The sequence below is a fragment of the Aegilops tauschii genome, chromosome 3, assembly GCF_002575655.3.
Source record: "Aegilops tauschii subsp. strangulata cultivar AL8/78 chromosome 3, Aet v6.0, whole genome shotgun sequence".
Classification (NCBI taxonomy): Eukaryota; Viridiplantae; Streptophyta; class Magnoliopsida; order Poales; family Poaceae; genus Aegilops; species Aegilops tauschii.
The window spans coordinates 624,035,802-624,107,890 of record NC_053037.3 but is presented as its reverse complement, the minus strand read 5'-3'; the positions used below and the strand labels follow the sequence as shown (position 1 = coordinate 624,107,890).

General features: G+C 45.9%; 3 protein-coding genes across 3 annotated transcripts; all 3 read left to right on the top strand.

Annotated features, from left to right (window-relative positions):
* The first annotated feature begins 14,368 nt into the window (after positions 1–14,368).
* LOC123497472 (uncharacterized) lies at positions 14,369–20,594 on the top strand. The gene is made up of 3 exons (XM_045234001.2): positions 14,369–14,644; positions 18,056–18,687; positions 18,771–20,594. The coding sequence occupies exons 2-3, from the start codon at positions 18,072–18,074 to the stop codon at positions 19,367–19,369; spliced, it is 1,215 nt and encodes a 404-aa protein (XP_045089936.1). The 5' UTR covers positions 14,369–14,644; positions 18,056–18,071; the 3' UTR covers positions 19,370–20,594.
* A 12,348-nt stretch (positions 20,595–32,942) lies between these two features.
* Positions 32,943–34,416, top strand: LOC109735289 (uncharacterized). Its single transcript, XM_020294488.4, has 4 exons — positions 32,943–32,951; positions 33,312–33,429; positions 33,517–33,831; positions 33,907–34,416. Exons 1-4 carry the CDS (start codon positions 32,943–32,945, stop codon positions 34,392–34,394), a joined length of 930 nt encoding a protein of 309 aa, XP_020150077.4. The 3' UTR covers positions 34,395–34,416.
* Positions 34,417–56,165: 21,749 nt separating this feature from the next.
* Positions 56,166–58,234, top strand: LOC109735290 (protein ACCELERATED CELL DEATH 6). The gene is made up of 5 exons (XM_045234420.1): positions 56,166–56,751; positions 56,953–57,114; positions 57,457–57,488; positions 57,590–57,987; positions 58,192–58,234. The coding sequence occupies exons 1-5, from the start codon at positions 56,166–56,168 to the stop codon at positions 58,232–58,234; spliced, it is 1,221 nt and encodes a 406-aa protein (XP_045090355.1).
* Positions 58,235–72,089: the final 13,855 nt, after the last annotated feature.

The window sequence follows — 72,089 nt, the reverse complement described above, 5'->3', positions numbered from 1 at the left end:
TGGAACTTGGTAAGGAAACATTTATATCGTGTGCTGAAATTTTCTGTCACTTGTTACTGTGGAAACGAATCCTTTGAGGGGCTTGTTCGGGGCATCTTCGCCCCGACCAGTAGAGCAAAGAGTTGCTCCTCAACCTACTGAACCTATTGAAATTTTTTACTTTGAGATTCCTTCGGGTATGATAGAGAAACTGCTAGCTAATCCCTTTGCAGGAGATGGAACATTGCATCCCGATTTACACCTTATCTATGTGGATGAAGTTTGTGGATTATTTAAGCTTGCAGGTATTCCCGATGATGTTGTTAAGAGGAAGGTCTTACCTTTATCTTTGAAGGGAGACGCATTGACATGGTATAGGCTATGTGATGATACGGGATCTTGGAACTATAAACGATTGAAGTTGGAATTTCACCAGAAGTTCTATCCTATGCATCTTGTTCATCGTGATCGTAATTACATATATAATTTTTGGCCTCGCGAAGGAGAAATCATCGCTCAAGCTTGGGGGAGGCTTAAGTCAATGTTATATTCATGCCCCAATCATGAGCTCTCAAGAGAAATGTTTATTCAAAATTTTTATGCTCGGCTTTCTCTCAATGATCGCACCATGCTCGATACTTCTTGTGCTGGTTCTTATATGCTGAAGACTATTGAATTTAAGTGGGACTTATTGGAAAGAATTAAACGCAACTCTGAAGATTGGGGTTCCGATGATGGTAAGGAGTGAGGTATGACACCTAAGTTTGATTGTGTTAAATCTTTTATGGATAGCGATGCTTTTCGTGGATTTAGCGCTAAATATGGACTTGACTCTAAGATGGTACCTTCTTTCTGTGAATCTTTTGCTACTCACGTTGATCTCCCTAAGGAGAAGTGGTTTAAATATAATCCTCCCACTGAAGTAAAAGTAGTTGCACCTATTACAGCTGAAGAAAAGACTATTACTTATAATGATCCTATTGTTCCTACTACTTATGTTGACAAACCACCTTTCCCTGTTAGGATAAAGGATCATGCTAAAGCTTCAACTGTAGTTCTTAAGAGTAATACTAGAACATATACACCTCCTGAGCAAATTAAAGTTGAACCTAGTATTGCTATGGTTAAAGATCTCTTGGATGATAATATAGATGGGCATGTTATGTACTTCTGTGGTGAAGCTGCTAATATTGCTAGACCAGATGCTAAGATACATAGACCTGTTGTAGGCATGCCTGTTATTTCTGTTAAAATAGGAGATCATTGTTATCATGGCTTATGTGATATGGTGCTAGTGCTAGTGCAATACCTTTTTCCTTATATGAAGAAATTATGCATGATATCGCACCCGCTGAGTTAGAATATATTGATGTTACAATTAAGCTTGCCAATAGAGATACTATTTCACCATTTGGGATTGTTAGAGATGTTGAAGTCTTGTGTGGGAAAGTTTAATACTCTGCTGATTTTCTTGTTCTTGGTTTCCCACAAGATAGCTTTTGTCCCATTATATTTGGTAGACCCTTCTTGAATACTGTTAATGCTAGGATTGATTGCAAAAAGGATGTTGTTACAATTGGCTTAGGGGATATGACACATGAGTTTAATTTTGCTAAATTTCGTAGACAACCTCATGATAAAGAATTGCATAGTAATGATGAAATTATTGGTCTTGCTTCTATTGCCGTGCCTCCTACTGATCCACTAGAACAGTATTTGCTAGACCATGAAAATGATGTGTTTATGAATAAAAGAAGGGAAATAGATGAAGTATTCCTTAAACAGGGTCCTATTCTGAAACACAACTTACCTGTTGAAATCCTAGGGGACCCCCCTCCACCCAAGGGTGATCCCGTTTTTGAGCTCAAACCTTTACCTAATAATCGTAAATATGCTTATCTTGATGAAAAGAAGATATATCCTGTTATTATTAGTGCTAACCTTTCAGAGCAGGAAGAGGAAAGATTATTGAAAACTCTGAAGAAGCACCGTGCTGCTATTGGATATACTCTGGATGATCTTAAGGGCATTAGTCCCACCCTATGCCAACACAAAATTAAATTGGAAGAAGGTGCCAAACCAGTTAGAGATCATCAACGACGGTTAAATCCTAAGATGAAAGAAGTGGTAAGAACGGAAATACTAAAGCTCCTTGAGGCAGGTATAATTTATCCCGTTGCTGATAGTGAGTGGGTAAGCCATGTCCATTGTATCCCTAAGAAGGGAGGTATTACTGTTGTTCCTAATGATAAAGATGAATTGATTCCGCAAAGAATTATTTCAGGTTATAGGATGGTAATTGATTTCCGTAAATTAAATAAAGCTACTAAGAAAGATCATTATCCTTTACCTTTTATTGATCAAATGCTAGAAAGACTATCCAAACATACACATTTCTGCGTTCTAGATGGTTATTCTGGTTTCTCTCAAATACCTGTGTCAGCGGAGGATCAATCCAAAACTACTTTTACTGGCCCTTTCGGTACTTTTGCTTAGAGACATATGCCTTTTGGTTTATGCAATGCACCTGCTACCTTTCAAAGATGCATGATGGCTATATTCTCTGACTTTTGTGAAAAGATTTGTGAGGTATTCATGGATGACTTCTCCGTTTATGGATCCTCTTTTGATGATTGCCTGAGCAACCTTGATCGAGTTTTGCAGAGATGTGAAGACACTACTCTCGTCTTGAATTGGGAAAAGTGTCACTTTATGGTTAATGAAGGCATTGTCTTGGGGCATAAAAGTTCTGAAAGAGGTATTGAAGTTGATAAAGCTAAAGTTGACGCTATTGAAAAGATGCCGTGTCCCACGGACATCAAAGGTATAAGAAGTTTCCTTGGTCATGCCGGTTTTTACAGGAGGTTCATTAAGGACTTTTCTAAAATCTCTAGGCCTCTGACTAATCTATTGCAAAAAGATATTCCTTTTGTTTTCGATGATGATTGTGTAGAAGCATTTGAAATACTTAATAAAGCTTTGATCACTGCACCTATTGTTCAGCCACCTGATTGGAATTTACCCTTTGAAATTATGTGTGATGCTAGCGATTATGCTGTAGGTGCTGTTCTAGGGCAAAGAGTTGATAAAAAGGTGAATGTTATCCAATATGCCAGTAAAACTCTAGACACTGCCCAAAGAAATTATGCTACCACTCAAAAAGAATTCTCAGCAGTTGTATTTGCATGTGATAAGTTCAGACCTTATATTGTTGATTCTAAAGTAACTATTCACACTGATCATGCTGCTATTAAATACCTTATGGAAAAGAAAGATGCTAAACCTAGACTTATTAGATGGGTTCTCTTGCTCCAAGAATTTGATTTGCATATTACTGATAGAAAGGGAGCTGAGAACCCCGTTGCAGACAACTTGTCTAGGTTAGAGAATGTTCTTGATGACCCACTACCTATTGATGATAGCTTTCCTGATGAACAATTAGCGGTCGTTAATGCTTCTCGTACTACTCCATGGTATGCTGATTATGCTTACTACATTGTTGCTAAATTTATATCACCTAGTTTCACATACCAGCAAAAGAAAAAGTTACCCACACCTTTATAAAGAAGGAGTAGATGGTGTTATTAGACGTTGTGTACCTGAGCATGAACAGGAACAGATCCTACGCAAGTGTCACTCCGAACCATATGGAGGACACCACGCTGGAGATACATAAGGTATTGCAATCCGGTTTTTATTGGCCTACTCTCTTCAAAGATGCTCGTAAGTTTGTCTTGTCTTGTGATGAATGTCAAAGAATTGGTAATATTAGTAGACGTCAAGAAATGCCTATGAATTATTCTCTTGTTATTGAACCATTTGATGTTTGGGGCTTTGATTATATGGGACCTTTTCCTGCCTCTAATGGATATACACATATTTTAGTTGCTGTTGATTATGTTACTAAGTGGGTAGAAGGTATTCCAACTAGTAGTGCTGATCATAACACCTCTATTAAGATGCTTAAAGAAGTTATTTTTCCGATGTTTGGAGTCCCTAGATACTTAATGACTGATGGTGGCTCACATTTTATTCATGGTGACTTTCGTAAAATGCTTGCTAAGTATGATGTTAATCATAGAATTGCATCTCCTCATCACCCGCAATCTAGTGGACAAGTAGAATTGAGCAATAGAGAGCTCAAATTAATTTTGCAAAAGAATGTTAATAGATCTAGAAAGAATTGGTCCAAGAAACTTGATGATGCATTGTGGGCCTATAGAACTGCATATAAAAATCCTATGGGTATGTCTCCGTATAAGATGGTTTATGGAAAAGCATGTCACTTACCTCTCGAACTTGAACATAAGGCATATTGGGCCTTTAAAGAGCTCAACTATGATTTCAAACTTGCCGGTGAGAAGAGGTTATTTGACATTAGCTCACTTGATGAATGGAGAACCCAAGCCTACGAGAATGCCAAGCTGTTTAAAGAAAAAGTTAAAAGATGGCATGACAAAAGAATACAAAAGCGTGAGTTTAACGTAGGGGATTATGTGTTGCTATTCAACTCTCGTTTAAGATTTTTTGCAGGAAAACTTCTCTCTAAATGGGAAGGTCCTTACATTATTGAGGAGGTCTATCGTTCCGGTGCCATAAAAATCAACAACTTCAAAGGCACAAATCCGAAGGTGGTGAACGGTCAAAGAATCAAACATTATATCTCAGGTAATCCTATAAATGTTGAAACTAATATTATTGAAACCGTAACCCTGGAGGAATACATAAGGGACACTTTCCAGAACATTTCAGACTCCGAAAAGGAATAGGTATGTGGTACGGTAAGTAAACCAACTCCAAAACAGTTCCCATAGCAATTTTTCTCCGTTTTGGAATATTTAAGAATTTAGTAAATCAAGAAGTAATCCGGGAAGGACATGAGGCCTCCACGAGGGTGGAGGGCGCGCCCACCCTTACTGGGCGCGCCCCCTGCCTCGTGGGCACCTCGTGTGCTCTCCGGACTCCGTTTTCTTGCACAATACTTCTTTTGGTCGGTAAAAATTCATTATATAATCTCCCGAAGGTTTTGACCACCGTATCATGCAAAAATCTTCTGTTTTCGTTTCGAGCTGTTTTTCTGACAGATCTAGATCACCATGACGTCTCCAAGCGCTCCCAAGGACAAGTTTTTCGAGAGGGTCATCAACCCCTATCTCGCAGAAGTGCTGCAACACCGTCAAACCATTGAGATGCGTGAGGGGGTGCTGCACATCCGCGATGTGGAGGTACCAAGGTGTACCGGAAGCGTGGAGACGAAGCTCGAAGCTATGGAATAACAAGTTTTCAAGTGCCAAAGGATGGTGGAGCGTGGACTTAACGCCAACCAGATGATGATCGCGGAGTTCACCACTAACCACAAGCTGGACGCCAAGAACATTGGGGAGACCATCTTCAAGCTGCATGAGAAAATCGAGCACCTCCAAGCCCAGATCTATGACCTACAAAACCAAAACTGTGAGTATGAATATAGATTCAAGAGGATGAGTTTGGCTGCAGATTTGAGGATCCCGGAGACTCGATCATCCTTCTATGATGGTGAGCCTATGCCTTGGAAGACGGACGACAAGCCTACATCATCGACAACTCCTTCTTCACCACCTCCGAGGACATAATCACATGGGTATGGGCACTCCCCTTGGCAACTGCCAAGCTTGGGGGAGGTACCCCGGTATCGTATCACCATCACACTCCTATCTTTACCATTTTACTTAGTTCGGTCCTTTTAGTAATATCTTGATCTAGTGAAATAAAGTTTTGGTATGAAGTAGTTTCAAGTTTTGCTTTGTGATCTCTCTATGTAACCGAGTCCGTGAGCTATATAATAAAGATTAGTGTTGAGTCAAGGGCTTTGCTATCTTGTTATGATCTTGAGAAAATAGAAAGAATAAAAAAGGAATAAAGAGTTCATACTGATCTTATGGATAGTAATGACTTCACATATAAAGAGTATGAGGCATAAAAGTTGTTGAGAGTTGACAAACATAGTTTTGGTCATCGTTGCAATTAATAGGAAGTTATAAAGAAAGAGAGGTTTTCACATATAAATATACTATCTTGGACATCTTTTATAATTGTGAGCACTCATTAAAGTATGACATGCTAAAGAGTTGATGTTGGACAAGGAAGACAACGTAATGGGTCATGTTTTCTCACATCTTAGTTAAAGTATATTTTCATGGATCATTCAAACATGTTGAGCTTGCCTTTCCCCCTCATGCTAGCCAAATTCCTTGCACCAAGTAGAGATACTACTTGTGCTTCCAAATATCCTTAAACCTAGTTTTGCCATGAGAGTCCACCATACCTACCTATGGATTGAGTAAGATCCTTCAAGTAAGTTGTCATGCTGCAAGCAATAAAAATTGCTCTCTAAATATGTATGACTTATTAGTGCGGAGAAAATAAGCTTTATACGATCATGTGATATGGAAGTAATAAAAGCGACGGACTGCATAATAAAGGTTCATATCACAAGTGGCAATATAAAGTGACGTTCTTTTGCATTAAGATTTTGTGCATCCAACCATAAAAGCACATGACAACCCCTGCTTCCCTCTGCGAAGGGCCTATCTTTTACTTCATGTCTTTTACATTATGCAAGAGTCAAGGTGATCCTCACCTTTCCCCTTTTTCATTTTATCCTTTGGCAAGCACCTCGTGTTGGAAAGATCCTGATATATATATCAAATTGGATGTAAGTTAGCATGATCTATTATTGTTGACATCACCCAAAGGTGAATACGTTGGGAGGCAAAATTATAAGCCCCTATCTTTCTCTGTGTCCGATTAAAACTCCATAACCATAAGTATTGCATGAATGTTAGCAATTGTAGAAGACTATATGATAGTTGAGTATGTGGACTTGCTGAAAAGCTCTATTCTTGACTTTTTCCGATGTTATGATAAATTGCAATTGCTTCAATGACTGAGATTATAGTTTGTTAGTTCTCAATGAAGTTTCCGAACCATACTTGACATTGTGAATAGATTGTTACTTGAGCATAAGAAATCATATGACAAAATCTATATATGTTGCTGTTATAAGATTGATCATGATGCTCTCATGTCCGTATTTTATTTTTATCGACACCTCTATCTCTAAACATGTGGACATATTTTTCGATATCGGCTTCCGCTTGAGGACAAGCGAGGTCTAAGCTTGGGGGAGTTGATACGTCCATTTTGCATCATGCTTTTATATCGATATTTATTGCATTATGGGCTGTTATTACACATTATGTCACAATACTTATGGCTATTATCTCTTATTTTACAAGGTTTATCATGAAGAGGGACAATGCCGACAGCTGGGATTCTGGCTGGAAAAGGAGCAAATATTGGAAACCTATTCTGCGCAGCTTCAAAAGTCCTGAAACTCCACGAAAGTCATTTTTGGAATTATTAAGAATTATTGAGCAAAGAAAGTACCAGAGGGGGCCCACACCCTGTCCACGAGGGTGGGGGGAGGGCGCCCACCCCTACTAGGCGCGCCCCTTGTCTCGTGGACCCCCTGGTGGCCCTCCGGTGCCCCTCTTCTGCTATATGAAGGCTTTTACCCTGGAAACAATCATAAGCAAGCTTTCGGGACGAAACTCCGCCGCCACGAGGCGGAACCTTGGCGGAACCAATCTAGGGCTCCGGCGAAGCTGTACTGCCGGGGAAACTTCCCTCCGGAAGGGGGAAATCATCACCATCGTCATCACCAACGATCCTCTCATCGGGAGGGGGTCAATCTCCATCAACATCTTCACCAGCACCATCTCCTCTCAAAACCCTAGTTCATCTCTTGTATCCAATCTTGTATCAAAACCACAAATTGGTACTTGTGGGTTGCTAGTAGTGTTGATTACTCCTTGTAGTTGATGCTAATTGGTTTATTTGGTGGAAGATCATATGTTCAGATCATTAATGCATATTAATACCCCTCTGATCATGAACATGAATATGCTTTGTGAGTAGTTACGTTTGTTCCTGAGGACATGGGTGAAGTCTTGCTATTAGTAGTCATGTGAATTTGGTATTTGTTCGATATTTTGATGAGATGTATGTTGTCTCTCCTCTAGTGGTGTTATGTGAACGTCGACTACATGACACTTCATCATTATTTGGGCATAGAGGAAGGCATTGGGAAGTAATAAGTAGATGATGGGTTGCTAGAGTGACAGAAGCTTAAACCCTAGTTTATGCGTTGCTTCGTAAGGGGCTGATTTGGATCCACTAGTTTCATGCTATGGTTAGGTTTACCTTAATACTTCTTTTGTAGTTGCGGATGCTTGCAATAGGGGTTAATCATAAGTGGGATGCTTGTCCAAGAAAGGGCAGTACCCAAGCACCGGTCCACCCACATATCAAATTATCAAAGTAACGAACGCGAATTATATGAGCGTGATGAAAACTAGCTTGACGATAATTCCCATGTGTCCTCAGGAGCGCTTTTCTCATTATAAGAATTTGTCCAGGCTTGTCCTTTGCGACAAAAAGGATTGGGCCACCTTGCTGCACTTTATTTACTTTCATTGCTTGTTACCCGTTACAAATTATCTTATCACAAAACTATATGTTGCCTACAATTTTAGTGCTTGCAGAGAATACCTTACTGAAAACCGCTTGTCATTTCCTTCTGCTCCTCGTTGGGTTCGACACTCTTACTTATCGAAAGGAATACGATAGATCCCCTATACTTGTGGGTCATCAATACACGCGCCGAGCATGATGTTCCTTGCATCACATTTGAAATACCGATAGTAACTGTTCAACGCTCTCCACTAGCTTCCGTCCTTGATGTGTCTCAGCTTCGGATCATCTCCATCGTCGGGCTTCTTCCTCTCCGCGTGCCAGCGCATTAGCTTTGCTTCCTTGGGATCTACGAAATACCGCTGGAGACGGGGAGTGATCGGTAAGTACCATACAACTTTCTGGGAACATTTCTTCCCGGCCTTCTTGTATCGAGAAGCATTGCACACCGGACAACTTGTTTTTTCGCGTGCTCCTTCCAATAAATTATGCAATCATTGATGCATGCATGGTATCTAACATGCGGCAGATCAAGAGGGCACACGATCTTCTTGGCCTCATCAACACTAGTAGGACATAGATTCCCCACGGGAAGAACATCCTTTAGGTACTTGAGATGCTCATCGAGGCTAGTGTCGGTCCATTTGTTTTTAGCCTTCGTCTTCAGGAGTTGGAGCGTGAAACTCAGGTGGGTCACCTCAGGATTGCAACCATCATACAATGGAGTGTTCGAGTCTACCACCAGTTGCTCCAGCTTAGCCTCCTCTCTAGAAGCAGCTCTCTCAGTACTCGTCTCCTTGCAAAGCAGTGCTTGAACAAGAGGGTCCCGCACGATTGAACTTAGTACCGACGAACTCTGCTGCGTGGAGTCCACGTTCTCTCCGCCGCCATGTCCGGCCCCTTCTCCTCCGCCATGTCCGGCCCCTTCTCGGCCGCCATGTCCGACCTCTTCCCCGCCGCCATTATCGATCATCTCTTCGTCTTGCCCTGTGTCGTCATTGCCTGCCCCGTCGGCGCCCTCAACATCGTCATCCTCATCTTCAATTATCCACCGAGTATAGCCATCCATGAAACCAGTCATGAGCAGGTGCGCTTCGACACGACCATCGTCATAGGGGTCGAGCCAAACTATTCCTTTGCATTTTCGACACGGACATAAAACCTCTGTCCGGTTATTTTCTTTCATGTCCTGCACCACCGACCGCAACCACCTGTCCACCATCGTTCCACTGACCATCGTGAACGTCTGCACGGTAATAATAAACAAATTGATTATAAAAATGCGTGCATGCATCAAAGCCATACAAAAATTCGGCATGACCTTCCCTAAAAATAGGACATATAGATCTAGAGTTTGCCCGGAATTCGCCGAAACGGAAATAAATCGACATTTGGGCAAAACATAGGCAACTCAAAAGCACAATTTGGCGTCAACTCATGGCACACACACAATTTCCATCATATCGCCCAATTATCATATCACACACACATACACATATTTCCATTTTGCAAAAGCATGAAATTTTAATCACCTCTATCTCGATATCGAGCACACGGTGGAGATGATGATGTAGGGAGATCAAAAGTGCACAAAGCTCTTCTTGACAAAGATAGATCTAGTTAGGGGGCAAATAGGTCACTTAACTAAATGCTACATCTACCTAGCTAGCTAATTTGGGAGGAGACAACTTCAACTAGTTAGGGGAAAAGAAAAAGAGAAAAGAGATGCATTAATGGAGGTGGTGTAGTTAGCTGGGAGTAATGAAGAGAGAGAATGGTAGCTAGAAGAGGGAGAGTAATGGGGGGACAAGTATTGAGGAAGAAGAAGAGTGAGAGAGGGAGGATGTGGGAGGTAGGGGAAAGGGAAGAGAGGAGATGGGGGAGGGGAGGACGAGTGGGAAAAGGTGGTGGTGTGTTGCGTCTTAGCAGTAGCGCGGGAGGAAAAACGCGCTACTGATAAGAGCGTAGCAGCAGCGCGCTTTTCTCACACGCGCTACTGCTAAGCGGGGCCAACCGTGTGGCCAATTTCAAAATTAGCAGCAGCGGTCTGAGTAAAAAGCGCGCTACTACTATTGCGTTAGCAGTAGCGCATGTCCTGACACCGTGTTGGTGCTAAACTTAGGTTGGTGGGTACTGTCGGTCGATTTTTGTAGCAGCGCGGTTTAGCCGGCACGCGCTACTGCTAAATTTGTATCAGTAGCGAGTTTTTGTTACCCACGCTACTGCTAATTAGCAGTAGCACTTTTTTTTGTGCCGCGCTGCTGCTAAGATTCTGTGTATAAGGTTTTCCCTAGTAGTGTGTAAGTCTGACCTCATCACTTTGTCTTGAGGCTCTGCTTTTTGGTATTATTATTTAACTGATCTGTAACAAATATCATAAAAAGTATAAAATTGGTTCTTTGTATTCCATTTCAGTATGTAATCTAGTTGGTTTACTTGGTTTGACCCAAAAAGGTAGATGATTCTCTACCTTATGAATTGCATTCTTTTAATTGGTGTTTCTTCTTCTTACAAGCAGAAGCAAGATTATGTATTGAGTGGTTTTCGAAGCAGAGCATTGAAAACATATGTCCAAGCTTTAGTAGTCATGTTATCCTTGGTATTGAGCTAGTCTGCCTTTGTCAAAGTGAGGTTTCTGCTGAAGTTGTTGTAGTGGCTGATCCAAGCTCAAAGCTTGCCGGCCGTGGCTGATAAGTTAATATGGTGTACCGAAAATGCCGTTTCATAGTGAACGGCAACTAACATAGTATCAATGTGGCAAATTCAGGGGAATTGGAATTAAGCAAACATGCCAAAACCTCTGGAGTTACATCATACGATGGCTCACATGGATCTACACCGTACAGTGAAGCATCACCAAATCTTCCCTGAGGCTTTGCAGCACGAGCAGGTAGCTTGGATTTTGTCCCTGCTACACTACTGTGGACACGGTACCCATAATATTTTGGGATCTTGCCGATGGTTTGGCATTTTACCATGTATACTTGAACTGTACCGACCTTGTGCCTGTATGGCGAAATCTTCCCAATAATCCTGGTTATGTAGGAGTGGTTGTTTTTCTGCTCCAAAGTCCTGTTGTAGTTGCACTGCGTACTGTTGATTTGGGTCAAAAATTCGCCTAACTTCATGGATTAAGAGCTGCAAATAACCTGACCAGTAACTGAAAGGAGTGCCAAGTACCTATACTGCAGAGCAGAGCAGTTCATTGACGGTGACACGTACCTGGGGTAGGGTCCTAGGCCTGACCTGCATGCCCTTCCCAAGGACAGGACACAAGAAGCCAAGGCATGTAAAGCTAAAAGGAAGATACCGACTGGAATCTTCAAGATGTGTAATCCACTCGACAAGCGATTCCACTCGGATATCCCAATTCCACTCGACCGGTGTTATTTCACTTGGAAGACAAGAATCCACCCGGAAGATAGAAGACCTAGAGTCACCTCCGAATGGCAACGGTCAGGCATTCACTCCGTAGCCATTAAGCCATTAAGGTCATTAATAGCGGGCGTTACCAGTAACGTGCGTGACTTAACTCACATTGAACCCTCGTGTAACTGAGGAGGGCAAGGGGTTGACACACTCTATATAAGCTACCCCTCCTCTTAGGCACAACGGTTCGCACCCCCTGTAACTTCTCCACACTTCAATCGACAAAGCCTCCCGAGGCACCGAGGCGTAGGGTTGTTACCTTCTCCGTGGGGGGCCTGAACTCGTAAACTCGCTTGTGTACAACCTTGCCATAGCTAGGGCATGACCCTTCTCCTACGTACCCCCTACTTCTACTGTCAGACTCACTCCCACGACATTCATGACATCCAGTGTAGCAACAAAACATGACCAATCCCTTATCCGATGACAAATTGACCTGAATTAAACCATTGAGATTTATGTAAGCTATTGTCGGAAATTATATAGCAGGAATTATACAATGCAATAAGGAAACGAATTTCATGTACAGAAGATCCTATCAGGAAGCTGGAATTGCAGGGATTCAACATGACATATTGATCTGTATATGAAACATGCACACGACAAGCCGGAATATTATATCTGATACGTTTCGTCAATCCTGTTCGAGTTGTATGTTGTTCTTTGCTTGTTGGAGTAACCCAGGCATCTTTGGCTTTGCCCGTATAAGAGTTGACGTCCCATATGTTCATCCTTTCGATACTCCTAGCTTGCTTTTAATTTGCTTTGAGCAAAGTGTATGTTGTTCTTTGCTTGTTGGAGTAACCTAGGCATCTTAGGCTTTGCCCCTATAAGAGTTGCCGTCTACATGTATAGCCTTTGATTTAAAAATAGTGTGCCTCAACTGCTGTTTCTTTACTCTGATTGATCCCATTTTCTAGTCATCACTTTGAAAAGATGTCTCAAATGGAACATGGTGATCATCTCTTGCCAACTACAAATTTGTATGACCAGGTATTGTTGATCTTTTTTATTGTAGGAATTTTTATATGCCTTGGAATTTCTGTATAAGAGCATTTTGGGTCTTTGGAATAAAACAGGAAAATCTCTATAGATTTCTTTGCTGTACCACTGGTTTAATAGGAATTTCAACACCCAGAAAAACATTCTTTCTTGTACTTTCTACAAACAACTATGTTATCTAGTTTGCACTTCCGTTTCTTGCCTTTTCTATTCCTGCCTTAATTCTTTCTCGTGATAGTCCTTAGCAAAATGACATCTTGAATATAGCATTGGTCAAACTTCTAAACCTCAGACGATCAACTTCCAAATCAATTGTTTAAACTTTTCCTGAAAAATAATTTCATAATATAACAAATTTTAGGTTTTATTAATATATTATACTAGAAATTGGTGGTCCAAGTTACATTTCAAGAACCATCTAGGTGTCCAAAATGTTATTCTTTTAAAGAAGGTACGGAGTATGATCTGCACAGACTGATTCCATTACCGGCCATTGGGTTGACTGATAGTTGTACTTTTAAAATTAAATAAATATCCCTTTGGTGATTAACCGGAATTACAAGTACAAAATTATTACAACTGGTTCACGATACATGAATTTCTAATTCACAATGATCATAAGCATGTAATTATTAAACAATAACACACTACTGGGTTTTTTTATGAAGCTAATTAATCCAAAGGAGAAGAGTAGATGGGGGCCATTACACCAACAAGTAGTTCTCGGAAGGATGGCAGCCATTAATGGAAAAAAAGGCTCCTGAAGCAGCCACATCCCTGGTTGCATCTCAATATATACAGGCCATGGCTGTAATGCATCGAAACATTCTTCAGGGGAAAACTCGGCAGGGGAAGACCTGCTTCACATATCCTCCATTCATGGCCATGAGGGATTATGCAGGGATGTTCTGCTGCAGGAGGAGCCTCCCCTCGTCGGTGTAAACTAGACCTGGCTTCTTTGCCTCCTTTTTCACTCATTTTTTTTATATAATGACGATGCAAGGTGGGAGGATTAGTTTGGAGTGGCATTTTCAACTGGTTTATACATGGCGCTGGCTCCGCATCTCCAGTGACTAGGCTGTTCGGTGAATGGCCTGTTTTGCAGCTTACACTTTGGTTAAGTAAAAGTTCCATCTCCGGTCATCTTGACATAAGGTGAGTGTGACCTACCTTGATCAATTGGGTTAACCACCACCTTTCCCGAAGCAGCTAGCCTAGAATTAAGTACTGTTTTTTAGGGAGCCCAGAATTAACAACTAATATATCAAAGAATCGTCCCTGAAGGATTAGTTGGTAGGTTTGTGGGCTTCAGTTTAATTAGTGGATACCTTGGCAGTACAAGGATGCAACCTTACCGTTTCCCACATAGGAAGCAACCTATCCCTTTATGTTATTTGAATAGAATCCATACGATACGTTTCTTCAATCTGGTTCAATGCTGCAATGTAGCTTTTGCTTTCAGCCAATTGTATATAAATTACATATATTCTTTCCTTCGCACCCTGGCTTGCTGCATCGTGGCGCCCTATATACAAGAGGCAATCCTGCAAGGAACTCTTGTTGATCCACGCTACGCGCATGCCTTGGTTGACACACGTTGTTCCACCACAGTTAATTGTCTCTTTGCACAATTATTTGGTCCCATTTTGGAGCGATTGCCACTTCAAAGAAGAAGGATCCATCTCTTGCCATCAGCGAATTTCAACGGCTGATCTACCAGGTATTGTAAAATTTGTTTGTTCAGCAATATCTAATTAGGGTCCCACTGGTTTATTGGATTTTTTTAGTAGAATTCCAATTCTTAACACATTTAGCAGGGGCAATTGATAGTATATGATAAAATTTTCAGGCGAATCAGTTACCGTGTCAACATTGACACATGGTGCTTTCTCACGCAATACAAAAACAAATGTTTAAATCCATACATGAAGCGGTTTGAATTTATATTTGCAATTACTAGCACTCACAAGCCTAGCACAATTTGTCTATTCTTTCCTTCACAGGCATTCAAAATGGAAAAAAACCCCGGCCATATGGCTGCCACATAAGCATTGCCTTGACCGCTCACAAATTATCAATTTTTTAGATGGATTTCTTTGCTAATTGGCCATTTATTTTTTCACAAACCATGCTAACGGTGCATGGAGGAAAAAATGGCCTTGCTGACCACTAGATCACCAACTTGTTTGTGTCCTACGATTCAGCCGACTCTATTTATTATTCACTCCAATTGCAAAAAGTAGGCGCACAATTTCAGGCTGATTGATTAAGGATGGAATCATGAGGTAATTTTCTTCCATAACCACCCTTATGGGTTCTCCCAATGCATCGTCTCTTAGCACGTTATCATAGGAGATACTATCTCCATCCGGATTTATTAGTCCCCATCGTATTTTGGGTCAAAGTTTGACAAGTAAAATATTTATGCATGTCACCAAAAATTATATTGTTGAATTCATATTTAAATGTAGTTTCCAATGGTATAAAATTTACTATGTATAACTTATATTTTAGTTAAAGTCATGGTAAAAATATGACCCAAAATCTGAAATTGACTAGTAAACCCGGACGGATGTATTATAAAAAATTAAGAGACAACTAACCCAATGCATTAGTTCTTAAGGGTTGTACCTAAATTTAATGATTTGAGGCTCATGCATACATGTGATTCATTCATCAATCTTTTTGCCTATGGCCACGTGCAAGGGTTGTATGTTAGTTAATCTACAACCTCCATCTCTCTCTCTCTTCATTAAGTACTATGCGACATCAACAAAATACCTATGAAATCGCGCTAATTAACCTGCATTGGGAGAGCCTGGTCATAGTGGGAGTAACTTAGCAAGTGACATAGCGCATTCCATGACAAATTTGCTTATGTGGCATGTAGTCAATGTAGTGAGAGGTGTTTAGAGTAACATAATATGTTACTGTAACATAACGCAACCCAAAGCAAAATGGGTCTACAATCTAACAAATGCAATCATCTATGATACTACTCCTATGTTAGTTTGCACTAGGAAGATAGTAACATAGACTAGTGTCATATGCATGACACTAGTCTCAGTTACTCCCCACTATGACTAGCCTAATAATCGCATGCTATAACTGACCAATTCCTGAAACATAGCTAGGTGGGCCTCCTCGTTTCCCACGTTACCCGGTAGCAAAAGTATTGTCCTTCATCTTCAATCATGGTAGTATAATGAACACTAGAAATAATAAAAATAACATCAAGATTGGTAGACCACCTAGCGACGACTGCAAGCACTGAAGTGAGCCGTAGGCGCGTCGCCATCACCACCCCTCCCTCGTGGGAGCCGGGCAAAACTTATTGTAGTAAACGGTCAGGAAGTCATTGTGTTCTGGCCCTATTGGACCAACGCACCAGAACAACAACCGTCGCCGATGAAGAGACATGTAGATAGGAAGGATCCAACCTGAAGACAAATGAACAAAGACAAACGAAGATCGGATCCGAGTAGATGCACAACAAATAACCACCGTCTGAATCCTACGAGATCGGCCGGAGACACACCTCGACATGCCTCCAACGATGTTAGATGCACTACTGGGGGGGGGGGGTAGATGGGGAGAACCTTATTCCATCTTCAGGGAGCCGCCACCTTCTCATCTTCATGAGCATGATACAAACCCTAACAAAACTCAAAAAAGCATCTAAAAACGAAGCCCTCCCACTGGCAAAGTCCGAGATCCACCGCACCTCCATGGCCCTAAGGCCACAGAAGACGAAGCGGACTGATGGCGGCGCCGGAGAGATTTGCCAGCTAACTGATCGGGAAGAGAGATACGACGGTAATTTATGCTGTTGGCAAAAAATTTGGATGATGCACCTTCTTTGGAGGAAAAATAGAAAATGGTGTACACCTATTATTTGGAGTCGAAGGGAGTAGAATGATACTTTCGACATACAATATTATTTTCCACTGATCTTATATGTACTATGTAACCATTAGATACATAAAATACTTTGCATTCCAGTGGCCAGCATGCTTTGTTCCTTTTCTTAGGGCACGGCCTCCCTCAGTCCCTAAATGTAAGATCACTTCTTACACTAGTGTAAAAAATAGACTTACATTTTGGGATGGATGGAGTAATATTCTAATAAATATGGTCGGCTTATTCTTAATACACAAACAAGTTGATGGTCCAGTGGTAAGCAAGGTGCTTGCTACCAGTATTTTATGTATCTAATGGTTACATAGTACATATAAGACGACCATACGGGATACCCATTGCCATGTTTATAGGGACGACCAAATTGGGATACCCATTGCCATGTTTCTCTTTTTTGCAACGTTTGTTCATGGTCACTAGCAAACCATGAAGAGGAAAGAAGATGAACAAAATGTGGCGATCAGACACACAAGACAGGTTTCCTAAGGCCTTCTTTAATGGAGACTAGGTATGTGCCCGTGCGTTACCACGGGGACCAAATATTTTTAACACAATAAGACGACCATACGGGATAAGTCTTGATGCAAAACAAACAGAGAAAATAAAATTATGTTTTCATTCTATAAAGCGTAATATTTTCTGTCATTTCTTAAACAGGCAAAATAGGTATGTGCACGATTGATCTGCTTTATTGGGTTACCATAGGCAAGAGATTGGCTGATATTTATTTGTCTACGGACCGGGAATTTATTTCTATTTATTGAGTTGCCAAAGATGTCTGACCCGTATCAGGCTTTACCATAAAAACAACTTAATTATGAATGTGAATTTATTGCTATGAACCGTAGATTGATCTGGTGTATTGGGGTGGAAGGTTGGACGAAGCGTGGTGTGGAGAAAACAGAGTGAAAGATAGAACCTTATATTCTTTTTAAGTAGTTTATTATTATTATATATCGAAGAGAGTAGAGAAGATAGAGATTAGAAGCATTTTTAATGAGATCATTCGTTGGCATCACATCCGGCTAGACTATTACAGCCAACAGATGCTGATAGAGATAACAATATTTATTTGACATAACAAAATAATAAATGAAGCTCCGTCAAGTAGCATAAAACCACTTGCTTTTGATCAATGATTGCATCAGCTACCTTTCCTAGTTCATGTGTTAATAAGAATGTCTAACTACTAATCTTTTTCTTTTTGCTGCAGTAAACACAAAACATAGATGGCAGCTAGTACAACAACAACAACAACAACTAGTTCATCAGGAGGAATGGACAAACGGCTCATGAAAGCAGCCACATCTGGTACGTCCACCTCAATGTATGCCATGGCTGCACTAGATCGAAGCATTCTTCTTGGAACAACTCCGCAGGGAAACACCTGCCTTCACATTTTCTGCATTTATGGCCATGAGGGATTCTGCAAGGACGTGCTTGAACTGGAAGAGTCTCTCATCAAGGCTGTAAACTTGGACGGGGAGACACCACTTATTACCGCAGTGAGAAATGGTCATGTCTCTGTGGCTTCTTTTTTACTCGCTCAGCACTGCTCTGTGCTAGGATTGAGACAGGCAATCCGGCAACAAGATGTGTATGGATTCAATGCACTGCACCACGCCATTCGCAACGGCCACAAGGATCATGCACTGGAGTTGATAGCAGCAGAGCCTGCGCTGTCGCAAGCTGTGGGCAAGCACAATGAGTCACCGATGTACTTTGCGGTCATGAGGAATTTTACACAGGTTTTCGAGAAACTAATGCAAAATCCTTTGTCTGCTTCTTCGGGAGGACAACACGGTCGCAATTGTCTACATGCTGCAGTTAAGAATGGGGATCAAGGTGCGATATATAATATCTGGACTGCAAATTATAGTGTGTTACAATATAATTTCACTCTACTAACCTGTCATTCGTTTTTTCAGAATTCGTCAAAATAATTATGAAGGAACGTCCTGAATTGGCCAGAGAAGCTGACACATCAAAAAGTACTCCAATAGCAAATGCTGTACAATACGATATGGTTGACATTTTACAAGTAATGCTGGAACATGATTCAACTCTAGGGTATTTAATAGGCAACAACGGTTTACCTCTCCTTAATATTGCGGCATATCGAGGTCTGGTTGCTGCTGCTCAAAAGCTTCTTGAGCACTGCCCCGATGCTCCTTATCTTGAACCAAATGGTTCGACATTGCTGCATAAAGCTGTATTCTTTGATCAACCAGAGTTCGTTGAGTTTGTCCTGAGGACGCCAATACTTCGCAAGCTTGTTAACATGCAAGACAAAAATGGAAGAACCGCTCTGCATTTGGCAGTCGCAAGATGCAACCCTAGAGCGGTTGCTGCTTTATTGTCTCATGTGGATATAGATGCAACATTGCTTGACAACAAGGGTGATATAGCAGCCTGGGAACTGTACAGCGTCATGAAGAATGCCAAGACTATAAACTGGGTACGTATGTATGTTACAAATAATAGTACCAATCATGCATTTCAACCGCTCTACAATTCAAAATATTAATTTAATTCTGTTGTAACTCCTCTCTACCGTGCGAGCAAACTAGGCAAGCAATGGAAAACACTTTTTAGTCAATGTGACACAGCTGCCGGCTACTATTGGCTCACACAAACAAACAAACAAACAACGGAAAAAAAACACTTCTCATTACAAAGTACTCTTAAATTTATTGGTATGCCTATATTTCAAGTGTAATTAAATATCGGCTATACAGTCAATTTTTCTGCCATATTGTTTTTTATATGTATCCCACATATAGGAAAGTTGCTATGAAGTTTCCTCTCCCTAAATCCTACAGAGAGGTGGTTTCGGAGCACGCTGCACCATAATTTCTCCTCCGCTGGTAGATCCCCCCAGACGATGCGTCTGCCCATGTGGGAGTCTACGGACACCCTGATTTACCTAAGAGCATGGTTAATAGTATGGCCAAGAGCCGGCTATATGGAACTGCCATGTCACTTGCAGCCAACCAAATAGCTCATTCATACAATAGTTAGTCATACTAGTAGTATCTTACGCCATTAATATGTGGTCCACCTCTTTGTCTCACAATGGTTGTTGGAACCCATGCTAGAGCTGGCGGTAAGCTTGTAGCCCGCTTCTCTTCTCTCTCATTTTCTATCTCTTTCAACAAGGCAAAAATCTGATATAACAGCTCTTATAGCTCGCCTACGTCACTCTACTGTACTTCTCAAATGAATATTAGATAGTTATCCCCGTTTGGGGCTATGAGGTTTGTGTCCGCCACTTAGGCCCTTCAAGCAGTCGTGCGGCGTCGCACAATAAGTCGCCTCTAGCAGTGCGGCCTTCATGGTCCCGGCGACGCTTGCCCGGCGAATAATTTTTCCCTGAACCTTCCCATCTCATTGTGCTCTATGCAGCAGCATTGATGGATTACGGGCAAAGATTTCTGATCTCTGTTCTGGACGAGTAGGTTAAGTTTGCAGGATAAAGGCAAGAAAACATCATGGGAGTCTCTCGCGACTGCGCCGTGCAGGCACGCGCACCACCGCGGCCACCTTGATCTCCCAGCTCCGTCCACGCCTCAGTCCGGCGAGGCCAGATCCAAACTCAGCTTCGAGCCCTCATTCCTCTACTGCTACAGGCTGCATGCTCTCCGACCACAAGTGCAAGCGCGGCGCCGCTGCAAAGCTCTTCCACCTCATCCTCCCCTGCTCCGATCTCCTCGGTGCAGGGGATGAGCTCTCCCGCTCCTATCGTCGCGCCCACCAGCCAGGCCGCGCCCTGAGCCTTCCACTCGCACGCACCGGCTGCGGACACTCCAGCCCCGTCAGCCACCACACCTCTGACCTCCTTGCCGGCCGGCATGCTGCCACCACCTCCTCCCGAGCTACCCACAGGCTTCGCGCCGCGCGTCTTCCCTCCGCCATCGCCGTCCTCTGCTCTGACGATGCTGCCCCGCGCTGCCCAGGTGGCTGGCGTGTCCATTGGGGTGTCGGAGATGCCCCGTGCAAGCTCGCATCCACGATGCTCCCCATGCCCGTGCCGGCCACATCCCCGACTTCCACCGTCGACATGCTGGTAGCGGCTGCTTTGGCCTCCTGCAAGGCCAACCCGGCTGTTGTTGGCCATCTGGTTTGTGCCTGCCGTCTGCCAAAGACCGCGAAGAAGGCTGCTCCAGTGTCTACCAATGCAGGCTGGTCCCTTGCATCCGGTTCAAGGGGAGCTGGATCCTGCTGCCATGGCTCCGGCGCACTCTGCTCCCGATGAGCTGTTTGTTGAGTAAATAGGCAATTTCTCGATTAAATTAATCCACGAGTAAATCACTAGCATGGCATTGACACATATGATCGCATACTGATATTCAGTGAAAGTAGCACATACTACGCTAATTGCAGAAAGATCTACGTATAATGCTAGCATGGCTAAAACAGTAGGAGCGGGATAAACGAGTTATACCCTCCAGTAGGCCATGCAGAGGCCGCGGCTTTGGTGGCAGCAGCGGCGTCCTCGGCGGCCTTCTTGTCAGCTTCAGCTTTCTCGGCGGCGGTGGACATGGTGATGATGAAGGCGACGCGGACGTAGAGGAAGTAGACGATCGGAAGTGAGCAGTCGCGTAATCGCTGCCCAAAAACCTATTCGCCCCTCACCCCGTACAGGAACCAGAAGGGCGTGGTTTCGGAGACCTGCTCTCCCGTCGACCGTGTACGCGGCGGACGGGATGGAGTCACCGGCGGCAGCAGCAGTAAGCTCGGCTCGGCTCAATCCCGCAATCCGCGTCGTGACGAGGCGTGGCGTGGCGAGGCGGGCGGCGGAGGAGGAGTGCGCGAGGGCCTCTTCTCTTCTCAAGCTCCAATAGCATGTAGAAGAGAAACCCTTATAAGGAGGTCCAACTCCTCTTCCACTTCCGGGGTGGGACTAAACTTCCCACTACACCTAGTGCCATATAACCCACATGGGCCCTTAGAGATTTTTCAGAAATTGCTACATGGCCTAGACCCCATCTCAAATTTCAGCAATCCCCCACCAGATCTCGAGGGCCCATTGTGTCCTCTGTTCCAATTACTGTTTCGATATACCAGTGTTTCAGTGAAGACCTGTTAAGGTTGAGCTTCACCTAGAGCAAGCAGCTACACCCCTTCACAACTGAACAATGGACTATGCCTTGAATTGTCAGTTTGGCGTAAAGAAGTTTCACCACATGTCTCACTAGTACTGGGCTGCCGAAGGCTGACCCCTCGGGTGGAGCATATAAGTCACACTCCTGGCCTATTCATGAGCTTACTAGAGATCACCCCAATCTCATAGACTGTGACCAGCAGTCGGACTCATATAGGTGTGTTCCTCCAAAGATCACTCTGTAGGATAGCATCTTGCTTATATAAGCTTCGGAACACATTAAGACAGTAGTCATCCTACCATACAGTATCGAGAGTATTGCATCTCCAACGGAGTGGGTTAGTATAGTTACTCTCCTCAGTTCACCACTGGCTTGTTTTCCCAGGTCCTAATTCACGGGATCTCCGATCACATAGGTTGGGTTACTACCATGGCAACTCATGTGGGTCTCATACCCATCTCCCTCGATGCATTATCTATCACAACACGTGATATCCCTTTCGTAAAGGGATCTGCCAGATTCTTAGCCGTATGGACATAGTCCAACGCTATCACTCCGGAGTTTCTTAATTTTCTGACAGCTTTTAATCTCATTCTTATGTGTTTGGTGGACTTTATGTTGTCCTTTGAACTCTTCACCTTGGTGATGACAGTCTGATTGTCACAGTTCATAAGGATAGCCGGAACCGGTTTATCAACCAATGGCAAGTCCATCAAAAGATCTCGAAGCCATCTCGCTTCAACACCAGATGTGTCTAATGCCGTTAATTCTGCTTCCATTGTCGATCTCGTTAAGATCGTTTGCTTGCAAGACTTCCAGGAAACAGCGCCACCTCCAAGAGTAAACATATACCCAGTTGTGGCCTTCATCTCATCAGCATCAGAGATCCAATTTGCATCACTATACCCTTCAAGTACCGACGGGTCTCCGGTATAGTGAAGTCCATAGTTCATAGTACCTTTCAGATAGCGCATGACTCGTTCAACAGCATGCCAATGTACATCACCCGGTTTGGAAACAAACCGGCTCAGTTTGCTCACAGCAAACGCGATGTCGGGTCTCGTTGCGCTCGCTAGGTACATCAGTGAACCAATGATTTGAGAGTATCTCAACTGATCTATAGCCGTGCCTTTGGACTTTCGAATCAATACGCTAGGATCATATGGTGTTTGAGATGGTGTGCAATCCGAATATCCAAAACGACTCAACACCTTCTCAACATAGTGGGATTGCAGAAGTGTAATCCCACCCTCATTATCTCTCAGTAGCTTGATGTTCAAGATAACATCAGCCACACCAAGGTCTTTCATCTCAAAGTTCTGAGACAAAAACGACTTGACCTCCTCAATGACTTTGAGGTTGGTTCCGAATATCAGTATGTCATCAACATACAAGCACAGTATAACTCCTTCGCCCCCACCATGGCGATAGTATACACATTTGTCAGCCTCATTAACAACGAAACCAACAGATGTCAGAGTTGTATTAAACTTATCATGCCATTGCTTAGGTGCTTGCTTCAGGCCATATAAAGATTTCAGCAACCTACACACCTTTCTTTCCTGACCATCTATCACAAAGCCATCTGGCTGTTGCATGTAGATTTCCTCTTTTAGCTCTCCATTCAGAAAATCCGTCTTAACATCCATCTGGTGGACGAGAAGACCATGCGAGGCTGCCAACGAGAGTAATACTCGAATGGTGGTCAGTCTAGCTACAGGTGAATAAGTGTCGAAGTAATCTTCCTCTTCTTTCTGGTCATAGCCCTTGGCCACAAGCCTAGCCTTGTACTTTTCAATCGTACCATCGGGCCTAAGCTTCTTCTTGAACACCCACTTACATCCTAATGGTTTGCAACCATAGGGACGTTCAGTGATCTCCCATGTCCCGTTAGCCATGATGGAATCCATCTCATTACGGACCGCATCCTTCCAGTAGTCAGCTTCTGAAGAGGCATACGCTTCTGAAATAGAAGTGGGAGTATCATCCACGAGGTACACGAAGAAATCATCACCAAAGGTCTTTGCAGTCCTTTGTCTCTTGCCCCTACCAAGGGTTTCCTCGTCATCCTCCTCAGGATTTTCATCATGTGTTTGTTCATAATATTCCATAGGGATGGCAGGTTCAGGAGTCTCCTCAGATTCCTGTCTAGGAGTGCTTTGCATATCTCTCATAGGAAAAGTATCCTCGAAGAATGTAGCATCCTTAGACTCCATAATTGTACCGACCTTCTGGTCAGGTACCTCAGATTTCACTACTAGAAATCTATAGCCAACGCTGTTCTTAGCGTAGCCCAAATTAACGCAGTCCACAGTCTTGGGTCCAAGCTTACGCTTTTTGGGGATCGGCACATTGACTTTCGCCAGACAGCCCCAAGTGCGCAAGTACGAGAGTGTTGTCCTCCTCTTTGCCCATTTCTCATAGGGAGTGATCTCATTATCCTTTGTCGGAACTTTATTCAGGACATGACATGCCGTCAATATAGCCTCCCCCCACCATGCCTTGGATAAACCCGATGTATCTAACATGGCGTTAACCAAATCAGTTAGAGTACGGTTTTTCCGCTCGGCAACCCCGTTTGACTGGGGTGAATAGGGAGGCGTCCTCTCATGAATAATGCCGTGTTCCGCACAGAAGGAATCAAACTCACTCGAGAAGTACTCTCCACCACGATCTGACCGGACTCGTTTAATTTTCTTTTCAAGTTGATTCTCAACTTCTGCCTTATAGATTTTAAAGTAGTGTAGAGCCTCATCTTTAGTATTTAACAGGTACACATAGCAATATCTAGAGGAATCATCTATCAATGTCATGAAGTATTTCTTTCCACCTTTAGTCAACACACCATTCATCTCACAAAGATCAGAATGTATGAGTTCTAATGGTGCCAAGTGTCTCTCCTCCGCGGCCTTGTGAGGCTTGCGAGGTTGCTTAGCTTGCACACATGAAAGGCACTTAGAGCCTTTGGCTAAAGTAAAACTCGGGATTAAATCCAACTTGGCTAGCCGCGTCATAACACCGAAACTAATGTGACAAAGACGTGAATGCCAAACTTCAGATTCATTAACATTCGAATGAACATGGTTCACGACTTTATTACAAAAATCTGCGAGGGAAAGGCGGAACATCCCTCCGCTCTCATAACCTTTTCCAACAAAGAGTCCATATTTCGTAACAACTAATTTATTAGACTCGAAAACCAACTTAAACCCTTCTCTACATAGAAGGGAGCCACTAACGAGGTTCTTCTTGATGGCGGGGACATACTGCACGTTCTTCAGCTGCACGATCCTTCCCGAAGTAAACTTCAGATCGACCGTGCCAACACCATGAACAGAAGCACTCACGCCATTCCCCATCAATACGGACCCGTGGCCTGTGACCTGGTAAGAAGTGAACAATGACATGTCAGCACACACATGTACACCTGCACCTGTGTCCACCCACCAATCGATGGGCTGAAACACTGAAAAAACAGTAAATAAATTACCGTACCCAGGTGCACCATTCTCATTGTTGTCCACAATCATGTTGACGGACTTGGAGTCCTGTCCTGACTTCTTGTACTTGTTTGGGCACTTGTTGGCCCAATGTTCAACCGAACCACAAGTGAAGCAGCCCTCGTCCTTCTTGTTCTTCTTGAAGGTCTTCTTACCCTTCTTCTTAAAGTCGGTATTGTGTTGGACACCGTTCTTTCCCTTGGGCTTGTGGGAGTTGAAGTTCTTCTGGTTCACCATGTTGGCGACAGAAGTCCCTTCGGCCATTTTTCCGTGCGAGTCCTTTGCCCTTGAATTCTGCTCAACACTCAGATGGCCAATGACATCCTCCACAGAGAATTCACGCCTCTGATGTTTCAGAGTGGTGGCAAAGTTCCTCCAGGAATTAGGGAGCTTAGCGATTATACAGCCCGCGACAAACTTGCCCGGTAACTCGCACTTAAGAAGTTAACAATGCATATTATCTCATGAGCCTGCTCCAATACAGGACGGTTTTCAACCATCTTGTAATCATGGAACTGCTCTATAATATACATCTCGCTTCCGGCATCGGCTGCCCCGAACTTAGATTCGAGCGCCTCCCACAAGTCCTTGGCGACCCAGCTGTCAGAAAACTCTCCGTTAGTGACTGGCAAAAATAAGCGCGTAGGTGTAAGCTCGGCTCAGCTCAATCCCGCAACCCGCGGCGTGGCATGGCGTGGCGTGGCGCGTCGTGGCGAGGCGGGCGGCAGAGGAGGAGTGCGCGAGGGCCTCTTCTCTTCTCAAGCTCCAATAGCATGTAGAAGAGAAACCCTTATAAGGAGGTCCAACTCCTCTTCCACTTCCGGGGTGGGACTAAACTTCCCACTACACCTAGTGCCATATAACCCACATGGGCCCTTAGAGATTTTTCAGAAATTGCTACATGGGCCTAGAGCCCATCTCAAATTTCAGCACTGTTGGCCTCTCTGGCGCTGGCCATTGCTACCCGGTTGTCTCTGCCGCTGCCACGTGACTCCGTCGTAGGGGACGGTGTGCCTCTGTCACGTCCAGGTTGGGGTGATTGGTGTGGCTGTTTCGTTCGGGATGCAGCTTCTCCTGTTCGGGATCTTCTGGATGACTGGCACCTTGTAACAGGGTGCCGCTTGCCGCCTCTCGTGCCCTCCCATGGCTCTGCGTCCATCACACGGCCAGCTCCGCCGGCATGGCCGAGAGACCGTTGCAACCATTGCCTCTCCAAGGGTCATCGTGCTCGCGAGTGCATGGACACTTTCCAGTGCATGGGATGCCTCCGATTTGGCCACAAAGCGCGTTTCTGTCATGCACAGCGCCGCACTGACCGGACTACGATGCCGCGACATGTTGCTCCACCATCCACCCCACCGCTTGCATTAGATGTTGATGCAACCCCGGTTGACATGGCGTTGCAGCCCGTACTTGTTGAGTAGACTGAGCTCCTCCGCGCTGAACTTCACGACTGCATTGCACGAGTTGGGAGTGTTTTGGCAAGTGCAGAGGCTGCTCTCGCCAAGCTCCTAGTTGTGCCTGTTGTGTCCCTGCTGCCCAAGATCCAGGTTGGTTATGTCGATGGGGAAGAAGGCATGTTTGGAGATCTCTCTCCTCGCGCTACATTCTACCCTTCGCCGCTGCCTGTTGTGCACATTGCTTATGGGAGTGAAGTCATTGTCGAGGTCGTGTCTCCAGTGCTGCAGATTATGCCAGAGCTGCAGAAGCTTTGTGGGGAGCCTACTTGACCTATTTCGATGGTTCTTCCTAAGGAGATGGAGTTGCTTGGAGGGGCCTTGGCGATGTCGATTGTGACCTCACCGCCCTCGTTGGAACCCAGTCAGCTGCTCGCCTTTGTGGACCGTGGAGGTTTGGATGCTACTATTGTTCCTTCACCTGTGGCTGTTGGCCAGGTGGCGTCTGTAGGTGCTGAGGTTGATGAGATAGGTGCTTTGGCACGTAATTCTGAGGCGCTGAAATCCATTCAGCCCCCAGTCTTTGATCGTGAAGGTATGTTGGCACGTATTGACGAGGCGGTCTTCGTGAAAAAGCTTGGCGGCTTGCTCGCGTCCTTGGAGGCAGCTACCCCTAGATCTGGCTAGGCGATTGCTTGCCTCCTAGCAGAGGAGGCTTCTACGGGCAAAATCAAGAAGGTGAAGAAGGCTCTCAGGAGCATAGGCAAGAAAAGTGTCACCGTTGGTAAGGCATCCACAGCTTCTTAATGGATGATTTTCAGTCTCTTTGACCAGCATCTCCGATTGGCTCATCTCCAAGGATTTGTTGGTGTCTGTTGTCTTCAATAATGAATTCGTTGGGGGTTTCTTTTCGACATAGAAGTGCAAGGGATCATGGTTGTTCTGTGTTATGTATGTTTGTCGGGTTGACCGTGGGGTCTTGGAGTTTCTTTCTTACCGAGTCCGCATGTGGTCTATCTTTATCGGTTTTTGCCCGATTTCCGATTAATTAACTAGGAAATTCTTTTCTTCTTAATTTATCAATGAGGCAAATATTTTGCCTCCATTTTGAAAAAAAAATTGCAGGGTACGTTGGCATGGCAATGGCAGAGGCTTCCCATTGCAATTGGGTCCTTCTGCGTCATCTCCATCACGTCAATGCACCCTCCGGTGCCAGTGTGAGGCTTGTGAGAATTAATGGAGTTTTAGGCTCTTGAATCTATGAATTTCGGTTTTGAAGACCTCTTCTACAGGATGGTTTGGTGTAGATGTTGGTGCAAGGGTGCATGGTGTGATGGGGCCTGTGTTAGAATTAATCTGAGGCACATAGTCGATCTATCGAGAACCAATCAATCCCACGAGGCGCGTGAGACGACACCGAGATTTGTTAACGAGGTTCACCGACATGGCTACATCCTCGAGGCCCAACTATGGGATCTCCTCCCCATGACACTGCTACAATACCGCACATCGGCCACTCGAGCATCGTCACAGGGCGCCGGCTCCCCCTGCGTGTCTGTTCTTATGTTGGCATAGGTTACATCATGTTTCTACCCTCTCATTATATAAGAGGCATAGGATACAAATGTCCTAATAGGACAGGACTCGTACCCTGTCTACACACAGTTTGAATCCAAGTCCAACTGTAACCTACCTTGTACAAACATATTCGACACAAATCTAACAAACTCCACCTTGGCGAATATTCTCCATCACCTAGGATTCATCGATGCGTTGAACCTCCATATATATTGGACTTAAGACTATACCATGAGCACCGTTGATACTCCCAAAATCCACGTGACTCCACCTGTAACTATAGTCCTCATCTTCTCCAGAGTCAACATTAGAGCAAAAATTAAGTTACTCTTTCCTCTATTTTGTGCTCCTAACTTTCGGAGTATCCGTTCAACGGCATCACACACCAATCACTGATCTGCATGAAAGTGAACAACTTGCATATTGTAAGCCACATATTAGAGTTTACTGAACTCAACATCCTAGCTCTTCTTGACTGTCTGTCTGAAACCTGAAGAAATTTCACTGTTGCCCTGTGTCACCCTGTTGGTGCTAAAACCGGTGGATCTCGGGTAGGGGGTCCCGAGCTGTAGGTCTAGGAACAATGGTAACAGGGGACGAAGGGAGACGAAGTTTATCCAGGTTCGGGCTCTCTCGAAGAGGTAAAACCCTATGTCCTGCTTTGATTATATTGATGTGATGGAGTACAGAGTACACAATGATCTACCTCGAGATCGTATGATTGTGTTCTAAACCCTAAAGCTCGTCATCGTGCCTCTAAAGACTAAACCCCTCGGCTTATATATGCACCGGGGGTGCCTAGGTTACACAAATGGTCGGTTGTCAACGCTCCTGCTACAAAGCAATCCTTGAAGTGCACGCCAAGTCTTCATAGGCTTCCACCTTGATCACGCCGAGGGTCATAGCTTTGGTAGTCCTGCCTTTAATGATCGGCAGGCTAGGAGCCTGGCCCATGGACTGCTGGCCGTATAGGTTAGTACCCCTTAGTCCAGGACACCGTCAGTAGCCCATGAACTGGTCTTTGAAGTCGAAGACTGCAGCTCTCTCCTCCCAACAGCCTCTTCGGATGATGTCTTCGGCTTGGCAGGAGAGTTCTTCCTTCATCAGTTCATGCTCGAATCCGAAGTCTTTGATGACTTATAAATTACTTGATCTCCTTTTACAGTCGATTTCACCGACCATGTGTTCAAAAACTTCAACGTCGGCAAGGAAATTCAGGGCCCTTTTCACAAAGGTGCTCACCCTCGTCTGAGGTCTTGAGTTAACTTAGTATCAAAGACTTGCCACGTAGGTACAACTAGAGAGAGGGTTCAAGCCCTGACAGTTTCATCTAACCGTCACCACGTGTCGTGGGGTCGAATCAGTTATCATGAAAATGTTACGTGGCCCGAGGCTGCCTTTCACTGGCATGTCTCATCAATACAGAGATCGATCCCCGGTTTTCAAGGGATTTCATCAACAAGTTGTTTTAATCGATGCGCGTATAATAGCATGAAGGGTTGGGAATAAGCATTTTATACGGCGCAGCAAGGGGACTCTTGGTCTAACCTATAAAAGTGAACGGAAGTAAAGCATTTCCCCTTACGCTTCCATCTCCCTGCTCCATTGCCCAAAGCTCAAAAAGCTCCGGCGCCCTGAGATCCAACCCCAAGCTTCCAACCCTCCCGTGTTCCTCCACCAGGGATGGCCGGCAAGGGAAAGGGGGCCGCAGGCCCCGCATCCGACTCCGACTTGAAGGGGCTGTGGGTGCCGTCCAACATCATGGTGGGCACCATCGAGGAGCTCCGGGCTCCTAGGTACATACCCACAGCCGCTAAGTGCCAGGCCCCGGCGACGGGCGAGACCGCCTGTTCTGCCTCCGCCATCCCTAGTCCCAAGGAAGGGGAGAGCGTGGTCTTCGTTCCCCACCTCATCCAAGGTTTGGGGTTCCCTCTTCACCCCTTTGTGAGGGGGCTACTGTTCTTCTACGGGTTAGACTTCCACCACCTAGCCCCAAACTCAATCCTCCATATAGCCACTTTTATCACTATATGCGAGGCATTCTTCCTTGTCAAACCGCAGTTTGTCTTGTGGATGAAGATCTTCAACGTCAAGCCGAAGAATAGTGGTTCCCAGCTCGCTGAATGCGGCGGGGCCATGATAAGTAAACTCCCAAGGGTGCTCTGGCCAGAGGGCACCTTTGTGGAGACAATCAAGTTGGGGCAGCGGGACTGGTTCTATATCACTGACTTGCCCACCAAGGGTCCGATAGAGACCCCTGCCTTCACGGCCGAGCCCCCGAAGAGGCTCGTCTCCTGGACAAAGAAGGGCTTCGACTGGAGAAACCCAGACGAGGTAAAGGTGCTCCAGAAGAGGCTTAAGGTGGTGGTCGGACAAGGCATCAAGCTGGTGGACGTGGTCCACGTTATGCTTCACCGCCGCATCCTACCTCTTCAACTCGAGGCCAAATCCGATGTGGCGCTACAAACCTGAGGATGAGGCGACCGTGCGGCACTTCTTCTGCATCGACCTTGCAGGGATGTGGACGTCGCTTTTTCAAGCCGTCCAAAAACACCTTCCCCGATGAGAAGGGAGACGTCGGCTACGACAATGAGAATGGTCCAACCGAGGTATACATAGTTTTACTTGTGATGTTGTCTTGTACGTATTTCTAACTTTTGAGAAAGTGATCGGCTTGACTTTTTATGACTAAGCCTAGTGCGCCAAGGCCCGAAAGATGAGTTCTCCGGCGCCGCCGCTTGAAGAAGACAGGACCCCGCAACTTGCAAAGCTGCTGACCGAGGAGCCGTATGTTGTCCCGGTCAAGGAGAAGGAGGAGCCGAAGAAGAAGAAGGGCTAGCGCAGCCGAGGAGCTTCCTCGAATGCCTGTCAGGAAGTACCCACAGTTCCTCCGTCCAGGAGGAGGAGAAGGAGGAGGAGAAGGGGAAGGAGGACAAGGACGAGGGTTCAACGTCCGAAGACATCAAGGAGGACGACCCTCCTCGGCAATTCAAAAGGCTGCGGAAGGCCTCTGCCGCCCAGCCAAGCCAGTCCTCGCCCCCCACTGAGGTCGCACGTACCGGCTTCTCTGGGGATGAACTCCCCCCGCCACGTAGAGAGAAGCCGCAGGCGAGAAGGTACCTTGTTTAACACACTATACATAATAGGTTTAATCAACATATCCTTAATTTTGTCATCTTGCTTGCCTTTATAGCCCGCAACGCCGACTCCCTGGGGAGGACGACTCGGACAATGATGTCCCTCCGGCCGAACTGGCCGAGAGCTCTTCGGATGAGCAGGGTGAGGTTGCATCACACTCGGACACCTCTGTGTTAAACACAGAGGGTACGATGTGCCTCAGGCTGGACGGAGCGAGCGGACCGTTCGGTCCTGGCCCGTTGAAGAAATTAGCCGGTCCGGTTACAGAATTTGGGCCCGATATTCTGTCGGTCTGGTCCGGTCTTTGACCGAGCCGAGCGAGCGGAGCGAAGCGCGCTGCAGGCCGGTCCTCGTTATCGCGGCCACCACACGCTCTGGCCGGCGAGATCCGCGCGCTGGGTGACCGACGACCACGCCCGCCGTCCCTCTCCCGCGTGGGCGCGCCCCTCTTTGATTTGTTTCCGTTTATTAAGTCGAAGAAAGAAGAAAACTCAAGTCGCGCGTGAGGTAGAAGAGAACAGAAAATAGAAAGAAGACGCCATCACACCCGTGATTATCTGAGAGTCACACAGGGCCGGGCAAGAGGCAGTCGCGCCCTACCGTTTGGTTTTTCCCTTTAATCAGTCGACAGAAAATAGAGAGAATGATATAAACATGATTCGATCCGATAATTTAGGCGCTTCCCACAACAACTCCTCGCTGTTGTTCCTTTTATTTGCTAGTAATGAGAGAAATAAGTTCGATCGGGTAATCAGGCGGCATTCCATGACGCAGTTTCCTCTTATTCAGGCGAAGAAAATAGAAGGAACAAGAGAGAAAAAATGGTTGGATCCGACAATCACGGTGTCATCCCACGACTATCTTCACGTCAGAATTAATCCACCAATCACGGCAAGGCTCATACAAGGAAAATCATGGGCCCATGCACGCGCTAAATTACTTGCATGCAATGGAAAAAACTGCTAAAAATATACTTGCGGACGCTCGAGGGTAACCGCCGCGCCGCCCCCTCTCCCTCGCCTTCCTCTCCCAAGCGCCGCCGCTCCCTCGCGTGGCTGTTCCCCCTATCCCCCGCACGGCCGCGCCGCTCCCTCTCTCTCTTTTGTGCCTCTCCCTCACGCCGCCTCGCCATCATCAGGTGCGTCTTCTCCGGCTCCAGACACCGTGCTGCTTCTCCGACAACCTCTCCGACATCTTGAACCCACATGGACGTCGCCGGGACCGTGAGGACCGCCGGTCCGCACCGAGCTTCTCGTCCGCCGGTCCGGTCCCTGAAATCAGGACCGCTGCCCTGCTCGGTCCGGTCCGGACCGGACCGCCGGCGGCCGGTCCAATCGACGGCTCGGACCGGGACCGGACCGTGTCCACCCTGAGATGTGCCCATGGCCGAGGTTCATATGGCGTGTCGCCGAAGATTGAGGGGTTGAATTTCCCTTGGTCCTTGAAGAACCGGTGCTTAACCGCCCGGAGTCCTCAGCCCGATAGCCCCAGTGCTGTCGAGCAACGAAGGCGGCCATCTCCTCTCCTGTGAGGGACGAGGCCGAGAACGCCCAGCCGCCCACCTTGGGGCGACACAAGGAGATAGAGGCAGCTTTACAGAGCTCCTAAATTCTTCCCGGCATTCAACCAGTTCCGGTCGAACTAAGTTATACTCAATGCGAATATGCAGTAGTTCCCGAGACTGTGGTCGAACTAAGTCGTCCGACGAGAGGATCGATTTCGCTCTTCGGAGCCTAATAAATGTTTTGCAGGCCTTCGCCTCATCTTCGGCGTCCAACTCAAAAGAGTTGGACGAGCTGAATTACAAGCATGAGTGGTCCGAGGAGGACCTCAATCTGCTACTCAAGGAGCAGATGGATAAGGCGCAAGGTAAGATATAGAAACAAACACCATAGCTTTATCCGTTGTTCGAAACAACTCAAGTACTAATATAATAATTGTGTTGATTGTTGCCAGCTGCCACGGCGGAGATGGAGGCACTTCGTGCCGAGCTTAAGAACGCTCAGACAGAAGCCGAACAGCAAAGGGCTACGTCTGAGAAGAGCAACACCGAGCTCTCCGAGGAACGGGATGCTCGAAGGAAAGACCAGGCTCGGATCCTGGAGGTGGAACAGGACTTGAAGGGCCTGTACGCAGAGCGCGACGTCCTTCAAGCCGACAAGAAGAATGACGCAGCCGAGCTCAAAAGGCTTGAGCTGGCGCACAATGAGGCCCAGGTCCAAGCGAGGTCAGACCGAGAAGAACTCCGGCAAGTATCTGAGATAGCTGCCGGTAAGCCATTTTTATTGCAGTGGGTCTTCGGTGGTGGCAACTTTGCCGAGCTGACGGAAATCTGGTGTGTATCAGGTACCTTTGTGGACCTACCGAGGAGTGCAGCAGATGCGTGCCAGTACTTTAACGAGCGTGAGGATGCTGCCGAGCAGAAGGCGTTCTGGGCACAATTTCAAGTGTCGTCGCATCCGCCACTCCTCGGTGACCAAATGAAGCAGTTGATGGAGCTGCACCGCGTCGCCAGGCCTGTCATGGAGGACCTCTGCAATGCCTTATGGCCCGCCGAGCCGCTGCCGAGCAGTTACTTTGGTTTAATCCAAAGGCTTCGAAGCGCCAGCCCTCGTGTCCAACTCTGGAAGCGTTCGGCTTGCTTGGAGGGTGCTCGGCAGGCTTATGCATCTGTGAAGGCGTATTATCCTGTGGTCAAGCCGGAGGAGATGGCGAAGGGGGCCCCGGAAGGGACGAAGCGGGTGCCCGAGCAGTATTTTAACGATGTGATGCCGGGTGCCCGGTTATCAGAGGCTAAGTGTCGCAAGGACACTATTCTTGAGGATCTTGAGTAGACCTCCCTCGGCATGCCGAGGTGTATGATGTAAAAAAGACAAGTTTCATTTAAATGTGAATGAGTCCTTTATGGCTGATTTATTTTGACTCCTTTGCGACCGTTCAAAATTTTGAAAGTGGCCAATCGTCGGCTTCCACCCCTTCGTAGATGCTACGTAGGGTGTCTCCATGATAACAATACAACCCTTGGCCGACATCTCGGTGCCCAGAGGCTGTTGTGTTATCGGAGACTAGGCAAGCAGACTATGGGGGTTTATAACTTTCACTTACTGCAGTCTGCAGAGCAGTTCATGTCATATGATGTAGCAAAACACGACATGTCTTGTGTGCTTTCTCATAATTAGCAATACTGAACATGGTTCATGGTAGTTCTGTTGAAAAATCAGCTATGCAACTCTTTGTTCTGCACGACCATGTGGAGTTGTAAATGCACTGAATAATTCTTCGTTATTTCATCTTTGTCTGCAGGAGTTCATCCTGCAATTTCATTGTGCACCGACACATCATCCATAGCAATTTCACCACCACCGGCCACGCCAGTTGATACCACAAGCGAAGGCACCACCAATCAAAGTCATTCCCGAAGCCGGTCAAAAAATAAAGATCTGCGTGCAAAGAGAGGGGCCTCTCCCCGATCAACAGCATCTCCCCTTACATCAGTAACTAGCACACGTCGCTCCCCACGTTTTTGGGTAAGTATGCCATAGTATTTGTGCTGATGTATCAAGATGGATATTTCATAGGCAGGCTGCTGATGCAGGGAATAGGCATTAAGCAATAGACAAAAACCACTTGGGCGGCACCATATGATCCAGTTTGGCTGTATCACAGTTTAGACGGCCCTCATCGAGCAAATTCTGAGTTAGGCAAACTGAAGAAGAACGAAATAAGCAGTGGGCAGTGTACTTGGTAGACACAGAGAGTTCCATCTCAAACTCCTCCATTCATAGTTTCTGGTCCTCTCAACCTTACACACCAACGACTCGCATGGATGTGTGCAGTGAAGTGGAGTATCCAGTAAATCTTCGATGAGCGTTGCAGCTGCAGTTAGCTTGGATTTGGTCCCTGCTATGCCATTGTTGGTGATGTATAATATGTTGTAATTTTTATCAATTGTTAGATGTTTCTGTATGACATAATAATATTTCGAATAATCTCAGTAATGCAAGAGAAGGGCTCTGTAGACCATGTGGAAAAGTGTTGAAGCGTCTCAACCCTCCGAGGAGAGCCCACGTGGTTTATATTGTTTGTACGAGACAAACCTCTCGTAGGTGTTTACAGGATTCGGTTGTGAGAAACAGAAAGAAGGAAAGATAGAAAGTTAAAAGAGAGAACTCTAAGTAACTCTATCTATTCCAAAAGAAAACTTGGAGTACAAGTGCGGCAAGATAAGGGAGAGAGATGAGTGACACAACAAGTCACGTTACAATGTTTAACAGTTGGGTGCCACGTATATGGCTTGGAGGTGTTGCTAGGATTAGCTCGTTTCCGGTTCCCTTTCTCTGTCGCATGCTCTGTCTGTTTGTGCTATGTTCTATAGCGGTTGTGCCAGTTGCGGTGTACTTAGCTCGCGTGTATAACTAGGAATGCGTCAACAACAATTGTTTACTACTATTCACAACGTGAGCTAGCAGACACTCAAGACATCATTGGTTTAGAGCACAAAAGGTTTGATGCCAAATATTGCGGAAATTCACAGGGGCACGCGAGTGCGGGGGCACGCACCTATCAAGCCCTGCCTGGCCGCTCGATTGCCTCGCGATTCTCGAAGTAGTTGAATGCCGCACGAGGGCACAATAAGTTTTAAGTTTCAACATTGAAACTTACGCTTTTTTACATCTGAAACTTCCTATTTTCTTACTCGCTTGTACCAAGTTTCCGAGATATAATTTAAAGCAATTTTTCTGTCAGTCATAGACACAAAATACTTGATTTTTATTGGTCTCCGTAGTAAGTTTCAAAATTGTAACTTAACATATTCTATAAAATATTGTTAAAATATATTGAAAGTGAATCTTATTTCAAAGTGCTGGTCACGAGAAACACGAATATGCAAACATAACTTAATTTGAATCTTCGTTTAAAAGATATAGAACTTTGAAAATCGGAAGCCAAAATAAAAAGCCCGCACCAAGGACTTGTGTGCCCCACGACTTGCGTGACCTAAATCCTCGTCCCCAAATATTGGCTACTAATCGATTGTGTTATCAAGTTATCTGTCTTGGCCATCTCAGATAAAGTTACAATATTTGATAAGTCTTGATTTTGTCAATATTTAACAACGCTAACATTTGGCTAACCAATTATCGGTAGCAAAGCAATCATCCTCTTGACGTTTCACCGAGGAAGAGAGCATGTTAGGCACGCGGCACGGGATAATGTACATGCATGTCAGAAGTGCCACGTGGGGCTACTAGAGCTGATGGGGATGGAAGAGATTGTAGTTAGAACCCACTCAGCACAATCTATCTATATAACTATACTAATTTTAGACTTCCTAAAAATTCCCACAACAATTAGATTTTATGAGCCGTTAATCTGATGGGTCCGAATTATTATGGTGTAGATCTACTCACGAAATCCTTCATTGAAAAAAAAACTGTATTGTATAATTCTCAAAAAAAAACTTTTAAAAGGTCCACAAATCTTCTGTTTGTAACTAAAATAAAATCCTAGCAGCTTACGCAGCCATGTTCCCTTATATTGTACAACTCCTTAATTCTCTCTCTCCCGGTGGAAACACATGTTCCTTTATCTCTTAATAGTTTTCTCTCACCCTAAAAAAAATAGTTTTCTCTCTTCCCCGTGTCCTCCCTCTCTCTCTGTTCTCTCTCTCCCCCGTATCCATCTTTCTCTCCACCGACCCTTCCTCTCTCCATACTCTCTCTTTCGAGTTGGAACGGAAAACCATCATCTCTCTCCAACCAGAAGCATACGAGTTTGGCCGCATTGATCCAGTTGATCATGATCTCATCTCTCTCCACCCTGAAGCAAACGAGTTTGGCAGCATGGATCCAGTTGATCAAGATCTTTCTGCCTCAAATATGAGTTCCTCTTCTAGATCGGCCACACTATAACGAGATCCCACAGTATATTCTGCAATTTTTTCTTGCATATTCCTCTACTCCGCTCCGACACAGATCCCGCTGATCTCAGGTAACCATGCTATCCTGTCTCCTCTTCAAAGTCAAATCATGCGCTGCTTTGATCTAGAACATCTGACAGACTGGGAGTACATAGATGGCTACTTGTAGGTTTTCCATACATGGATGCATTGATGTGATCCTCCTGTAGGTTCTAAACCGTTGAATCACACCAATATCTGATGTCGTGTATCCCTTTGTTGGAGGCCTCTGATCAAAATCTCCTCATCCATGTCGAACATGTCCCTCTCTCCAGGATGTCTTTGGTTGCTGAAGAAGAAGGGTTCCAAATTCTGACTCTGCTGAACTGGTGGCACGGTCTGACCTTGCCGATGCAACAAGCAGAGTTCTTTCCAGCGATCACGCATCTATGGAAGCTAATTCGACTTCTTTTTGAACTGGTCAGATGCGGGAAAACAGGCAACTACATGGCAGCTATCTGATTGATTCACGTGCAGTGCATGCACGTACACAGATCATTATTTGCCTTCTGCCATAGATAGATTCTGCTTATGTATTTTGGAGTGTATTATTGCAGGTTGACTAATTTTATTTCAAAAGCTAGCTTTATAGTACATGGAGATCGATTCAGGCAACAACGCAGCAGGGAGCAAATGGATTCAGTTTTTGCCGATACCTTTTACTACAAAGTATGTCGCAGCTCGACGGATCATCTCAGTTAAAGTAAAGCCAAGCCCGGACCGAAACTTGAGTCATTTTCTAAGCATTCAATGGATCAGTATTCACATTTGCCGAGATCCAGGAGTACAGGCTCCAGCACTTTAAGCAAACAGCACAAGTGCTCCAAGCCGCTCCTCTCCAATTCTACAGAAATGTGTACTACTTTCTCCCTGTTGCTTAAGTTTTTCTTATTCTGACTTCTCATGGTTCTTAAATTATACCCAGTTGTGGTTACGGTAATTGTTTGTTTGCTAGAAGGTTGGACTAGGCCTTTCTGTCATCAATTATATGGATAGATTTTGTTCTATCTTACTGACAAAAAGACTCTTCCCCTTTTGGTGACATGGAAAAAAACTGAGTGTCACGTGTGAGATGAGAGAGGGAAATGATATGGCTCTTTATCATGTCGTGCCTATCGCAACCATGTGTTAAAAAAAAGTTTAAGTACAGGTATTGTATTATTTTCCTGATTTATACTTGAATCGATACAAACTGCACTATTGGATTCGGATTAGGCAAGCATCTCCTGTCCAAATATTTTCTACCGGTTTTCTATACTGTTTTTGAATCATGTTGTAAGAGTACGCATGCAGTTTGTATTGCTTACACTAGCAGGACAACCAAGATTTGATTCAATTGTTGTACTCCTTACTTTTTGACTTGCACCTTGAATAATCTAAAAAAACATGTTCCTTTGATCTGTGATATAAAAGTTTTGCTTTCTTTGTTTTCTGCAATTTAGGTCTAAAACAATGGTGTGTTATTATACTTCAATGCAATTAGCCTATGGAACGCAAATAAGCTCGACAGCAACAAACTTATGATCAAGAGGTCAAATGATTGGTCCAAGTTCATGTCATAGATAGAATGGTTTGGACTACATGACATACAATTTTAAGGTAACATATGCTTTAAATTACCATCCAGTTGAAGGCGATAAGATGCTTATTCTCTTCCGAATGAGATATAAAATCTCTAAAATATATCCTAATAGCAAGCTTCACATTTCCTAAAATTTAAAATCTTTCCAGAGGAGAAATGGCCAGAAGATTTACTAGCTAGTAATTTATTCTGAACCGACCCATATATGTTGTACAATGAGTGGAACATCAACTTGCACCATGTTTGAGACATAAGGAAGAAAATTAACACGCAATCTCAAGATTCTTGATAGATACAGATAATGATGATGTGAACAAGGAGACAAAAAAATTCCAGAAAGTACATGGATAGAGATTGATATATCAGTTCACATTGGATATATGTAACACTCTGTATGGAATCTCTTTTATAGGCTCGGAAAATGATTTGCCAATACTGCAAGTTGATGAACGTTTTGTAAAAATAAAGAGGAAAAGCAAGTCCAGTACTTGGGTGATGAAAGAGATCAAAAGCAAATTTTCAACATGCATCGGACTTTTCTACTATGCTGCTCTATGCTTTTTAGTATCTATTGCATACCAAATTATATTTATAATCGTTATTTTACAGTAGTTAACACAAGTTTGGTCATGTTTTGTAGAAATAAGTTACCAATGATAAAGTAATCATGAACAACAACAAAAAGACTGGAACATGTAACACATATTGTTGTACATTCTGATGGTAGTGAGGATAAAGATGAATCCATATTCAAGGAATCAAGACGTAAGAGAAAGCTTACAATTACTCGCATATGTGGCGCATTGGTAAAATACCATTAAAAATATTGATGTTTACATTCATGACAAAAAGTGTAACCATGTAAGCTTTTTTGGTGTATTTGCACGTTCTTTTATAATACAAGTTCCATAGAGGTGTTGATAAACAATCGGTGACCAAAGAATTTCGGAAGCCTGGAGCATCAAGACCTCGAAAGATAAGTGGCAGATTGATGGATATAAAAAAAGAATGTAATATAGCATATATGGGGAGTGCCGAATTATTTTCTTTACACATATACTTTGATGTTAGTCCCTTTCATCTGTGTCATAAAGTTACTAATATGCCTCTTAGTCAAGAGCAGATGGTAGGTGTATATGTTGAGTGCCTGAAGAATTCAGTTCACCCGTTTTGCTTACTATATAAGGAGAGAGCATATGAAGGTAAAAAAAGACTAAGTATGCAACACCAGTACAAAAATAAGTAAGACGAAAATCTGCTATTCTCCACCGGCCATCTGCTCTTCTCGCCTACAAAAATATCACAGTACACAAGCTAGCACACCTTGAGATAATCAAAAAGTACAGTGCTCTCCCATGTCTCTACCCATTGCGCTAGAGTCACATATAATGTTCAAGTCCAATTATACGTTTGTTTAGATTAAAAAATAACAATCGAATTAGATCAATTGGGCATTGAAACTAATGACCGTTCAAAATAAGGTACATCAACCAATAATCTGCATTGCCTACCCAAAAGGTACACCAGCCAATAATTTAGAATAGAATTAAATATTAGTTTTACAGCGAGGAGATATAGATAAGCATAAGTCATACGTCATTATACACACTGCTACAACTAAAAATAGAAAACGTAATTTATGAAATATAGATGTGCAACAAGAATTATTCTCCCCCGGACAAAACGGTAATTTTCTACATCCTAGAGTTCAACCAAATTTAAAGTTATAAACTAAAGCTAAGTGTCTTATGCAACGTGCACAAGTGGATTAAATTAAGACACCAATTTTCAAAGCGTGAGATACTTTTAGAATCATGGATACATGGGAAGCCATGCTGCGCCTTCTATGAATATTAATGTTGCCGCTATAGTGCGACTATTAAGTAACTAAAAAAAGCATGGTTTACTACTAATACATGATTCCTGCAAAAAAGATTGCTCAAAGCTAAACATTCTCATTCTAGCCCGTGCGAATGCACGGGTTGGCGACTAGTCACACTAATTTATTTTCTATTCTCTCTATTTAAATAAGTGTTATAAGTTGTATTAAAGTTGAGACAATTATTTGAAAGAGGGAACATTTTTTTAGGGGTTCAAGCAGACTACTGCATGCACGCTGCAAAGTGTCCCGCACATATGTGGGCAAGTCAAAACAGTATGCATGCGTGAACCTTCGAGTCATGGTGCTCGCCGGATGCCCTCGACCGTGGTCCGCTCTCTCACAGCGGCGGGCGAAGCCCTTGGGCCGGCTTCAACCAGCTCCACGACAACCTCTTTCCGCACATACAGAGGTGCCGGGAGGCGGATGAGGAGCTCGTCATCGTGGAGCGCGCGGTGGAGCCGGAGAACAAGGCGCCGGCGACCATCTCGCTGCCGCACAAGACGAGCACGCCCTTGCCGACGCGTGCTGCTAGTCCGCCGAGAAGTTCTACCTCGGCGTCAATGAGTGAGCCGGTCGATCTAGGTTTAATTTTCACCGCGATCTTTGTATTTGCTATGTATGAACTATGATCGTGTGATGAACTATTTGTAGTGTGAAGATGTTTATAAATTTGCTGTAAAAAATTTACTGGTTCTGTGTGGGAGTCTTCATGTTCCGCAAAATCGTTTTAGGGAACCCTAGTTTCGGATTTTACCCAATCTGCTAAAGATGCTCTAACTATAGTTGATGGTACTGACGTGCCTACATGCCTGCCTCTGTGCTCGGCCAAGTTGCTTCCTCGGGTGTCGGGACAGCGTGCAGCCAATGCTTTTTTCGGTGGACGGAGGCTTTAAGACTAGCCACGGGAGTAACTTCAGCAGTAACATCGTGTCCAACTCAGCAAATTTGCTTATATGACAATGAGTTAATGAGGAGAGAGATAGTTGTAGTAACTTAGCTAGTTACTGTAACATCACATGCCCAATGCAATATGAGTCTATAACCTAATAAATGAATCTTTGCATGTTACCACACTTAAGTTACTATCCACTATGAAGGTAGTAACATAGTCTAAGAATATGTGTATGTTACTCTTCATTGTGGCTAGTCTAATTTCCATCACTTCCGCACTTTGGTTTGCTCCTTGGATGCCTTGCCTCGCCGAGATCCAATCCGATAACAACTGTGCCCGGCAGTGACACTGGGTCTTTTTCTACAGTGCACCTACGTACGGTAAAGAGAAAGACGGACCCATTTGCCCGTCCTGCTCCTCCTCCCGTGTTCATACCATGCATGGATCCCACCGCCGGCTGCTAGCTAGCTGTTACGAGTTCCCCAAGCTCTACGCTTCACTTCACCGCCGCCAGGGCTGTCCCCGTCCCCTTGCGGTCGTTCGTTGCATATTTGCAGCGTGAAGAGCACGCACACGGTTGATCTTCTCAAGGCCAAGTACTTCCCAGGAGGGAACTTTTTCGATGGGCGGGCACGGGGCTCCCCCTTCTGGAACGATTTGCAGTCGGTCAAGCCGGCGTTCACCATGGGGGCGAATTTTTCGATTGGGAACGGACGCTCGACCCGTTTCTGGACGGATAGGTGGCTGGGAGCCCAACCTTTATGGATGGAATTCCGGGATTTGTACGAGCTGGCCGTCGATCCATCCATCACGGTGGCGGCTGCGCTCGCGGCTAGTCCTCCCGTGATCTATTTCAAACGAGAACTAAACGGGTTAGAGCAGGCCAACCTCTTGGCCCTGATGCACCTTATTAACCCGATCACCCTTCAGGACGAACCAGATACGGTCAGCTGGGCGCTTACCAGTTCGAGCAAGTTCTCGGTTAACTCTCTGTACCGTAGGCTGTGTCGAGGGACGGCACAGCAGGCGCTCGCGGGGCTATGGAAAGCGCAGTTGCCCTTGAAGATCAAACTCTTCATGTGGCAATTGTTTCGCGATAAGTTGCCGACTTCCTTAAATGTGGCCAAATGCAATGGGCCGGCCACTGGCCCCTGCGCGTCGTGTGGGGAGCCTGAGGACGCCAGCCATGCGTTCTTCAGATGTCCCCTTGCTAGATTTGCTTGGAGCGCGGTCCGGGCGGCGGCTGGTGTTCAGTGGGATCCCAGATCGGCCGCAGAGCTTACTCACCTTTTAGATACGATACACGGGAGTGCTAAACGGGTGATGTGGAGATGTGTCGGGGCACTTCTCTGGTCTATATGGCTTACTAGAAACAAATTTACTATTGAGGTTGCTTCCCTTCGCATCCGGCTAACATCCTCTTCAAATGTAACCTTCTATTGCAGCAGTGGAGTCCGTTGGGGAGGTGCAGGGATACTGAGTTGACCAACACCGCTCAACAACGTTTGCTGCAAGTCTATGTGATGGCTAGGGAGCCTTGACTATGGTGATGTCCATGGTCCCTTTTGTTGCTTGACGAGCCTGCGTGCTCTGTACGGGCTATGCCCTGTAATGTCTTTGGTTTGGTTGAGCTGCGCATGGAACTTCCGATGATCCTTTGACGCTGGCCGGATAGGCCTGTGGGGTTGTGTTATGACTTGTTTCACGCTGCCGTTGTGGCTTTATTAATTTAAAGCCGGACGCGTCCGTGCGTCTTCGTTCTAAAAAAAGAGCACGCACAGGGAAGGAAGGAAGAAAGAAGAAGGTCAGTCGATCCTTCCATTCCATTCCGTCCACTGGCTGCTTGCTTGTCCATCATATATCCCGTCGGTTGCTTGATAAGCAGCAGCTAAGCTAGCGCTTCTCTTCTCCGTTAATTACTTCGAGGCTCAGTAAGTGTGACTATTTCACCCAGTTTATATACGCGCTAAAAATTGTTACGAGTATAAACTAGTATAAAATAATGACCACGGTCGTCCCTTCAGCTATCAAAAATCAGTTTCAATAATTTCCTTTCATCCATCTGAAGTAGTACTAGATCGATGCTAGTCCTCGTGTCTAGTGATTTTCCCTTCAAAATCAGGCGGCTACTCATTTGCCCACAATTGTAGTATTTGCTCGCATTACATCATTGAGTTTCGTTCACATATATATATATATATATATATATATATATATATATATATTCTTTAATTTAGATGCAACGGAAGTGGGACGAACTCCTATCAAAGGATCGCATACTAGCAATTCAAGAGGAATTGGCGGGATTCTTACTTGAAGAGGTCATACATACAGAGGGAGAATACCATCGGGAATTGGAATGCGATTTTGGCAACAATTAGATATTAGGGATCGTAAGAGATATTATATTGTATATATGTATGAACGTGTTCTATATGTAGTAGCGTCGAATAGATATACGAAAACTTGTTGTTCGACCAAGCACGAAGAAAGAGATGTCACTTCTCTATGTTCATGATGATGTTGTGTAATGGCTCCTTCATTGCTATATGTAGTAGCTAGCGTCGAGTTGAATGGAAAACATTAAATGAAAATGAAAACCCTAAATGAAAAAGAATTGAATGGTAAACACAAAAAGAAAAGAGGAACACAATATGAAACCCCTAAACCCTCCAAAACTCTAAACCCCTCCTTTCAAAAAGAACCCTTTTAGTCCCGATTAGTGTTACCAACCGAGACTAAAGGTCCTCCTGCCTGAGCTCTGCGCAGCGGCCACGTGGAGCCTCTTTAGTCCCGGTTCGATCGGGACTAAAAGTGGGGGCCTTTAGTCCCGATTCCTTAGTCCTGGTTGCACAACCGGGACTAAAGGACCTTACGAACCGGGACTAATGCCCTGTTTTCTACTAGTGATAAGGTGTATGTTCGGGCTTACCTTTTCGTCCAAAACTGAAAGCTGGCGGTTATTTTACAGTTTGGTGGGATATAAGGTGTCTGCTGGAGATGCTCTAACATGGCCCGTAAAATTTGAGCGGTTTTATAGTTTTTCGTTCTTTTTGACCCGAACAGGTTCGCTAAAAGTCCACCGGCCCGTAATATTTTTACAGGCGGGCTGCATATCAACCTCTTTGGCGCTATATCTATGGGTTTGGCATTGTTTTACCGGACGCAAACTCTATCCCCTCCACCGCAATCCCCCCATATTACCGCTACCATTCCCCAACTCTGGCGACAAATCTCACCGCTCCTCAGCCTTCCTTTCTTTTGCTCCATGGCCCGTGTCGCTCGTGCGCGTGGCGGCTCACCGCCGCGCAAGCTCGAAAAACATGACAAGGAGGCCAGCAGCTCCAGCCAAGCCGCCGTCGAGCCATGGTGCTCATAGCAAGCCCGCGGCTGCAGCCGGCTATCCCGCAACGGCGGGTGGATCCCTTGGGCCGGCTTCAACCAGCTCCATGTCAACCTCTTTCCGGACATCCAGAGTTGTCGTGAGACAGAAGCGGAGCATATCACCGTGGAGCACGCGGTGGCGGCCGGTGAAGAAGGCGTCACCGACCGCCTCGCCACCGCACAAGACGAGCATGCTCTTGCCAACGTGTGCCCCAAGTCCGCCGAGAAGTTCTACCACGGCGTCGATGAGTGAGCCGGTCGATCTAGGTTTAATTTGTATCGCGAACTTTGTATTTGCTATGTACGAACTATGGTTGTGTGATGAGCTATTTGTAGCGCGGAGATATTTTTAAATTTGTCGTATGAAATTTACAGGTCCTGTTCTGCCAAAACCTTCAAAATCATTTTAGGAGAACCTTAAAACAATTTTAAAGTGTCGGATTATACCTGGTAAGACTAGACTAGTAACTAGTCTATGTTACTATTTCTATATTGAAGAGTAAAATATGTGTGGGGTTATGCAACACTTCATTTATTAGCTTGTAGACTCATCTTGTGTTGGTATATGTGATGTTACTCATAGTATAAGTAAGTAGCTATGTTATTCAAAGCATCTCTCTTCTCATTAAATCATTACCATATAAGCAAATTTGCTGAGTTACTAATGAAGTTACTCCCACGCTATTGGCAGTCTAAGAGCAAGTAGAATACAACAAGCTTATAGCCCGCTTACATGGCAATTTTGCCTATGTGAAGAAAAAGACATGGAAAATCTTATGTAAAGAGAGTGGGCTCTAATGCAAGATCCGTTCATACCATGCATGGATGCCACCGCCGGCTGCTAGCTAGCTGTTACGAGTTTCCTCAGATCCCCCCACCCCCAATTCCTCCTCACCCATCCCGTCGTCGCCCAAATCGATCCCCAAGCTCTACGCTTCACTTCACCGCCGCCGGCGCCGTCCCTGTCCCCTTGCAGTGGTACATGTCGTGCGCCGCCGTCGTTCATTGCATATTTGCATCTGGAGAGCGCGCACACACGGAAGGAAGGAAGGAAGGAAGGAAGAAGAAGGTCAGTCGATCCTTCCATTCCGTTCCGTTCTGTCCACTGGCTCCTTGCTTGTCCATCATGCATATATCCCGTCGGTTGCTTGATAAGCAGCAGCTAAAGCTAAGCTAGCGCCGAAAGTCATCTTGTGATCCCGAGCTCATATGCTCCCGAGCTCATATGCTCCCGCATGAACAGTAAAATCGAAAAAATATCAAAAAATTCCAAATTTTTTTTGAGAGAAACATTGACAAAAGTTCTAAGTGCCTGCAAAAATTCATCATGAAATCACATTCCTGTAAGGCGTGGCAAAAAAAAAAAAAACAAATTCAGTGCTTCAAAATGCTTTTGAAAGTAGCTTTTTCAGAGTACTGTTTTTGTTTTTTTTGCCATGCCTTCTAGGAATGTGATTTCACGACGAATTTTTGCAGGCACTTAGAACTTTTGTCAATGTTTCTCCCAAAACAATTTTGGAATTTTTTGAATTTTTTTCAATATTTTTCCGATTTTACTGTTCATGCGGGAGCATATGAGCTCGGGATCAATTCCTCCGCGTCCAGCTAGCGCCGAAAGTCATCTTTTGATCTCGAGTATAGAAAATTGCTTCTCTTCTCCGTTAATTGCTTCGAGGCTTAGTAAGTGTGACTATTTCACCCAGTTTATATACACGCTAAAAATTGTTACGAGTATAGAAAATAATGACCTCGGTCGGTCGTCCCTTCAGTTATCAAAAATCAGTTGCAATAATTTTCTTTCATCCATCTGAAGTACTAGAGCGATGCTAGTCCTCTCTAGTGATTTTTGGCTACTCATTTGCCAACAATTATAGTATTTGTTCATATTACATCTTGTTATCAATGAAAAACAATTGTCTCGTCCTGCAGTTAAACCAAAATATAGATGGCAGACAATACATCCAAAACTAGTTCATCGGAAGGGAGTCAGGGACAATCAAGGTTTAAACAGTTGGTCTTGACCTGTTCCCATTTTTTGGCAGCTGATGTGTGATTGTTTGGAATGTTAGACGGATTCTCCAGATCTCCCGGTACGCTCACAAGAAAATCAAATACACACATCTCATACTTCTTTCTTCGCAAGAGCTAGTGCTTCTCTTGGATTGTCATCGATGGTTAATACTATGAAATAGCTTGTTTGAATGGGTACACAGTTCACGACATTGTTCACATGCTATGTCCTAGTATGTAAGAAAAGTACTAGGACCACAACCGCGTTTGGCAGAGTCTGCATCAGCTCAAGTTTACTATATCATGTCTTGATTAGAGGTTCCATCACATGGGCTAACCAAATTATAGTTGGGTTGGGACTCTCTAACAGGGCACATATCTCAATAGGTACCCCTCTGCCTCCATTGGCCTGAAGATATGGTTCTTTGTGTTGTCCCATGTTTCTAACTAATCTCTTGTATGCCATGGCTCTAGTCTGCACTGAAAAAGAGCGATGCACTTTGCTTTTTATAAAGGGCATTTTCATTATTGTTTTACCGAATTGATACAACGACAATGAGTAGTAGTACACTTTTTCTGAGAAGAGCAATGCATAGGAAGGTGTGTGTTTGACTGTATATTTTACTTTGCATTGTTGGCCTAGGGTATAGAAAACTTCTACTCCCTCCGTCACTAAATATAAGCATTTTTATAGATTTTAATATAAACTACATACAAAGCAAAATGAGTGAATCTACACTCTAAAATGCGTCTATATATAGAAATGGAGGAAGTAATAATTAATGCACATATAGACGTTTGTGAGCATTGGTTTTGTTGTTGTTGTCGTTGTGACTGTGTTGCGCGTTATTTTTCTGACAAACTGCGCGTGAGCATCCTCTATTCCTCTGAATATAATTTTTTTTGTCATCGCATATTTTCAACTAGTATCTAATTTGTGTGTTGTATATATAGATCAAATAATTGGCATGTCCAAGTTCAGAAGTACACAAGTTTAGATATTGAGAGCTAATGTGGACGGAAGACTAGCTAGTAGCGCTCTCAGATCCGTGCGCGTCAGTAGTCCAAATTATTTTGTATTCGTCTATGCAAGTTTAGCCAGATTAAATTAAGGTGCTACTCACGAGAGCCTCTGTTTGCATGCAAATTATTTTGTATTCGTATATGCAAGTTTAGCCAGATTAAATTAAGGTGCTACTCACGAGAGCCTCTGTTTAAAAAAAGGATTTTACCAGTACGGCTCCGGTAACAAAAAGAGGAAAGACGGACACATTTGTTCATGCTCCGCTAGCTGCTTGCTCCCGTTCAGACCATCCCACCACCCGCCGGCAGTTGCGCCTCCGCCTCACCGCCCTGCGCTGCGCCGCCGTCTCCACTGCATTGCATCCAGAGATCCAGGAAGCAGGAAGGTAAACCGGTCGGTCCCTCCATTCAACATTTCCACTGGTCTGTTGTTCGCTAAGGATCTAGCATTTCTTTTCCCCAGTTAATCGCGTTGGTGTGTTACTTACTGTTTAAATGAGTTAAAATTTGTTCAAATGGCCTCGTTCCTTGAGACGTATAAATTTGAGTAATTTCCTCATGCTTCATTAACCTGATGCCGGAGCCAAACTCTGCTTTAATTCGTAAGCCAGATCCTTCTCGGTTGCCTAACACCATGAAGGTGAGCTAGTCCAGGCTGGTTGCCTTATACATAGGGCCTAATGTGTTTTTCGAAATTGCTTTGACTATTGACATGGTTAATAGTATATGACATGTATAATGTAAAAATTATATCACCGAAAGCTCCTTTCACGTCCGAATTTGATAGTATGCTTTGTGTAACTTGCATGTTATATATTATTGCTCTAATATTTGGTCAAAGTTAGCCTCGAATAACGCATTACGCCCTATACAGATGGTCACACACGAGTATGTCCTCGCCTCATGATTAACACAGAAATAAATTAAATCGATAGATTTTGAGAGAGAGGGGAGAGATAATGTCAAAGACACTTTATGTCATAGTTGTACTGTGAGCAAGAAAAGAGAGAAAGAGGAGCCTGCCATAATACGACAGCTCCACTGATCAAAGCCGTCGACCCTGTACGTTTATATAGGGACATTTTGAAATTTTTGCCTTTTGACAATGACATGTAGTAACTGTTTGAGAGCGGCCTATTTTTAGATAAGTGTGGCCAGATAAACCCCTCAATATATAGTTTTCAAGAGGAAATTGAGCGCTCTCCGTTTCCTTCCCAAAGTATTTTTGCATGTTTATTTTTCAAATACTCCCTCCGTTCCTAAATATAAGTCTTTGGAGAGATTTCACTATGAACCACATACGAATGTATGTAGATGCATTTTAGAGTGTAGATTCACTCATTTTGCTCCGTATGTAGTCCATAGTGAAATCTCTACAAAGACTTATATTTCGGAACGGAGGAAGTATATTTTAACGGTTTATGTTTCTACGTGTGTTAATTCCATTATTCTACCATTGACATACAAATTTCACACAAAGCTTTCCACTAAAGATCGAAGTATTATTCAACCTGTACTATACATTGCACTCAAATTTTACAATAAACAAATGCATGTGGGATAATAAAATAATAGATTGAAGGCTCCACTTCCATCTGCCTCACATAAGTAACCCGGACTTCGCTTGCGCTGCTAGAGGTTACTCTCAAACAATTACAACTTGTCATTGTCATAACCGAATTTTTCCAAACCCCCTGTCTATTTTCCAAGGGATCGTGGGACTTTGCTGCAGTCCTGACAAAGACGCTGCTGGAGAAAATGTTTCCATTTCCTGTGTGTTTTTTGTAATTGACACACGGGGCCATGTAAAGCGTGGATGGATCCCAACTTTCACACGTCTCTTTCAGTACCAACTGTTTCGTAAAGAACACTCATAAAGAATAGCTTTTCTACGAGAAAGATTGGCCTTCGCAAAATATTTTCTTTTAAAGGAGGTTAAACCCCAAGTCTCTGCATCAATCGATGCATGCAGCCATCTTTATTGATTATTCCACAAAAGTCTAATAAGACATACATCAATCCACCCGAAGCCACCATTCACACGTACAAACTCGATAATATGGAGTGCTCTCATTTCCCATATCTAAAACCGGTGTCGTCACCGATCCATCCACATAACGTATCGGGACCAACAACCGGTGCAGCCTACTTAAAGCGCACACCACATGCATACATTTTAGAAGCCGCCATCATCATCGGACCACTTACCCATCTTCAGGAGAGAGATCCGCATCATCCTTCCCAGTCCATACATCCGTCGACGCCACCACGGCGCCCAACGACGCCACCGCCCTGCTCATCCGTCCAGACGCAAAGATTCTAGAAGATCCATCGTGCATAGCACCTGCTACCCAGGCATGACTCAGCGTAGCACCTGTCGGCCAGGCATGACTTGACAGCTCCACCGAAGCTACGTGCAAGACGAAGCCGCTCCACCTCCTGCCTCTGTCTTCCAGCGCTGCTCCACAAACGATACTCCCAAAAGAGAAACGGCACCGTAGTACTGCCATCTTCCGATCTGGAAGACCAGAACATAGGGTTTCCCCCGAAGCAACATGAGTGGGTCGACAACAGTTACACGACGATGCCTTCACCAAGGTACCGGCGCAAAACGCCGCCATCGCCCGCCAACGGCTCGGTTTTCACTGGCAACTATGTCTGCCCGGCTCGTAGCCGGGAATAGATGACGAATCTCTAGATCCGAGCACCCAACGACAAGCCAACCATCTTTGACGGAAGAGATGACCACCACCGCCGGCTGCACCGGTCAGAACAGATCTAACCGGAGGTGCCGCCAACGCGACCACCAGGCCCTCCATGCCCATGCCGCCGCCGCCGCCGATACGAAGGCAGATGGCGCGCCGCCGCCGCCGCCTAAACAGGGCAGGCCACCGTGCCCGCAGCCCGCGCCGCCTCCAACCCAATCGCGCCCCAGCCATCGCCGTCCCCAACACTACCACCACAGCCGCCATTAGGATGCCGGCTGGCCGCCACAGCGCCATAGTCCAGATCTGGGCCATCATGAATCGGATCGGCGCCCCCGCAGCCTAGATCGGGGTCACACCCTCGAGCCAGGGTGCCCCGCATCACCCTATGACCCTCGAGAGGGAGGAGTGCCTCCGCCGCCGCCGTCGCACGTACAGGCTATTCCCGTCGCCCACCACCGGCGGCGGCGCAGAGGAGGGAGAGGAAGGAGTGGTGACCCGGCGGCTAGGGTTGGAGCCCATCGGTCGCCCGCGCGGGGGCCCGCGCGGGGGGCGACAGAGGGGAGGGGAGGGGAGGGGAGGGGAGGGGAGAGATGAGATCTGGATTGCCGTGGCCTCACATATGGTGGCCTTCGCAAAATGTGTATGGCTATGGTTGAAGACCTGAAGCATGCACTGTTGAAGTGTTCACATGCCACACGTTTGTGGGACGAGGCGTGACAGCTGTTCGACTTCCATATGCCTAGGCTACATCCATCAGCGTGGGCCAAGGACATTCCGTGTGATGACAGGTTTACTGGAAGGGAGCATTCTATCATGGTCTTTGTCATGTGGTTAATTTGGCACTCAAGAAATAGATTGAAGCCTGAGGAGGAAAGGCTTCCACCCGGCGACCTCTGTTCATCTTATTAGGGAGGTCCTTACACTCATTTTTTCGATAAAGAGCATATATTAATATCGCAAAGATACCAATTACACCCAGCCTCTACAACAACGCAATGCCCTAATGGCATGACGGATGCACACAGAAAAAAAAGTAGAAGAAGCTAAAAAAAGAAAAGTCCCGCTACAACGTTCCAGGCCTTGCAGCAGAGCACAACCACCACCAAGACAACACCTGATGTCCAAGTTCTCCAAAAGCGATGCCTTCAAGAAGGAAATTAACAGTGCACCAGTGTTGTCGTCGCCCGATCGTAGATCTTGGGTTTTCACCACGGAGATAATCCTGGTTCTCAAAACAATGCCTTCAACAAGGCCATTGTCAGGCACAAATTAAGGCCAGACCTTGGATTTTCACCCTAAAAAGCAAGACTTTGAACTTCACCTGTGTTGTTGCCCCCACTTAGAGCAACTCCACTCGTTCGGCCCCCAAGCGCAGCGGCCGTCGCTATTTCGCGCCATCAGCCAACGCTTTTTAGGCACTGGGGGCGATCTAGGTCCCAGTCACGGCCCCAGGGGCCGGCCCCAAGCCGTTTAAATTCAAACAAGACATTTCCCGCTACCAAAAAAAGTCACAAGTCCGGCGATCAGCGCCACAAAGTCCGGCGATCACCATGCCATAGGTCGGCAACCAAAAAACTTGAAAGTTCAGCGTTCAAAAAGAAGGACGCGTAGGCAATGCATCAAACGGCGGCACCGTCCTCCGGCGTCGGACTGGCGGGAGTCGGCGTGCGCGGGCTGGTCGGCGTCGGCGCGGCTTCTGTGCTAGGCGTCGTGGAGGCGCTGGTCGGCGTCGGCGCGGCTTCTGTGCTGGGCATCGTGGAGGCGTCGCTCGGGCTTGGCGAGGTCGGCGTGGGAGTTAGCGCCGCCGTCGACGGGATCTGGTTCAGGATGAGGCCACGCTCCACCATGAACCACGCCTTGACCTGCTCGTCCATCGCCGACATGTCTGCCCACCATCAGGAAAGCCAGGTCGGTGTTCCTCTTCTTCGCGGCGACATTGATCAGGAGCAGGTCGAGCTTGACGGTGCTGTTCGCCATCAATGCCGTCCATCGAGCCGTGGTTTTCTCTTCCCTCTGGGCGGCGCGGGTCATGGCATCGGCGATGCAGTGTTCGATGGACTCTTGCAGACACGCGGTAGCCGGCGCCGCGACCTTCGCTGCCTTGGCTCCTTTGTTGCCGTCTGGGCGCCCTTCTGACGCGCCGGGCGTGGGCGCGTCCGGCTTGTACATCTCCTTGGCCTTGGAGAGGGTGCGCCGCACATCCGCCCACTTCTCGCACTTCTTGATCCGGGAGAACATGTAGAGGTACTTGAAATCTTGGTCGGAGCTGCTGTCCTGGCGATACATGGCGAACATCCGGACCATCTGCGTCGAGGAACATGTGACGCCGGCGATGCACACGGCGAAAAGTGGCGCGAGAGACCGGCGTCATACCTGACTCTCGTAGCTGGCACCGCTCTCCAGGCGAGCCGTGACCTCCTCGACGATCCCATGCCATTTGTTGCACACCGTTTGGATGAGCGCCCAATGGTTGGACATGGCCTTGGAGCCGCAGTCCATGTGGACGCCGGAGAAGTACTAGTTGACCAGCTTGCGCTCATCGAACTCCGCCTTGATGTGCTGCCAGTACATGTCGGCGTTCTGGTTCGTGCCGGTGATCGGGTCGAGGCAGACGATCTTCCATGCTTCGACGAGGCACTCGTCTTCTTTGGCCGCCCACTAGACACGCGGTTCGCCGGTCCTGGCCGCCCGCCCCCTCTTCTTTTTCCCTTTCGTCGCCGGAGCAGGCGCCGGCTCCTCCTCCTCCTCTTCCTCTGGCTCCTCCTTGCCATAGTCGAGCCCGTCGTCCATGCCGCCGTCGAGGTCAACTGTATCTTCTTGGGTGTAGAACCCGAGGGAGGCGGCAGCGGCCGAGCTGGTCGTGATGATGTCGTCCATGTCGGCCTCTGTGCCTTCGGTGTTACGAAGACGCGACGACGATACTTGTGAGAAGGGCAGCGCGCCACGGTACAGTGGTGGCGTCGGGGAGGACGCGTAAGCCGGCGGTGAGTAGGTGTACGGGGGTACTGGACGTCGGCAAATGCGGGAGAGGGCGTGCGCTGGGCTGCGTGTCCATGTAGAATGGCGACGTTCAGGTTGAACCCGCCGTGCGCGTCGCCGTCGGCGTAGCCAAGCGATAGCACGCACCCCAGAGGTGAGTCGACGATGAGAAGCCGGCCGGCGACCCGGCGCTCTGCTGGCTCCAAGGAACGTGCGGGGCCATGGCCGCCGGGCGGATTCATCATCCTCGCGCGAGACGGCTCTGCTGGCTCCGCCGTGCGGTCTGCCTGCAACGCCGTGGCTGCCGCCGCCCTATCACGAGCCTTCTTGGTGTTGAGCCTGTTCCGCCGGTCGGTGGTGACAGCCTCCCGGCGCCGAACCTCGGCCCTCCAGTCGGTGTTTGTCATGCCCGGGGGCTTGGACGGCGGTGCCCTCAGTTTCCTCCGCTTCCGGTGGGTGGCGTCGACATCGGTAGCTCGGCGAGGGGTGGCGTACTTCTTCGGCGGCATGGCGGACGAATGGAGGGGAGAGGGAGGAGAATGGCAGAAGAAGGCGGGGGAATGGAGGGAAATGTAGGGGAAAAGAAGGGGATCAGCGGGAAAAGGGCCTTCTCGCGCCGATAGAGCGGTCCCACGCGCCTTTTCTCTTCGGCCGGCGCCCCCCGTCGGTCCCCAGGGGCTTGGGTTCGGCTCGGGTTCGCCGGCTGTTATTTCGGCCCAAACCGGCGAAAAATAGACCCTGGGGGCGCGGCTAGGCCGTTTTTTGGGCGCCGGCGCCGAAAAGTCACCCTGGGGGGCCTATTGGGGGTGCGGCTGGAGATGCTCTTACATACCGCTGCTACGAATCCCAAAACTCCAAGCAAGTTTCTCAACATCATAGACTCCAATCACCAATACTAGTCCTCGAATCTCGACTTCCATGACATTATCCGCCTCTGACTTCACCATGGAGCTAAACATATCTCCCGATGACAACATATAGCAGAGCTTTGCGCCACTCGCTCCTTATCAAAGAACCAATACGCAGTTGGGCACGCCCAAATCCCACCTGATCCTCACCCACTTTAGCAACTAGGCCACCATCTCCTCCTCCAGTTGATCCGCCGCCGGGAAGCCACCGCGAGGCAACACCCTCCGACCAGACCCCTTTGGACCGACGATGAAGACATCCAAAGATAGAGGAGGTCACACCGCTGCGTGACCGGCGCCAACCACAGAACACGTCTTCCCGAGGTGCCCGCTCAAGATCCACCGTCACAGCCACGCCATCAAGCCGCGACGAAGGGACGCCCTGCCGCCGCCATCATCCCCCAGCACGGGCTTTGCCCAGCCTGGATCCGATGGCGGCGGGAGGGGATGCGGACGCGAGGCGGAGGAGATCGGGAGGGGTGGCGGGGATCAGGGAGGTGGAGGAGAGGGGAGGCGAACTAATGCCGGGGACCGAGTAACTTTGACATTCTTTGTCTCTACTAATAGTTTGGATCCTGCATGAAATTCTTCCTACGTACCCCGGCATTAGGCCCGTACGTGAAACAACTTATGTTGTTGGAACCCCCTTCCTTGAGTTAGTTTGGAGCATTGCGTCAATTTTCACAACTTGGTGCACTACTTTCGTGTATATACTAGTACTTTCATTTGATAAAACAACTTGTGATATAGAATGAGGAATTATGACGATGCTATACAACTGGCATGTAGTAGTCGTATACCTTTATGTGAGAGGAAGGTCAATCGTCCCATATCGAATGATAAACTAATGATTGAGGTAGGAGTACATTATTAACTGCCCGCTGCTTTAGGTACTTGTTTTTTGCTGCAAGAACTGCTTTAAGTACTTTGCCATCTCCACAGAACATTAGAGGGGGGGGGGGGGGGGGGGGGGGTGCAATCTTCATGCTGCAACTACCGTCTTCTGTTATGTGAGGTTCGTTACTATTTCATTCACTGTTGCAGTTCATGCTTAATGTTGGGCTCGGTTTTTCTTTGGTTATCAGTTTGATTGATTTCATGGGTTTTTCTTGCATTGATCTTAATTACTACGGCGATTTGTTCAGTGATTTCCCCTTGAAGATCAGTGGCTGCTCAATTATCGATCATTTACCCACAGCCGCAGTTAAACCGGCCAAAAGGGAGGCGATGACAGACATAGCTAGTTCATCAGCTCAAGCACAACAGCAGCAAGCACCAATGGCCGAGGAACTCCTGAAGGCAGCCACATGTGGTGAGTTAGACACTCTGAAGATGTTGATTTCGACTTTCAGTGGCCCGGGAACCACGCCAGTGGTCTCAGATCTTCGTGGAACAACTCCAGCGGGGAACACATGCCTCCACATATCCTGCATTCATGGCCACATTGAATTCTTCAGGCTGGCGCTGGAAGTAGACCAGTCTCTCCTCTCAAAGGTTAATGACGAGGGTGAGACACCACTTGTCATTGCCGTGGCACACGGGCATGCCAATTTGGCTTCTCTTTTACTCACACGCTACCATGCCCTAGGACTGCAAACCACAATCTTGCGTCAGGACAAAGACAAATCTAATGCACTGCACCACGCCATCCGCAATGGCTACATGGACCTTGCGATACAGTTGTTAGAAGCGGAGCCTGCTCTGTCGCACCATGTAAACATATACTATGAGTCACCCATGTTCATGGCTGTAATGAGAGGTTTTGGAGATATTGCCTTGCGACTACTGGAAATCAATGATTCTTCTCATGCGGGCAGTTTTTGCCGTCATGCTCTTCATGCCGCAGCTAAAAATGGGGATCAAGGTAAGATTGTGAGAACAGTGGAGTACGATTTACAGTACCATGTTCTAATATATATCTCATATTGTATATCATTGCTCTTTTCTCTTTGATTAATCCTTTTCACTTAATTCTTTGTAGGCCATTTTTTGTGCCAAAAACTTATTATATCATCACCACTTCATTATTAACCATCTTTTGTAATTAATCTCAATTTGTTTTCAGTTATTGCTGCACAAATTATGAAGAAACGTCCTCAACTAGCACGAGAAGCCGACTCAAACGAGGATACTCCAATAAGACTTGCCGTCTGTTACAACAAGGTTGGCGTGCTGCGGGAATTGCTGCAACATGATATTTCATTAGGGTATGAAGTAAACAACCAAGGTTTTACTCTCCTTACTAGTGCCGCAACTCGAGGTCATGTTGGTGTTGCTCGAGAGCTTCTTAACCATTGTCCAGATGCTCCTTATCGCCATGTACACCATCAAGAATTGACATGCCTTCATTCAGCTGTACAAAATGGTCATACGAAGTTTATTGAGTTTATCCTCCAGACACCGCAACTTGAGCGTCTCGTTAATATGCAAGACAGCAGCGGAAGAACCGCTCTACATTACGCAGTCGAGAGGTGCAATCCCAGAACAGTTGCTGCTTTATTGTCTTGCAAGGGTATAGACACAACAATATCTGACATTCATGGTGAATCCGCTGCTTCCCTGTTGTCAGGCATCACCAGTCATGAGAAGAATTTGGACTGGGTATGCTCATATGCTATTTTGTTAACCATATGAAGCTTTATTTATACACTACCATGAGTTAATAAATTTGGAGGATAATATGATATTTTGAATTCTTGTAGAAGGAGGTGCAGGTGCTTATGTTGAAAGCTGATCCCAAAGATGATGACATCCCTTCAGATAATCTTCACAAGGAGGTTGAGCAACAGGAAACTATTGAATCGATAAAGGAGAGGAAGTCAACAACTCAAAGATACACAACAAACACGTCATTAGTGGCGATCCTCCTTGCGACAATCACCTTCACCGCTGCTTTCACTTTGCCTGGAGGATACAGCAGTGATCCTGGTAGCGAGGGAATTCCCATCATGTCTAAAAAGGCCGCATTTCAAGCATTCCTGATCTTTGACACCCTAGCAATGTGCTCTGCATTTGTTGTGGCCGTCATATGCCTCATGGGAAGATGGGAGGACGATAGGTTCACAAGTTATTACATCACCGTTACTAAGAGGCTTACATGGTTTGCGTACATGGCAACACTTGCGGCTTTTGCAGCTGGTTTATACACGGTACTATCTTCTCGTCGCCACTGGATGGCCATTGGGATTTGCCTTTTGGTAGGTTTTTGCCCTTGTCTCACTTGGCTAATAAGTAAATGGCCTATCTTGAAGCTCAATTATCGGTTGGGTAGACGTTGGTTCTCCATGTTGTTTGGCGATTACAGGGTGCGTCAACCTTCCAGCTCTGTTTTCCGTGACATGGTCTGACCTATTCTACTAGTATTACTGTTTAGCATGCTGGTAGTACTTTTTTTTTTCCAATTTACTCTGTAACGAACCTGTTGAAGGTCATGTCCCATTTGGCATTTTATTCAGTTAATCCAGCTAGCACTTCAGCTAGACTTTGCTGAACATACTTAAGTGCTCTCGGTTTTTTCTGTCGGTCACTTCGCTGTTTCCTCTGTAACACCAGAAACATCCTGGTCCGTGTTGTGGCCTAGTATTTTGATTTCACATTCTTGAGTAAATCGCCGTTCTACATTTTAGGATGGATGTTCAATGGACCTTATAAAGTGACAATGAGCACTTGTACTCTCTTTGTAAAGAAATATAAAAGCGTTTAGATCACTAAAATATTCGTTTATGGAGGGAGTACGTGCTATGTCTGCTCTTGAGCGACAAGGTTTACCTGAACCAAAACCATACTGGCATCTGATACAGCAGAGCAGGACGACGGCCCGCCACAGGTATAGTATGCATGCATAGTACACCCTCCGTTCCAAAATAAATGACTCAACTTTGTACTAAAGCTAGTATAAAGTTGATTCATCTATTTCGGAACCGAGGGAGTATTTATGTACACTCCCTCAGTATCAAAACGTAAAGACGTTTTCTGTTTTTAAACAAAAAAATGTCTTGCATTTTGATTCAGAGTCGCGGCGCAAGAGTACTAATTAACTTGCCGTCAGATGATACGGTCAAATTTAAATGAAGGGGAGAAGTAATCTTTTGGCCAGTGGTAAAGCTGCATATATAATAAGCACTTCTTCCGGACCAAGGTTTTAACTGAATCCAACTGTACTAGTGTCCCTGAACAAGTTGGAAGACGTACCTATGAACCTCCCACTTCACCTCATTCCAGCCATATCCTGTAGGTACCTTCGCTACCCCGACACTAACCTTCCCCTGCCCCAGCAATCCATCAGAGTTGAGACTGCAGCTGGTCCTCCTTCCAGTAATTAAAACTACTTGCGATTGGCAGCATGCAGTTTCTGAAAACAATCACCTGACCCTTCTACAGTGTAGTGTAATCGATGCCCGCCGCCGGTGGGACGCCGAGCGCCTCCTGGACCGCCTAGTAATCGGTACATGCCACTTGTCTTTTCCATGCCCCACTGTCACCATAACGATCCACCATCAAATTTGCCGGCTTCTGACGGAGGTGGGCGTCATGGCCTCCTGCACATGTTGTACACAGCCAACCCACATATCTCTCTGGCCAGTCAGGTGACTCACAACTAACAAGATGATACAGAGTATACATGGAGCATCCTAGTGACAGTGTATATATATTCTAATTAAGAAATGGTGATCAATCCCATCAAAAAAGAAAAGAAAAGGTGACGAGAAAAGAAAGGACCAAGCTTTTACTTGTAGGGCTGCTGCTGAAGCAATGGGTTCCCTGCATTCCTTCACTGCGGCCATTTCTTCAGCGGCACCACTACTAGTATAATCTTGATCGTTAGTAGATAGTGGTAGTAATAATTAATGGAGTCGGAAGAATCACAAGAAACCCTCCCCCGACTCCCTCCCTCCGCCGCCGCCGCCCGCGAGGCGTTGGGGAGGGTTCCCGATCCCCGCCACCGCACCCCCTCCTCCTCCCTCCTCCACCCTCGCCGCCGCCAAGGCGTGCGGCCGGGCGAAGCCCGGGCGTCGCCGGCGGCGGCGGGGCTCCCTCGCCCCATGCTCGTGGGGTATGGCGCGAGCCAGATCTCGCAGCTGGGCGCAGCGCTCGATACCGGGCGCGGCGGCGCACCGGAGCAGGCCGGCGATGGTGGCGTTCGACGGGCGGCGGGCGGCCTGGTGGTGGTGCAGGCCGGTGGTGGCGTCGGCGGCGGTGCTTCCGGCAGCGCTTCGGCGTCGCGTCCGGCGCTGCGGGTCGCGGGCGGCCCTCTCGCCGTGGTGCTCTTGTGGGGAGGCGGCGCGGTAGCGGAGGTGGTGGGTTGCTCCCACCCAGTCGGGCCCTCGCGGGTGCGTGGCGGCGCTCGGCTCGGGTGGATCCCCTAGTGGCGTCTTCAGGCGGCGGCGGCGACAGCTCCGCAACCCTCCCTCTCCAGCTTCTGGCGACGGCCGATGCCTCCTGATGCTCTGGGCCTTCGAAGCGGGGGCGGAACTCGGTTTCGGGGGGGAAGTTGGAGCCGACACGGGTGTCGGTCGTGGCCATGGGCCACTTCTCCGCCTTCCCCTTCCCCCGGTCGGTGTGGTCGCAGCCCTTCTTGAGGCAGCTTGGCCGGCGGCGGGTCTGGAGGTGGTTGGGGTCATGGATCTGGACAAAGTCGTGGCCTTTGGTGGCTTCGGGGTGGTCTCATGGCGGGGCGGCGGCCCTGGCGGTGGGAGCCGCGTTGGTCGTGGGCGGATCGCGCGGCTCGGATGCGGGCAGGCAACCATGGCCGCTTGGGCGGCATGGCTGTGGATGTTGGCAGACCGGGGTGGCGGCGGGGGAGCTGAAGCATCGGGGTACATCACCTACCCAGTCCCGCACTGGTCGACGGTGACGGCGTCTATGGACGCACTACTAGGAAAATCCCTAGTACTAGCGCGGGTTTAATGCCCACTAGTAGCGCGTGCTGCCGCGCTACTAATAAGGCGCTACAGCTATTACTTAGCAGTAGCGCGTGTGACACGCGCTACTGCTAAGACACATAGCGACAACGCTTCTTCTCTCCCGCGCTACTGCTAATATAGCTAGTTGCAGCGTGTTTACTATCCATCGATACTAGTATTTTTTTTGTTTTTATTTTTAGTGTATTTATACGCCGTTATACAAATTTTGGTACGATACCAATTATGAGGTTTATATCATTATGTCCATAACAATGTGTCAAATGAAGGTGGATTAGGTTCAAATGGAGGCAATATGTGATGCATGTCAAAAGTATACTACTAATCGAAACTTGATCTAGTTTGGACTAGTAGTACTTTCGATGTGCACCACATGTTGCCTTCACTTGAATCTAATCCGCCAGCACAAGCTATTTAATCATCATCATAGTCATTACCACCAACAGTATTTATTTAATCACCATAGTCATGCAGTACATAATCATCTTCAAACTCATTCTAGCTAGCTAATCACCACCAACACTAGATGCGGTAGCTATCTAATCACCACTAACACTAGCTAATAATAATCATCATAGTCATTACCACCAACACTAGCTATTTAATCATCATAGTCATAGTGTAGCACATCATCTTCTTCAAACTCATTTCTAGCTAGCTAATCACTCCTGTTGCTCTCTCTCAGGTAAAATAACATAAAACATGTGTAGCTCTCCTCCTTCATCAAGTTAGAGCATGCAGATGAACCTGTCTCCTAATCGTGGGCTGCGCTTCTGATTGCTGCTCCTAGTACTTCTCTGCGCTCCTCCATCGCAAATTTGGTCCAGTCTTTCACTATTAAGACTTCCTCGCTATTAGAAATCCTGAATGCACTAAAGTGCATTGTAGGATATCTTGGCCGTAAGCTAACAATACTCATGATACCTTTAGTCTCGATCCCATGAGGCACAACATTCATCGGGAGTCCCTGTTCAAGAACATCGTATAGTAACATACTTAGCAATGAAGTTTAGCTTAAAAAATAATGTATGCAAAAGATGCACTGAGGACAAATAGTAAAAATCTTACCATCTTTCCTAAATAGATGTGAACGTAGTTCAGTACGAACACTATTGGTCGCACGTTTTCAGTACTAACATTTCTAAGTGCAGGAAGAAAATTTATCTTGACAGTATCAAGATCCTCAAGCCATGAAACATAATGACTTAGCTCCTCGCAGTTTAATTCAGCCCCGGGACAATAGTAGGTCCTGTCTACCAAGCGCTGGACATGTTTGCTTGAACGGAAATAAGCTGACAATAGAAATTAGTTGTCAACTAGTTTTGAATAAACAATATCAAAGACATAAATATGGTTGAGAAACTCACATAATGGTATAACTGGAGGCGTCTGCACATCGACCCAGATGTCGGTATTACCTTCAATAACATCTTCCGGACGAATATCAAAGGTGATAACCATATCAGGCTCAAATGCATAAGTCTTGCATAGTGCTCGCCATGTTTTGCATCCAAAATAGGTGTAGTCGGCTGCGTTGTATAATTTTGCGTGAAAAATATAACCATGCTCGGTCTTCAAGTAAACTTTCTTTATCTCCATAGTACGACTGAAACCTATCTTATCCAATACAAAAACTATTGCATGGCAGGAGATACGCTAGTAGAATAGTAAAAAAATTAAATTATAAGTTGAAGCAAATGAAGCAGATGTCATGCTTAATTACGAAAAAGACTTGTCGTTGTGACTTACTATATCCACTTCGAAGTTCTCGTCCAGCTTGATGCTGAAGCGCCTATCATCATCTAGGAAGATTCCGTCGCACGGGCCGCGCTCGTCTTCGCAGTATTTGCAAATATCGAAATCCTTTTCGTCTCAGACATTTTCTATGTTCATAGTTGAAACATTAATTGAAAATCGATCGAAGACAACTACCAGGATACTCAACACACAAATCCGGGGCACTCGATATTTCCTACATATTCTGGCACAAGTCATGCCAAAATTCACGGAAAAATCCGGCATGACCTTTGCTAAAATAGGACATATCGAGCGCCTGAAATTTGCCGGAACAGAAATGAATCAACACTCCGGCAAAACATAGGCCACTCGGAGGTGTAACTTGCAAACATGACCGGCCACTTGGGCAAGCACATATCCTATTTGAGCAACACAAGATATACATTTCAAAATATCTTATAGGACTCAAATTAGTATGCATTCAATAAGCAAAATTAAATCATCTCATGCGTCCGTACATCGTCGAATATTATCACTAATACATCCCGAATAGTATCATACATATAACATCAATAATACAACTAAAACCCTAGCGCACGACGGGTATCGGCGCGGGCGGTGGACACCCACAGAGAAGGAACCATCACAGGATCATAACTCCAGTGACATCCCTGGAGAACCTGCCAGGTATTGGAGAACCTGTGCACCAACGCAAACAAGTAGCGACGGACGTGCGCGTCCTCCTCACTGACACGGTGACACACCACCTCCGCGGGGTCCTCGAGCCTCTGGACCGTCACTGGCCCATGCGACCGCCATCAAAGAAGGTTCGGGTCAACGACAGGCTGGCTCCTCACCAACCTGCGCCCCCCGGTAGGTAGCGCCTCCCAGTACCACCCTGGCGGAGCCCAGTCCCGGACATGGCCCATCTGGTGACGCAGGTGTCCTCCGCCGACTCGACGACGAGGACGCGGGATAGGCATCGTCGACGTCGATGCGGGAAAAATTGCTTTAACTAAAAAAATAACAACAAGTTCTTACTAACTAGTTCTATTAATTCAACTAGTTCTTACTAAAAATAAACTTACTATAAATGAAAATAAACTAGTACCTAATTAGTACCTAGTCCTTACTAACTAATTAGTACCTAGGAACTACTGCCCTAATTACCATCTAATTTGATGAACCTAGGGGTGGAAAGTGGTAGCGGATATTCCAATTACCAACTTAAAAGTGAAATAAGTGGTCAAATTTTACTCGTTTTATTACGCATTACACTAGTGTTTATTCATCATCTAAGAAAACATCTCAGCCGCATCTGTATCCGATTCATTTCCACCCATAGATGAACCCTAACTAATTTGATGCAACTAAAATTTAAAGAACCCTATCTAGGCAGAGGTAGGGGAGGGGGAGGAGCAGGCGTGCTCTCCTCGGGTGCCTGCGGCGAGAGAGGGGCAGGCGGCGTCGAGGTCGGGGTCGGGGCTCGGTCGCGCGGCGGAGGGCGGCGTCGAGGTCGGGGTCGGGGGCGGCGTCGAATCCGAGGTCGGGGGCGGCGTCGAGGGTGTGCGGAGAGCGACGGGAGAGCGCGCGGTGGCCGACGGGCGACGGCGGCGGCGACAGCGGGAGGAGTTTGATTTGGAGCAAGTGGCCGTGGGGAAGAACGACCAAGCGGTTAAGTCAGAAGTAGCAGTAGCGCGTTCCAGAAAACGCGCTACTGCTAAGATAGCTACAGCGTTTTCCTCGATACGCGCTACTGCTATTCCTTTCTCTTTTTTTCCTTTTTCATTTATTTTTCTTCACATTTTATTTTTTTCCTTTCACCTTTTTCTATTTCTTTCATTTTCATTTACTCCATTTAGTTTTATTTCCTTTAGCAGTAGCGCATTGCATCATACACGCGCTGCTACAAAGCAAGTAGCGGTAGCGCGGTTCTACGTAGATCGCTACTACTATGTGTAGCCTATCGGCTAAGCCGTGGGAATTTTAGTAGCAGTGCTTTTATCTTCAGGCGCGCTACTGCTACAATTGTATCTGTAGCGCGGTTTACAGCAGCGCGCTACTGCTACTTAGCACCAGCGCGCTTTTTTGACACGCGCTACAGCTAAAGTTTTGTGTATAAGGTTTTCCCTAGTAGTGACGTCGTGTTCCTCCTTGCAGGCCCCGTCGTGCTGCTTCTTCTCCCTCCATCTTACTCTGGGTGAAAACTTGATCTTCGGATCAGATGGTGGCGACGTTCTTGCTCGTGCCCTTCCTGGAGGCACCGTCTTGGAGTCCTCGGTCCGTCATGTCCGTCACACATCCTCCCGTACGATCGCTCCTTGGTGGTGGTCTCGGTCGGCTCTTGGCCGATCCTTTTTTGCTCATCTTTTAGATGCTTTGTGTCGTTGAGGTTATGTGTCGGTGCCCGGCATTCGTGTATCTTGCCTTGGGTCTGTGTGGCGTGCGTTTGTATCGGATGTTTGATGTGTTGATTGTGCTTTATAATATAAAGCGGCAGGAAACCCTTTTTCGTAATAATTAATGGAGTCCGGCTGGGACTAGTACTCAGACCGTGTCATGCGTGAGTACTAGCTAGTTTAGGTCAGGTTGAGTCTTTGGTCTGTAATAGGAGTTTGTATTTGATTAGGCTAAGTGTTCGACTAGGATATCTAGGACGTGGAAGTGTAGGTGTGTGTCCGAGTCGTAATATGCGCTGGGTCTTGGCCGGCAGCGTATATATACACAGGTACGCCATGGATTTGTAATATAGTGGAGAACAGGAGAAAAAGAAATAAAGAGAGGAGAGGCACGATACGTGCCTTTGGCAAAAGTTTATCGTGCACGTGTGTTCGTCGTATTGTGATGTGATCAATTCTGAGGGCGAAGTTCCAACAATTAGTATCTAGAGCAAGGTTCGAGTGAAGCTGTGCTTGCCCGGGGTGGCGACCGGACTAGCGCCTCAGGGCAGGCGATATAGTCGCTGGGTTGTGCGGCGACGAGGAAGGGCGGGCGACGAAGTTGCTGGGTGGTGCAGCGACGGGGAGGATTAGGCAATCGTCGTTCGACGGAGCGACAAGGAGTGAGGCGGCAGACTGTCGTTGGGAAGACGGTGGAAGGAGATCATTGATGGGACAGGTGGTGCCGAGGTAGTAGTTTGGAGTTCGATAGCAAAAAAACTAGCAGTGTAAATTTTGTAAGAAAGATTCTGAATTTTACCTTTGGCAACAAGTGGCAAGTGGATGAGCCCATTACTTGCATAATGTCAATTGCTGAGTCACAGATCTGGTATTTTGGATTTGATGAGATATTGTCAGATTCTGTCGGGTGCTCAAAAATACACTGACTCCAAAATAAATAATCAAGACATCATTAATCGCAATTCTCCTTGTGACAATCACCTTCACCGCTGTTGCTTTACGAAAAAGATTTTTCCCTCGCTTTATATTATAAAGCACAAGCACCCAGCATCCGACAACATAAGAAGTTCAAGTCCAAGGACAGCTGCTGCTTTCACTCTGCTTGGAGAATATAGCGATGATGCTGTACGTGCTAGACTTCCAATCATGATAGGAAAGGTTGCATTTTCAAGCATTCTTGGTCTCTGACACATCAGCAATGTACCCTTCCTTTTTTGTGGCTTCATATGCCTCGTGAAAAGGTGGGAAGATGATAAGTTCATGAATTATTACCATGATTTTTTTTATTCCGAATTTTTTCCGACAGGGGCGGAACATTTAGCGTCGAAATATATTTTTAACCATTTCTATACTAGAACTTCGTCCTATTATAGTGGCCAGCGCGCCTGATTACATTGCCATGATCGCAATATCGACTCTGTTCTACCGCATCGCGACCAATTTTTTTTCATAATTTTGAATTACGCAAAAAAATATTGGCAAAACAGAGACTCAAGCCTTTGACCTCGGGATGATGCCTAGCGAGCCCTACGATTATCAGACAACTTTGTTGTGATAGATGTGCATGCAATGCCTATTTGACATCATTCTGTCATTTAATTTCATAATATTAAAAATGTTCGGATGGTAAGACATTTTTCCGGGGGCAAGCGGAATTTCCGGTTTTTGACCGGTTTCTGAAAATTCGGACCAAGAAAAAAACCCTGCTTATTACAAATATATGTCACTTAAAAACATTTTGCGAAATGTAACACCAACACTAATAAAACTAGCAAAACTATAAATTACTTTGCTAATGTATACCTGACCGTGTTACCTATTGAAAACTAGTTATTAGGCTAGGGGGCCTAGCCCCGTCCCCACCTAAGTGGTGGTGGGTGGGGGGGGGGGGGGGGGGCGGCGTCGTCTCACCTCATCACACTATATTTTCAGTAATTGCAGATGTTCATGCGCATATATAACTTACTATATAAGAGGGGAAACTTTACCATCACTATGTACAAAGTTCTGCTCAATAATGCTTGCAGATGGATGTTCCCTCGCGTTAATGACATTCCTGGAGATCGGGCTTGATGACAACCACCTCATTTCTGGGCCGCTGCAAATATTCACCCCAGACGTTAAGGTGAGCAGAACTAGCAATTTTCATACAAACTGGAGAAAAATGTCCATTCCAATAAGAGGTGAAAGTACTATGATAATTTTTTAGGTAATCACGGGGGAATTAAGTTGTAACCTTTTGCTTATCACCAGAATGTTTCAAAATTGACCGATGGTGTTGTTTGCATTAGTCCATTCCAATATCTAGAGGTAGATATATCATTACAATAGACTATTATGAAAGAAACTTATCTCTATTACATAGCCCATGCATGGGGCCTATATATATTACACATGACTTGCCATACAAGGAAGGAAACATAGCCTAATAGGACTCCTAGACCAATACTAATACTTCCTAACACAAAGAATGTTAGGTAATCTGTGCATCATCCTTAATATCAAAATTGACTTCGCTCCGCTGCTGCCCATTCTCTGGCGCTCGTCAAAACTGAAGAGTCTGAGCTTAAAGCTCAGAACGGTAATTCTACCATTTCAGATAATTATGCCTGCGTAGTGTGGGTTTTGTTTCTTAACCTGGAACATTGAGCTAATGTGCTACGATGCTGCCTTTTGACACGCTGAACGCTGGGGCAGCAAGGAGAATTCAAGGATGCTGACCATGATATGTCACCAAGGGAGGAATCGTCATTGGATGGCTATCCTAGCACTAAGAGGACGACCATGATCTACTGTGGCAAAGATGACCCGAGAGTCAACACGTTGGTGAGGTGCTGCTGCCGATGGTCATCCCAGGTGGGGAAATCAGCGTCAAATGTCACTAGTATTACCGTAAGCATTCCAGGCACTGCCCCTCTCACAGACTTTTGCTAGTTCTATGTATGTGTATTGTGTTAAGAAGTGTGTTAAGATGCATCTTTCGTTGGGTGCTATGGATGGAGGATTATGCTAAGCGTTCACTTAAGAGAGATTTGCAAGGGGCTGAGATTATGAACAGTACATGACCCGTTATCTGTTCTACAAAAAAAATCTTGTAAGTCTGCGGGTGTTCTCGTTTGACACATATTGTCGACAGCAATGTGTTACTTTTTCTTTGGATGAGTATCAATTGCGGTCCGGCATGATGTTCTAGGATGCTTCTCCTGGAGAAAGACGTAGAGACTGGCTGGCCGGCGGAAAAGGATACCAGCACCAGCAGTCCAAGTAATCTTGCTAGGATGTTATATTATCTAAAGGCTTCTGATGCTAATTTTCAGTTCATTTGTATGGCTACTCTTATTGTATTAACATAATCATCGACAGAACTATTCTACTGTCAACTTAGGCATCCCTTCAGAATCTGTCAATTTGGCCATTTTGAGTGACAATCACCTTATTAAAATAACAGACACAAAAAAAACGTTTACTACAGTGAATAACTCAATGTTGTTTAGCCTTATTACAGTACAACAAAACATGACCAAATCTGTCAATTTGGTCCTGAAGTCCAGTCTCGTGAAACAACCAAATCCAAGGGCTGAAGTAATCCGTTGGAGAGTAAAGCTGATACTAGGCACAAGCACTTCTGCTAGGACAGTTCTTTAGGAGCAAGTTTACCTTCACTGATATTTTGCCTACATCACATGAATTGCACGCTAGTTATATTGTCCCCTTTTTGCATGGTATATTTGTGTTATCGCATAATTCCCTTTGGACCAGTAGGGGATAATCGTCTTGAGGCCTAGATTGCATGCTAGCTTCTGCACCACTGTCCTGCAGCGAGTCGTCATGGACAATGAATTTGTGAAGAAGAGGCTCATGTGACAATTTTTTAATGACAACTAATGTTGAGATGACCCTCGAACAGAAGAGGCTCATGTGTCAATTTGTTTAATGATAAAGGTGGTAAATACATTGTTGGAGACCTTGTCTAAAGTGCCAACTCCAGACATTTCCTTTTGTATGCCTTTCCAAGCAACCTATTACCAAAATATGTTGGTCAGAGCACACACAGGTACTGATCTTTCCATAAGCCACCCTGTAAAGTCTCCTGCACGAAGTATCCTAGAAACATGATCCTCTTCACTTCATCGCTGGTGATGTCGTTCTTCTAGTCGTCTTCCTTGTAGCACATCATGTCGCTGTTCTCACCTAACCAACAATGATGTGAGTAGGCCCGTCGATGAGCGCGGCCCAAGTGGGCGACCGCAAAGGGCCCCACAAAATCATGGGGCCCCATAGGAGAGAAAACGGGAGAAAGCCGCTTCAGTTTTGGCCTGCATGTGAGAATTGTAGTATCCCTAATATTTATGTGTTGTATTGATTTAACACTCATGGGGATTATATAGGTGTACAGGACATGGAGGGCAAGAAGCCTATGACTTGGAGTACAAGATGATATGTAGAATCCTAGTATACCTCTAGTCCTATACGTATTCTAACATTCCCTACCAGTCGTAGCAGGAGAGAAGCGGAAGATGACTTGGAGTTTTGCGTTTCCGTCGTCTTCTCCGCTTTGTCATCATCAACTGCCTTTATGATGGACATTGTCCTGGCTGGCACCTAGGGGTGGTGACTGCATCCCCTTCTGGTGCCTCCCTTAGACTCTCCTCTATCCCCCCCCCCCCCCCCCCCCACCCGCAGTCACGGCGGGAGTGGTGTGGACGCTAGTGATGATGTGGACGCTAGTGACTGAAGTTGTTGCCGATTTGTTGTTGTAGACGTAGTCATGTGGTCGATGTCGACGTCGCCAATCGTGATATAGCCGTGGTCGAAATAGTCGTGGTCGATGTAGAATTAGTCGGAGTTGGTGTAGCAGCAATTGCCAGAGGCGCAAAAATGTGCGCTATGTTGTAGGTGACGAAGCTGCAATCATGGACAATGCACATTGAAGATGTCAGAGGGTGCCTTGGGCGATGAGTCCACCGGTTTTGCCAGGACGGGAGGAAACCCATCGAGCACACATCGGTTTTGCCAGAACCGTGTGGCCGTGTACGGGTCGTCACTCTAGTGACGCCGTGTCGATGCAGTCGTACTGTCGTGGATGACGCGGTCGATGCCGTCATTCTGACGCGGTCATTGCCGTCGTCAAGGTCGCCTCTTGCAGAAAAGTCTGCGAGAGGATGCTATGTGTCCATCATGTGGACGTGACAGCGACGGTGTGTTAACGATTATGTTGGTGAAGACCACCTTGATGCAGAACTTGGCGATGAAGTGTCGGTGTTGGTGTTGCAGCGGCGTGTCGACGATGATGCGTCGCTTGAAGGCGTCCCTGTGGAGACGAAGTGTTGATGTCGTGTCGTGCCGGAGAAGTCTATGAAAAATTGCATCTCTTTTCACACCAGCCTAGCGTGTGGATGGTGCATGTGTAGTCGCTTCTCGTAGATGTGCTCGATGAAGATTTAATTTGTCCTGGCCGCGTTGTCGTCGTACAACTTGTTTGTAGGTCGGCTTGATGAAGGTCGATGCAGATGCGTGCGGCCGTTCGCCCTCCCGTGATCGATGTGCGCAGCTGGTGCTGGTTCGGCTAGGTGAAGATGGTTGATGCAGATGTTCTCGACGCAGATGGCTGAGTTGATGGAGGATGGAGGCCGCTCGTCGTTTGTATCCCTGGCTGCCCTGGTGCTTGACGTGGTCGCGGCCAGCCTGCGTTGCTCCCGGCCGGCGTCCGTGCAGGACGCGTAGATGAAGCGCCGGTCTCCTATTTGTCGGCTCGTTCGGCCGGCCTGTGCTGCTCCACGCGTGACGCCCGCATCTTGATGTACAACTGACGTGGTCCTGGAGGGTTGTCGAGGGAGGGAGTCCGAACGTGAACGTAACATCCCGCTTGGATTTCCTTATCCAGCGGGCGGATGATCGATAATATGGTATCGAAGCCAAGAGGTTTTGAGTTCAAGACCCTGCCAACACAGTATTAAATAAAACGATTATGCGGCCTACATTGATCCATTAATTCAGACTTTTGGATGAGTTGGCTGGAGCATATTGGGTCTGTCTATGTCACATCTAGATGTGAGATAATATCTCACATCTAAATGTGACGTCACCTCTAGAAACTGCCTTTGTTGACAAACAAAACAGACTGTTTGCTCCCGATGCCCCCCTCCACATGGACTTGTTTGTATGTTTTGGCTTGTATTGCTTTGTCCCTCCCACCCAACCCACCCAGCCCAACAACCCCGCCTCCTGGGCCTTGTTTGTTGGACTTTTTTTGTTTGACAGAAGAAAAGGACTGGCTTTGTTTGTCCGCAGAAAACACTTGCTTGCTTGTAGAATAAGTTTTGGTAGCTGGGAAAATAAAACCTACACAGGGTTTATGCAGCTTTTGTGTGTACTTTACAAACAGAGGGAATCACGGTGTATTGACAAAGAATCACAAAGTATTATAGTGTACAATCTTAAATTCTGCTCCAAACGAGAAACAAACAGAGGCTGGTCTTGTACAACCTTGTAGATACTTTTGACCTCTCTCTTTTTCCATCTGTTGATAGGAGAAACAAACAGAGGCTGGTGTGTAGGACATATGCACATCAGTTGGCTGGCATCAGTTCAAGATATATTGTCTTGTTCTCTCAATCGAAAAATAGGGCTAAAAACAGAGGAGACAAACAAAATTTTGGTGCTGTGCCAATTAATAAGTACAAGCCAGTCATTATAGTGTAGGAAAATTTGATGCAGTTTCATAAACTGATCAGGAAATAAAGTCTGAAAAATGACTGTCTTTTGCATTGTTGAGATGGGAATTTATATTCAGAATCGGGGAAATGCATGATGACAAAATGGCCATAAGCAATCACATTCATAGTTCCATCCATACAAATCTGCAGACTGGAGTAAATGACAAAGCATACTTAACTTGTTAGGAAAAATTGCTTATTATGTAAATGAAACACTCCATTCTCAACTAAAAAAAGAGAGAAAAAACTTTGAAACTAACTACAATCAACTGTGTTAGAATTCCTTAGATAACTAAATCACAGTGTGTTGTATCATGTTGACAGAAAAAAAAAGTTCATATATGTGATAAGCAAAAAATAGGATCATATAACAGCGGTTTGCTTGTTTTAAGGTTAAAAAAAATGATGTGTATCAGGTTGTGGTTCAAT

Bases quoted from the DNA above. Each gene is read 5' to 3' on its own strand.
- LOC109735289 (XM_020294488.4), top strand. The intron at 33,430-33,516 runs GTAAGATATAGA...GATTGTTGCCAG, and splicing joins GCAGATGGATAAGGCGCAAG to CTGCCACGGCGGAGATGGAG. The intron at 33,832-33,906 runs GTAAGCCATTTT...GGTGTGTATCAG, and splicing joins AGTATCTGAGATAGCTGCCG to GTACCTTTGTGGACCTACCG.
- LOC109735290 (XM_045234420.1), top strand. From the start codon at position 56,166: ATGGCCGAGGAACTCCTGAAGGCAGCCACATGTGGTGAGTTAGACACT. The intron at 57,115-57,456 runs GTTTTACTCTCC...CCCTGTTGTCAG, and splicing joins GTATGAAGTAAACAACCAAG to GCATCACCAGTCATGAGAAG. The intron at 57,489-57,589 runs GTATGCTCATAT...GAATTCTTGTAG, and splicing joins ATGAGAAGAATTTGGACTGG to AAGGAGGTGCAGGTGCTTAT.
- LOC123497472 (XM_045234001.2), top strand. From the start codon at position 18,072: ATGGCAGCTAGTACAACAACAACAACAACAACTAGTTCATCAGGAGGA. The intron at 18,688-18,770 runs GTGCGATATATA...TCGTTTTTTCAG, and splicing joins AGTTAAGAATGGGGATCAAG to AATTCGTCAAAATAATTATG.